Here is a 60,746-nt window from a genome sequence, read left to right on the forward strand (position 1 = left end):
GTAGCAGCATAGCCTTAATGTCATTATTATAGATGACATCCCACACCGTAGCAGCATAGCCTTAATGTCATTATTATAGATGACATCCCACACCGTAGCAGCATAGCCTTTGTGTCATTATTATAGATGACATCCCACACCGTAGCAGCATAGCCTTAATGTCATTATTATAGATGACATGACACACCATAGCAGCAAAGCCTTAATGTCATTATTATAGATGACATCTAACACCGTAGCACGTAGCAGCATAGCCTTAGTGTCATTATTATAGATGACATCACACACCGTAGCAGCATAGCCTGAATGTCATTATTATAGATGACATCCCACACATCCTAAACGACCACGAAAATGCCTCAAAACCTCAATTTTCTGTTTCGAAGTCAGACACCTTATCCACGAGGCAACACCTTCTACCTCATATTCTCCGATATGACATCAAACTGACATTGCTTAGCAACAACAGACATCAAAGTTGTGAACCTGTCGTAATGAGGAAAGCTAGTGATATTTAGTAAGTAAGAAGATACCTTTTCCCTCAATCTTGCGATGCAGAATCAGACACAATAATTCTCAGGACTTTAAGGCAATGCTTGATTATTAAAGATGAACGGAATGTCTTAGCTTTTCAACAGCAGACAAATGCCTTAGTTAGGAAATTGCAAAGATGTTCAATTTAGCTGAGCTAATGAAATTAAACAACCACGAAGGGACCAAACCCTCAATCTTCTGATTTGAAGTCAGACACCTTATCCATTAGGCTGTAAGTCTTCACAAGGTTTTCACTGCAGTGGTGTTTTGGGGCTGACTCAATTCTAAGTGCAGCATATTGGAGGACTCCAAAGTCATTGATCATTCGACTTTAAGTCAATTCCTGTTATCTCTAGAGCATCTCGTATATCTATAGCGCTGCATTTCTTCCCCATCTTACCATGGATAGGGTTTGGTGCATTCCGGAGTTCACTTATGGTCCCACAAAGGTAATCTTAGGAGAAATTCATTTTAGCATACGTAAATGCCTGTGCATAATGTGCATAAAAGCATCATTATTTTCATTATCTTCAAGGATTTCTGTAGAAGCAGCCTTTATTTTCAGACTCTGCAGGCCTGCTGGGAGGAAACATATTACAATAAACAGGTAAGATTCATCCCACAAAAACATAAACAACAGAAAGAGTTGTATTTCAAGACAGTTTAGAGAAGGTGGTCATAAGAGTTCTTAACAATCACTTGCAAATTGTGAGGCATGAGCAGTTGTGAAATGTTGCGAGAGGCCCTTCTGAAAGCACATGATATGGTATTTCGTGGCACGGTCTCACACCTTACCTCATCTTGCAGAAGAAGCTCATGGTCCACTATCTGCTGCTCCAGAGTCAAGGCCAGGTCCCTCCCCATGTCACCACGGAGCACATGAGCAAATGGCTGGTGTCTCAGGGCAAAAAATCTCTTAGGGAGAGGTGAGTACCACGTCAGCACTCACCTTCACTGCCATTCCCTGCAACCAGCAGCACTCCAGGAGGTGTGGGTAAAATAAACAACAGAAAAATCATAAGCCAGGAAAGTTTAATTGCTCTGTGTTTTATTTGAAGGGTGTGGAAGGAAACCCTGGAGGAGGGAAATGACCTCACTCGGCTGGTAAGAGAATGAGAGTTAGAGACAAACTACAAGTTAGTGAGCTCTTTACTAGCCTTTCAACAACGAGTTAGCACAGCAAAATAGATCTGTTGTGAAATTACACCAATGGGACTTCCTGTTTCATACTGCAGGCCTGGGAAGTAAACACTTGCCTAAAAATGATGAACATAGAGCACGAGGTTTTCTGCAAGCTCCGCCGCTCCATGCACCCCACCTCGCCAGCTGACATGTGAGTTCCATGTACTGCCCTGCATATGACTTGATCCATTTATCTACACATCTGGAACTACGCAGAAACAGACTAAGACAGTGTTCTAAGTGAGTACATTGCACATCGTTTACCTTTGTTTTCTCCTTATTGTTGATTTCAGCGATCCGAAGGTCCACAGCATCGTGGAGAAAGCTGTGAGAAGCATTCTGGGCGAGCAGTCCAATGAGCCCCGTAGCAACCTGCTGAATGATGGAAGCATTGAAAACAATCAAAGAGCCCAGTAGCAACCTGCTCAGCCCATCTCAGGTGGTGGTGGAGGTGGTGCCCAGACTCCTCCTGGCCCTGTGGCTTCAACCAGAGGAAGGCCATTCAGAGCACCCAATCCTAATAAGCGGGATGGCCGTGGGCATGGTGGCGGCCGTAGTGGAGAAGCTCTCCTGCATGTTAAAGGACCCTTCCCCTCACATCCCTTTCTCCCGGGCTGCTGCTTTTGACTCTGTGCGGTCGATCCTCGGGAGAATCAGTCAGTCCTTCTCCACAGATGACCTGCAGAGCCCTTTTTATATGAGCTCTGTCTGTGGCTTTGTGGCTGACGAGGTGCAGAGCTGCTTCCAGCCCCCTGCAGCCACCCTACCAGTCCCCCCTGTGCTCACGGTGGCCGTTTCCACCACACTACCAGCTGGCATCCAAGCAGGTGAGTAGAAATGATAGAGAACACTCTGACAGATGCCTGCAATGACATCTGTAGAAATGATAGAGAACACTCACAGATGCCTGTTCTGATGACATCTTGGTGCCTTGTAAATCAAATCAAATCAAATCAAATTTTATTTGTCACATACACATGGTTAGCAGATGTTAATGCGAGTGTAGCGAAATGCTTGTGCTTCTAGTTCCGACAATGCAGTAATAACGAACAAGTAATCTAACTAACAATTCCAAAAACTACTGTCTTATACACAGTGTAAGGGGATAAAGAATATGTACATAAGGATATATGAATGAGTGATGGTACAGAGCAGCATAGGCAAGATACAGTAGATGATATCGAGTACAGTATATACATATGAGATGAGTATGTAAACCAAGTGGCATAGTTAAAGTGGCTAGTGATACCTGTATTACATAAGGATGCAGTCGATGATATAGAGTACAGTACGTATGCATATCTGAATAATGTAGGGTAATCACATAAAGGTAGATGTTTAAATAGTGATAATTAACACATCAGATCCGGCTTCTTCCCACCTGAATGTGGTGGAATCACATAAGGTAGCATTGTTTAAAGGGTGATATAGATTTCCCATCAATTCCCATTATTAAAGTGGCTTATGTCAGTGTCATTGACAGTGTGGCATAGCCACTCAATGTTAGTGGTGGCTGTTTAACAGTCTGATGGCCTTGAGATAGAAGCTGTTTTTCAGTCTCTCGCTTCCCAGCTTTGATGCACCTGTACTGACCTCCTTCTGGATGACAGCGGGGTGAACAGGCAGTGGCAATGTTCGGGTGGTTGATGTCCTTGAGATCTTTATGGCCTTCCTGTGACATCGGGTGGTGTAGGTGTCCTGGAGGGCAGGTAGTTTGCCCCCGGTGATGCGTTGTGCAGACCTCACCCTCTGGAGACAGCGGTTGAAAAAATGCAGTGGCCATACCAGGCTGATACAGTCCGCCAGGATCTTTATGGCCTTCCTGTGACCGGTGTTTGTGGAACATCCTGAAGGGCATTCCGTTTCTTGCCGGAATTAATTGTGATTCATCCCCTAACACAGAGGAGATAGTCTGTGATGTGTGGATTCTTACCAGGAGATGTCCTGATTCAGTCATCTGTAGAACATTTGTGAGTGCTTTTGGTGACAAGCCTGAAGTTCTTCAGCCTCCTGAGGTTGAAGAGGCGCTGCGCCTTCCCCTGAGATGCTGTCTGTGTGAGTGGACCAATTCAGTTTGTCTGTGATGTGTATCCGAGGAACTTAAAACTTGCTACCATCCAGGCTCTCCAACTGTTCCATCGATGTGGATGGGGGTGTTCCCTCTGCTGTTTCCTGAAGTCCACAATCATCTCCTTAGTTTTGTTGACAGTTGAGTGTGAGGAATTTTACCCTGACACCACACTTCGGGGGGCCCCACCTCCTCCCTGTAGGCCCTTTCTCTTCGTCGTTGAAAATTGGTAATCAAGCCTACCACTGTTGTGTCGTCCGCAAACTTGATGATTTGAGTTGCAGGCAGTCCGCAGAGAGTTCGCCACGCAGTTGTGAGGGGTGAACAGGGAGTACAGGAGAGGGCTCAGAACGCACTTCTGTGGGGCCCCAGTGTTGAGGATCAGCAAAGGAGATGTTGTTGCCTACCCTCACCACCTGGGGCGGCCCGTCAGGTCCAGTACCCAGTTGCACTTGAGGGGATGTCGAGACCCAGGGTCTCGAGCTTGATGGACAAATCACCTTGGAGAGGTACTATGGTGTTGAATGCCCAGCTGTAGTCGATGAACAGCATTCTCACGAGGTATTCCTCTGGTCCAGATGGGTTAGGGCAGTGTGCAGTGTGGTTGAGATTGCATCGTCTGTGGACCTATTTGGGCGGTAAGCAAATTGGAGTGGGTCTAGGGTGTCAGGTAGGGTGGAGGTGATCGGGTCCTTGACTAGTCTCTCAAAGCACTTCATGATGACGGATTGTAGTAGAAGAGCTCATCAGGATTGTTGTTTTCACCCACAATACAGACCCGGCTTCTTCCCACCTGGAGGTTGTGGACATCACCACTAACACAGAGACAGATCCGGCTTCTTCCCACCTGGAGGTTGAGGACATCACCCCTAAGACAGAGGCAGATCCGGCTTCTTCCCACCTGGAGGTTGTGGACATCACCACTAACACAGAGACAGATCCGGGTTCTTCCCACCTGGAGGTTGAGGACATCACCCCTAAGACAGAGGCAGATCCGGCTTCTTCCCACCTGGAGGTTGTGGACATCACCACTAACACAGAGACAGATCCGGGTTCTTCCCACCTGGAGGTTCAAGACATCACCACTAACACAGAGGCAGATCCTGCTTCTTCCAACCTGAATGTGGTGGACATCACCCCTAATACAGAGGCAGAGCCCATCTCTTCCCTCTTGGAGGTTGTGGACCTCACACCTGAAGAAAGGACTCTCACGATGGCCGTCTCCGCCACTCTGCCAGCTGACATCCAAGCAGGTGAGTAACACTTAGAGAGCACTCTGACAGGTGCCGTTTGTCATGACATCTTAGTAGAACCTTTCAACTGGCCAGTGTTTAGAAGCTACGGATTGCATTTGTTTTCAATCTGTTCCCCTTTTTTCCCTTTCCAGAGGATGATGCTGTGGTCACCCCACACGTCACCAAGGACATGACACTGGATGTTCCATGCAGAGCTAGGAAAGGGGCAGTCTGGCGATTATTTTGCAGGCTTTGGAGGGCAGTGTGCTGCTGCGCCTGCCACAAGGAAGAGGAGGAACAATATTAATTATTCATCAGACCTTCAGAAATGGGATTGAACTATAGACCATTAAATTATTTGCATTATAATTGGACTCAATTCTGCCTTTCTTCTGTTTACTACTTAAGTTCAGAACATTTCTATAAACTTTCACTTTGCAAGTGTGGAGTAGGTTGTGTAAATAAGTGGGAAACATCCCAATTTTAATGCTTTGAATAATACATTTTAAAAAATCTGTATTATTTCACAACAAAAAAACGGAGGGCGCTCAACCAACGTTCAGTTGAGTTGCAATCCAAAAATTTGAATCATCATAGAAAAGGAAAAAGCGCAACTCTTGCTCACTATAATTTTTTAAAATTGTTTTATTCAGGCAAGGTTAAAAGATCAACGTTTCGGCCTAGTCTATGATGATATGCAAGTTGTGTTTGCCCAGGAAAAGGGTGACCCAGACTCACCCTGGTTCTTGAGGGTTGAAGACAATGAAAAATGATCATTAAGTAAATGGGACTTTTCAATTCTTGAATAAAAATCTTTAATGAACATGAATTTAAATACAATTGACTTGTGGATCATAGCAGGCAGGCTGACTGGCTAGCCCTGAAGGCCCTCTGCCTCTACCTCTGTGTGGTTCATCTCAACCAAGAGGTTGTGTGGGTTGTCTTTCCCTCTGTGGGTGTGAATCCCTATGACCTCTCCCTCTGCCTGCCATTTGGCTGATCAGAAGCCTTCTGCTCTTTCTTGCTCACATGAACAGGAGGAATGGCCTCTGGGGTAACCTCCTCCTCCATCTAACGCCTCTTCCACCTACACTTTCTGGCTGTGTTCGACTGAGGTCACTCGTTCTCTCTCACTGGGTGTTGGATAGTTCCTCCTCCTCTGTGTCTTTGTGAGTTTGGAGGGAGTTATTCTGTTCCGGCTCCCTCTAAGGGTGTGCACCGTAATCTCTTTCGGTGTGTTGAGGGGTTCAGTGGTTTTGGAGGGAGTCTGAAGTTTGATCTCTAGCAATGAGTGTTGAGTCTGTCCGGTGGTGGTGTCCCCCTCCCTCCTAAGGAGGAGCCACTGAGACATGTGATGAGGCCAAGGAAAATTACTCTGCAAGGACGGGATAGGACACATCACAACACTGCTGCTCATTCATATTCAAACACACCTCAGAGTACGGACGCAAACATGGACGCCCCCCCCCACACACACACACACAATAAACTTACCTGTACATATCAGAATCATACATTCGTCAGCCACCTCTTCCCCCACATGTATTGATCCCCCACCTCAAACATGTTGAGTCAATTCCAGATGCTGGAATGGTGCTGGAATGCAGGTGCAGTCGGGCCTAATATGCAATGATGTGATAGCATGTGTACCCCATATCCTGTGTTTGTGTTGATGTTTTTTTATTTATTATTTAACTTTTATTTAAACAGGGAGTCACACTGAGATTAAACATCTATTTTACCTATGGTAGACTTTTATGGTCACACAAGTTGCCACCGGGGGATTCAAAATGAGCAGCCTAAAAATTATTTACATGGCCCCAGGGACATTTGCAACCAAAATAATATTTTATTGTCCATCAGCAATTACTTTGAATAACTACCAGAATTTTTATTTTCCATCTGTTTTGTCTTTTTTCCATACATCAAAATAATACTTTATTGTCAATCAGCAATTACTTACCTAGATAAGGCCTCAACAAGGCCCCAGTTAATGGTTTAAAATAACTTATTTCAGTGCCAATGAGTTACACTGAGTGTATAAAACATTAAGAAAACCTGCTCTTTCCATGACATATGCTGACCAGGTGAATCCAGGTTAACGCTATAATCCCTTATGGATGTCACTAGTTAAATCCACTTAAATCAGTATAGAAAGAGAGAAAGAGGAGGAGACAGGTAAAAAAATATATTGTAAGGCTTGAGACAATTGAGACATGGATTGTGTATGTGTGTCATTCAGATGGTGAATGGGCAAGACAAAATATTTAAGTCCCTTTGAACAGAGTATGGTAGAAGTTTGTGTCAAGAACTGCCATGCTGTTGGGATTTTCACGCTCAACAGTTTTCCCTGAGTATCAACAATGGTCCACCACCAAGGGGGGGAAACTCAATAGGAAGGTGTTCTTAATGTTTAGTTAGTGTAGATCAGTCCCTAGCATATACTTTCATTTGTATGTGTACTGATACTGTGAATACACAAATTATATTAATGTTATCTACAATATATTATAATATCGTAAGCCTCCCTGCTGCAGGGGCATTTCCTCCTATAATTCTGAGCTGATTTTCTTCACTTCAGCAATATTTTGTATCTTTGTTCATTTTCACATTTATTGTGTTTGGAATGGCACTGTTACTACAGGAGATGATGCTATCATAAAGTATTTGATGTAAGTGTGTAGGATAATTACCCATAATGCTCACTGACTGAACATTCAAAATTACCATAGCAATTATTGACGCATTCACATGCCATCGGAAACTTGGAACCTCAGAGTTAAAATGAATGTTCGTTATTAGCGTAGAGCTTCCTACTGGTTGATTCTGATACTTCACAAGTGGGAAACTTAAAATCGTCATTCCATAACGAGTTAGTGAGTCAGAAATGTCAGAATTTCCTAGTTCGACTTGAAGGGCTTTCCATGATGTAGGGCAGGTCAGTAACCAAATTATTTTACTGTGCCAAGTTGCACACATACTTTTATGGTCACAAAAGTTGCCACCGGTGGATTCAAAATGAGTAGCCTAACAATTATTTACATGGCCCCAGGTACATTTGCAACCAAATTATTTGTCTGTGAGAAATCAATAATAGTTGCACACATAGGGTAACAGTCAGCAATTGACAGTGAGCAATGAGCAAGATAAGCATAGACGGGAAGTTGACAATAGCTTATTATTAGTGTAAATAAATTGTATTTCTATGGTTGCAGTCCTCAAAGATTGAATTGCATTGAATTGAATTAATCAGATCCAATGATTTACCGCCCGTAGGGTGGGGTACCGCTAGTCATCATTATTATAATCACCATCTCAATCATTATCATACCATCATAGACTTATTCTTCTGTATCTGAGACGTTTGACCCAAGTTAAACAATTTAAAGGCAATGCTACCAAATACTAATTGAGTGTATGTAAACATCTGACCCACTGGGACCAGCTCTGTGAATGAACTTATTGTGGGATATAAAAGCTGAAATAAATATTTTTATGTAAACATCTTAGGAACGTTGAACGATATAAAAGGCAAGTCAGTTAAGAACAAATTCTTATTTTCAATGACAGCCTAGGAACAGTGGGTTAACTGCCTGTTCAGGGGCAGAACAACAGATTTGTACATTGTCAGCTCAGGGATATGAACTTGCAACCTTTCGGTTACTAGTCCAACGCTCTAAGTGATGATTCTAACTGACCTAAGACACAGATTTTTTACAAGGATTACATGTCAGGATCTGTGGAAAAACTGAGTTTAAATGTATTTGGCTAAGGTGTATGTAAACATCAGACTTCAACTGTACCTAGAAGTGCACACTATTCTTATTTTTTTTAATGTATCTTAAAAGTAATATAGTCAACTATACAACTTCTACTACTACTACACTTTATATCATCCAATAATATATAATGAAAAACACTCAACATGAAGAATTAATGCAATTATGTTAATTTCAAATATTTATTTTGAAATATAGATTAGGTGCTCTTCTTTTTAAAGCAGGAAGTAAAGGGACTGGACAAGGTTTTGCCTATAGCTGAAAACATCCTGGAAATGAGCGAACGCTTCCTTGGTTTCTTCTTGGTGGAGCATACACTCTCTGTTCGGCAGGATTCTTGATCATTGACAATTGCTGGGGGAAAAAATGTAAACATAACATTTTCTTTAACTGACCCTAATTAGTGTGAAGAATTAGTATTGCATTATTATTATTTCAATTGTAATATTCTACATAATTTACAGTCTCAATCTGCCTATTTAACGCAGAAGTGTTACATAGGCCCCCTCAGGGCTTAGACTGTTTAGTGCCAAAAAGAAGTGGATAAAAACATGAAAACAATATATATACATATAAATATATATATATATATTCGTCAACTTTCTTATATCTCTCAGATTTAGGACAGACACTTCAGTTCCATGTAGTGAATCTGGTTTTCAATGCATTTCTATGGGCAAATAGCAGTAATGCCGATACAAACCCCTCGGCCCAGACAGGGCGTAGACTCTTGTGGGTTACAAAGCATGATCATTACAAAGGTGCAACTCGTGCTGGAGACAATAAAAGGCCACGCTAAAATGTGCAGTTTTGTCACACCACACAATGCCACAGATGTCTCAGAGACAGAGACTGAGAAAAATAGGAGCAAGGAAAAACGCTGGTTGACTTGTTTTGAGGGAGCGTGCAATTGGCATGCTGACTGCAGGAATGTCCACCAGAGCTGTGGCCAGAGAATTGAATGTTTATTTCTTTACCATAAGCCGCCTTCAATGTCGTTTTAGAGAATTTGGCAGTATGTCCAACCGGCCTCACAACCACAGACCAAGTATATGGCATCGTGTTGGCTGTAGGGTTATGGTGTGGGCAGGCATAATCTACGGACAACGAACACAATTGCATTTTATCAATGGCAATTTGAATGCACAGAGATACCGTCACGAGATCCTTAGGCCCATTGTCGTGCCATTCATCCGCCGCCATCACCTCATGTTTCAGCATGGTAATGCATGGCCCCATGTCGAAAGGCCTGCAAACTCACCAGACATGTCACCCATTTAGCATGTTTGTGATGCTCTGGATTGACGTGTTCAACAGCGTGTTCCAGTTCCCACCAATATTCAACAACTTCACACAGCTATTGAAGAGGAGTGGGACAACATTCCATAGGCCACAATCAACAGCCTGATCAACTCTATGCGAAGGAGAAGTGTCACGCTGCATGAGGCAAATGGTGGTCACACCAGATACTGACTGGTTTTCTGATCCACGCCCCTACCTTTTTTTAAGGAATCTGTGACGAACAGATGCATATCTGTATTCCCAGTCATGTGAAATCCATAGATAAGGGCCTAATGAATGTATTTCAATTGACTAATTTCCTTATATGAACTGTAACTCAATAAAATCTTTGAAATTGTTGCATGTTGCGTTTATATTTTTGTTCAGTACACATTTGAGTGTATTGACTTACCTGTTTCACTGATGGCAGGGGTCTGGTTCTGGGAAGGTGTTGGAGTGCAGTGGTTCTTCTTGTTGACCTTCTTTGTACACTGGGTAACAAACAGTCATTTGTACAGTAGGAGAAATTGCACACAAAATGTATCAGTGTTTACCATCATACTGTACATAATGAATAAAAATAATCTTTATAATTTGTATTTTGAATCCAATGCAGGAGAAAGTGTATTTGTTGTAAAATAATATTTGATTTATTAGTGTTGCACCATTATTTTTACATGATATAACCATATACAATGTCAGTATCACGTCTTAGCGTGATGGACTGTGCCATCCCTGTGGCCTCGGCAATGGATTAGTCAACTGAGACAGGCGCGAATCAGACAGGTGTCCATGTGCACCATGAAGAAAACAAACTTTTGCGGCTGCTCGACTTAAGAAATCCCAGTCAACCAACAGCCTATCGACCAAACTGTCGACCAAATGGGGTCAGCCCTAGATTTACTATTAGGAGATAAAAGGGTATTGCATGGGCAATTTACCTTCCTCGGAACAACATGCTGTAGGGGCAGGTTATAGATATGAAAGATATCACAAATATCCACATCTCTGCTCAATCTATTCCCTTACCTTGACTTTATTTCTTTTCACGGCATCCTGCTGCATCTGAGGCAGGGGATCCTTCTTCACCTTTTCCTCATCTTCATCATTCTGATTATCAACAAAATCTCTCTCAGCCGCATCACTATCAGTGCTCTGTTCAACTGTGGACCTGTTGGCACTGGTCCTCCTCTTGGTCTAAAAAGACAATACAGTCAATGACATACTGTATGTTGCCGTTGCTATACAGGCCTTTGAGAAGAGCTACAGTAAACAATTGGTGATTGAATATTAAGAGATGGAAGTCTGTTGTAAGGACAATTTACCCTCCAACCTCACAACAACATGTTATATGGCATATTGGACAGGTTTAAAGTGTGGACATGTAAGACCCCAGATTTCCCTTTCTCTCCTCAGTCTATTCTCTCACCTTAACTTTTCTCCTTGTCACAGCCTTCAGCTCGATCTGAGGCAGGGGATCCTTCACTTCACTATCTTCTGGATAGTTTAAACCCAGGATATCATTCTTCATTTTCTGGACTTGACCTTCCAAACTTTGATGATCATGTGGATCATCTTCATTTAAACTCTGATATGGACAATATACCACAGCTAAGAGCTGTTCTTACACGTGACACAACGCACAGTTATTATAAACTGGTTACCAACTTAATTAGAAGAGGACAAATAAATGTTTTACGCTCTGATATACCATAGCTTTCAGCCAATCAGCATTCAGGGCTCAAAACACCCAGTTTATAATGGCCAATATATACAATTTTTTAACAGAACAGGTTTTCGCTATAAATACACATAGATTCTATTGCCTGATTTCAAGATTCGTAATTAATGCGTTCTGGAGTCACCTATTATTATTATAATTTAGGTAGAATTATGATAGCCTACTACTGTTATCTTTGCAAGGATCATATTTGATGTATAACAAGTCCCATAGGTTATTATAATGCATACATTTTTTTACAATATTAAAAATGATAATATTAGCGGCACATTAACGTTAGCCCACACCGCCATCCAGCTGCCACAACTTGCGGCACCCCTACCGTCATGTCCTGTGAACCCTGTGGTTCCTGACGCAGCATAAAAAAAGACTGTGCAGCGGTTCCTGCACCACTGCATGGGGCTTCTCTGTTAGCAATTCATAGGCTTACCTTATTATCCTCCATGGTTAAAGTCTATGGCTGGAGCCTATGTTCCCATCATGTAAAACTTTACCAAGTGATAACCAAAGAGATAAACTATCGCATTTTATACGGTAACTCAGCCAACGTCATAATGTGAATGCACTTTGACGTAATAAAACAACTTCAGGGATGATCTGTCAATCAATGCAATCAGCGACGCAATACTGGATCCCCATACCACTAAAAAGACCACTCGAAACAATAAATACTGGTGTATTAGCTACGTTTCCGTTTTTTTGTACAATAATGTGATGAGACAACAAATAAATAAGTAAACAACAGCCGTCACCAATGATGAGCAATACATAACATTGTAAATAAGAATGTGTTCTTAACTGACTTGCCTCGTTAAATAAGGTTAAATCATTTAAAAAATTAAAAATTTAAAAAATGCAGTAATTTGAGAAGAACGCTTGAGGGCGACTACGAACCAGTTTTGAATAAACGAGGACAGAAACATGCCATGTGTATGTTGGGTCAGAGGCGAAGGGTCATAGTTGAAATGAGAAAAAATGGTGGCGCACGGAGAAATACACGTGGTTCACCCTGGTGGCAACAAAATAAACTTCAGAGAGACAGTTATTACAAATGATTCCAACTACATTGTAGCTGACATCAAACCTGACTGTATGACACAAGTATGTCATGGATGCAAACTGTAGCCCTGGCTAGCTACTGTGGCTAGCACGTTAGCTAACGTGTTACTGTGTAGCTACAACACAAGTATTCTAATCTTGAGAGAAACGTAACGTTGACTATTGTTGTCTGTGGTCCTGCAAGAATTATGGGTTCGATTCCCGGGAGCACCCATACGTAAAATGTATACGTGCATGGCCATTGCTTTGTCCCGCAACGAACTATTGTTGATACAGACGACTCTTTGCAGAAGCTTCCGTACATAGTCTTGTGTCCTTGATCAACCAACTCAAACGAAAATAATGTTTCCACTTTACAGCAGCATATTCAGTATCTCTAGGAACAATACTTTGCGGGACGAAGCAAGCATGATCGTATCTAAGTCGCTTTGGGTAAAAGTTATTGCTAAATGGCTTATACACAGAACCAGTGCAGTGCAGTGGTGGAAAAAGTCATTTTCTATTAAGGTATCTTTACTTTTACTCAAGTTAAAGTCACCCAGTAAAATACCCAGTAAAATACTAGAGTAATAGTCTAAAAGTATTTGGTTTTAAATATACTTAAGTATCAAAAATGTAATTGGATAAAATATACTTATAAACCTATAAATAATTTCAAATTCCTTATATTAATAAGCGAACCAGATGGCACCATATTCTTGTTTTTTTCATTTATGGATAGCTAGGGGCTCCAACACTGACATAATTTACAAATTAAGCAGATATAGATTAGAATGTTAGATTAGAACATTGTGCAAGGTTATTGTCCATTGTGCCAATGAAGCTGTTCTTATGCTACACCCTCGGGAGTGTGGTGTCAGGAAAATAACATCACTCTCAACGTAAACAAAACAAAGGAGATGATCGTGGACTTCAGGAAACAGCAGAGGGAGCAACCCCCCTATCCACATCAATAGGACAGTAGTGGAGAAGTTGAACGTTTTAAGTTCCTCGGCGTACACATCACGGACAAATTGAAATGGTCCACCCACACAGACCGCATGGTGAAGGAGGCACAACAGCGCCTCTTCAACCTCAGGAGGCTGAAGAAATTTGGCTTGTCACCAAAAACGGTCACAAACTTTTACAGATGCACAATCGAGAGCATCCTGTCAGGCTGTATCACCGCCTGGTACAGCAACTGCACAACGCATCACCGGGGTAAAACTACCTTCCATCCAGGACACTTACACCACCCGATGTCACAGGAAGGCAAAAAAGACCATCAAGGACAACAACCACCCGAGCCACTGCCTGTTCACCCTGCTATCATCCAGAAGGCGAGGTCAGTACAGGTGCATCAAAGCTGGGACCGAGAGACTGAAAAACAGCTTCTATATCTCAAGGTCATCAGACTGTTAACCAGCCATCACTAACATTGAGTGGCTGCTGCCAACATACTGACTCAATCTCTAGCCACTTCAATAATTACAAATATGATGTAATAAATGCATCACTAGTCACTTTAAACAATGCCACTTTATATAATGTTTACATACCCTATATTACTCATCTCATATGTATTTATTGACTGTTTTCCCCATAAAACTTGCCACTGCCGTTTGGCCATTCATCCATATATTTATATGTACATATTGGTTTATTCCTTTACAATTGTGTGTATAAGGTAGTTGTTGTGAAATTTTTTGATTACTTGTAAGATATTACTGCACGGTCGGAACTAGAAGCACAAGCATTTCGCTACACTCGCATTATTAACATCTGCTTACCATGTGTATTTGATTGACAATGTTTTCCCCATAAAACCTACCACTGCTTTGATTTCTAATTTGATCAGTATTGGTTTATGCTGTGTTAAAATTTGTGTTTAAGCAATAAACAAATTTTAAAAATCCCTATAGGCTGTCTCATCGTCGTTGGTGATCAGGCCCTACCACAATCGTGTCATTGGCTAACTTAATGATGGTGTTGGAGTCGCAGGTGAACATGGAGTACAGGAAGGGACTAAGCAGGATCCAGATGCAACTGGGTCAAGTGGCCAAGAGGATCAGCTCATGTGATCTCCTACTACCCTCTAACTAGTGGATGAACTGGGAATCAGACAGGGAATATTTATATCAATGGATAGGTAGAGACTTCAGCTTTCTTCTCATGTGTATATCCTGTAGAAAAACGTTGCACAAACCCTGGATCCAGTGCCTGACTGGATCAATGGCAAGATATGATGTTTGCCTGGAAATGTGCACTAGTGGTAATTGTTTACAGGATTTCCAGTCAAGGGGAATAGTTACAAATTGTTGCCTACCCTCACCACCTAGGGGATTCCTCAACAACTGAAATTTGGATCCAGATGCAACTGGTTTCAAGTGGCCAAGAGAACTCATTTTGATCTCCTATGCTAAATAGTGCATGTTTGGGAATAACAGTGTTTAATATTTTTATCAATGCATAGGTCAAACTTCTGACTTTTTCTCAAGGCAGTATATCTCTGTCAAGGGGTTGGGTCAAAAAAGACACATTTTAGTTAAAATGGCATTTCCTATGGAACATGTGCACATGTTTAGGTATTCACCGAGTCCTGTTTACAGCATTTTCTGTCAAACCTAGACTTTCAAACCTCTTATTCCCCTGAGGGCAAATGACAATTTGGATGCAAGGCAGTTTATAATCTCTGATTCAGAGTTTTGGGTCAATGAACAGTTCTTGTTAAGACACATTTTAGTTGAATGCATTCAGTTGCACAACTGACCAGGTTCCACCAGGTATTTCAGCTATGGTAACAGACAATCAGTACTTTAAGAAACTTTAGTGAATGAGCAGCAGTTTCTGTGACCCAGACTAACCCTGTTCTTGAGGGTTGAAGACAGTGAAAAAGATCATTAAGTAAATGGGACTTTTCAGTTCTTGAATAAAAGTTGAACATGACTTTAAATACAATTGACTTGTAAGGTCTTTAAGGAAGAGCATGTTTCTGTGGACCGGTTCATCTCTTTTGAGGGGGAAGACAGTCTTTGATCTTGGGTGTGAAATGGGAAGCTCTCCCTCTGCCTGCCATTTGGCTGATCAGAAGCCTTCTGCTCTTTTGACTCACATGAACAGGAGGAATGGCCTCTGGGGTAACCTGCCTCCTCCTCTATCTAATGCCTCTTCCACCTCCTCTTTCTGACTGTGTTCGACTGAGGTCTCTCTCTCTGGGTGTTGAAGTTCTCCTCCTCTGTGTCATTTTGTGATGGTGGAGGGAGTTATCCTGATTTCCTCCTGTGCTGTAATCTCTTCTGATCTTGGTGCTTTCTGACTTGTGTCTTTGTGAGGTCATGGTTCTCTCTCCCTGGGTGTTGGATAGTTCCTCCTCCTCTGTGTCTTTGTGATGGTGGAGGGAGTTATCCTGTTCCGGCTTCCTCTAAGGGTGTGCACCGTAATCTCTTTCGGTGTGTTGAGGGGTTCAGTGGTTTTGGAGGGAGTCTGAAGTTCGATCTCTAGAGATGAGTGTGGGGTCTGTCAAATCAAATCAAATGTATTTTTATCCGCTGATATCTCAAAGTGCTGTACAGAAACCCAGCCTAAAACCCCAAACAGCAAGCAATGCTAGGAAAAACTCCCTAGAAAGGCCAAAACCTAGGAAGAAACCTAGAGAGGAGCCAGGCTATGAGGGGTGGCCAGTCCTCTTCTGGCTGTGCCGGGTGGAAATTATAACAGAACATGGCCAAGATGTTCAAATGTTCATAAATGACCAGCATGGTCAAATAATAATAGTCACAGTAGTTGTCGGGGGTGCAGCAAGTCAGCACCTCAGGAGTAAATGTCAGTTGGCTTTTCATAGCCGATTATTAAGAGTATCTCTACCATCCTGCTGTCTCTAGAGAGTTGAAAACAGCAGGTCTGGGACAGATATCGTCCGGTGAACTGTCAGGGTTCCCAGCCTAAAACCAGGCAAAACAGCTGAAACTAGAAAATCAGCACCCAGAACTGGGGACAAAAGGAGTCATATGCCAGGTAAATTAGAGAGGGCCAGGTCCTGGGCTCAGGTCCTCTTCTGCTGTGCCAGATATAACAAACTGTCCTAGATGTTCACAGAAATAATAGTCACAGTCTCGGGGTGCAGCAAGTCAGCACCTCAGGAGTAAATGTCAGTTGGCTTTTCATAGCCGATTATTAAGAGTACCTCTACCATCCTGCGGTCTCTAGAGAGTTGAAAACAGGAGGTCTGGGACAGGAGGTAGGACGTCCGGTGAACAGGTCAGGGTTCCATAGCCATAGGCAAAACAGCTGAAACTGGAGAAGCAGCACGGCCAGGTGGACTGGGGACAGCAAGGAGTCATCATGCCAGGTAGTACTGAGGGATGGTCCTAGGGCTCAGGTCCTCCGAGAGAGAGAAAGAAAGAGAGAATTAGAGAGAGCATACTTAAATTCACACAGGACACCGGATAAGACAGACCCAGAAGTACTCCAGATATAACATCTTGACCCTACCAACCCCTGAGACAATAAAGTACTGCCCATAAAAGAGGCTGAGACAGACAACCCTGGCCCCAGACAGGAATACTGAGGATCAGGGAGACAGCCAACCCAGACAGGAAGATCCTCAACCACTGGACACTGTGGCCCCATCTGGCCCAGTGCCCCACTGTAGGGACGGCATGAAAGAGCACCAGTAAGCCAGTGACTCAGCCCCTGCCAAACAGGAAGGATATAACCCCAGTGGAAAGAGGGGAACCCACTTTGCCAAAGCACAGACCCACACCACCAGAGGGATTTCTTCACCTTCCAACACTCCTGAGGCCAGACTACACTTAATCATATGACCCACTGAAGAGATGAGTCTTCAGTAAAGACTAAAAGGTTAAGACCGAGGGGGGCGTCTCAGACAGGAAGATCTCATTCCATAAAAATTGAGCTCTATAGGAGAAAGCCCTGCCTCCAGCTGTTTGCATGAAATTCTAGGGACAATTAGGAGGCCAGTGTCTTGTGACCGTAGCATACGGGTAGGTATCCGGCAGGACCAAATCAGAGAGATAGGTAGGAGCAAGCCCATGTAATGCTTTGTAGGTTAGCAGTAAAACCTTGAAATCAGCCCATAGTGGTGTCCCCATCCCTCCTAAGGAGCAGCCACTGAGACATGTGATGAGGCCAAGGAAGATCACTCTGCAAGGACGGGATAGGACACATCACAACACAACTGCTCATTCATTCAATTCAAACACACCTCAGAGTACGGACACAAACAGCCCCCCACACACACACAATGAACTTACCTGTACATATCAGAATCATACATTCGACAGCCACCTCTTCCCCCACATGTATTGATCCCCCACCTCAAACATGTTGAGTCAATTCCAGATGCTGGAATGGTGCTGGAATGCAGGTGCAGTAGGGCCTAGTATGTAATGATGTGATACCATGTGTAGCCCATATCCTGTGTTTGTGTTGATGTTTTTTTATTTTATTTAAACAGGGAGTCACACTGAAATTAAACATCCATTTTACCACAGTGCCCTGTAAAAGCTGTAAAAGTTCAAGTCATATTGAACAACTACCAGAGAGAACCTTCTCTACATAGGAATTGCATACCATATTTTTTCCATACATCAAAATAATACTTTAGTGTCAATCAGCAATTACTTACTTAGATAAGGCCTCAACAAGGCCCCAGTTAATGGTTGAAAATAACTAATTTCAGTGCCAATGAGTTACACTGAGTGTATAAAACATTAAGAACACCTGCTCTTTCCATGACATATGCTGACCAGGTGAATCCAGGTTAACGCTATAATCCCTTATGGATGTTACTAGTTAAATCCACTTAAATCAGTATAGATAAAGAGGAGGGGAAAGGTTTAAAAAATATATTGTAAAGCTTGAGACAATTGAGACATGGATTGTGTGTGTGCCATTCAGAGGGTGAATGGGCAAGACAAAATATTTACGTGCCTTTCAACGGGGCATGGTAGTCGGTGCCAGGGGTACCAGTTTGTGTCAAGAACTGCAACGCTGCTGTTTTTTTTACGCTCAACAGTTTCCCGTGTGTATCAAGAATGGTCCACCACTCAAAAGACATACAGCCAACTTGACACAACTGTGGGAAGCACTGAAGTCAACATGGGCCAGCATCCCTGTGAATGTTTTGTACACTCAGTACATTAATAGGATTGGTACGTGTTCTTGCCATAACCTGTAAAGCTGGAGCAGCCTGCGAGGCAGGGGGAGGTGTAGGTGATGCCGTTGTCTGAACACTCAGGGTCCCACTCCCCAGCCAAGCAGGAGCAGTCTCTGTTACACTCTGACAACAGGCTGCCATCGTACACCAGGGGACCTGGGGGACAGAGAAAATGGCTGGTAATAATGATGTTTAAATAATTGTTGCTGAACTATCATTGACACAGGCACAGTGACAAAACAGCCAGGAATCCGGGCTCAGTAACAACCATACTGAATATTCCCACAAGAGGGAGCCCCGGCACAAGCCCATGTGTGTTTTGGTCAAGCTCTCCCTCATATTCCACTGATCAAAACTTTTGTTTTTATCAACCCACCAACCAACCAACCAATCAGATGTCATATTTTCCCGTTGTAGGACACGGTCAGACCAGCCACCTGAACGTTGTCACACTTAGTGCCAGACTGCAGAGGGAGGAGGAGGTAGGCCATGAAGGAGGTGACGAAAGACAGCTGGGCTCCAGACACAACGCCAAGCTTATACCTCTTCATCAGTAGACCTCCCAGGAATATCCCCACTGCACCCACAGGCAGGTTCAACTCACCTGGAAAAGTTCTACTCACACGTCTTTAGTGCTACCAGTGTGCTGGAGTTTCATTTCCACTCATGTTCAACAAACCTACAGGGGATGGGAGAGAACAAAAAAAGTGTATTTAATGCCATTCAACATCAGTGCTGACAGGAGGGAACATTTCAGTTGGAGCATGTCCAGGTTTCTATGGCTTCGTTGAGACAGGCAGCCCAATTCAGTCATTGTTTTGAGTAATTGTTGTAACTTTAATGTGTTCATGTTTAAGTTAATTCATTGAGCTGTAATTAAAGATATTTCTTTACAGTTATTTACATATGTAATTGTATTGGTTAGTATTGAATTACGCTTTTGACTGCAAGTTCCAGAATGCCTTGCGACAGGAATGAGAGTGAGAACGCGCCAGTTATGTGCTGGTGCAAAGTGATTAGGCTGACCTTTCCGCTAGCATCTTACCTGCATTGCTCTGTAGAATCTAAAGTTCTTAAATGTAACGTGAACAAGTAATATTACTAAAAGAAGCGTTCATATCCACCCCGACGTCCCGAGTCATTACTTTGAAGACAGTTATTCTAAAAGTAATTCACACACATACTATTGACTAGGAGCATTAAGATCCTTCCATTGACCGATTGTTTGTTATGTCATTGCACTGGTCACTGATTTTGAATGCTTGTTTTGTTGTCGTAGGGCTGGGAGGAGGACCTGCTGCCTGAGGAGAGGGAGGTTCCTCTGCTAAAGTGAGTTCCTCTAAATGTCTGTGTAGTCTGAGCTTGTCAAATGCTGAAGGATTGTGGTCATAATGCTGTTATCCCCCATTGACTCTAATGGTTGACATGCTCCATTCCCTCCCTTTCACAGCCTCTACCTTACCACCAAGAGAGTGGAGGACATCGCCCTGAGGCTCGTCTCCTTGCGCCAGGCCTTCACTGTGAGTGGACCCACTGTTCTTTTTGTCTCTGTGACTTCTTGTTCTGTCTCCAAGAGGAAGATGTCTCACCCTAACTCTTCCCTCTTCCCTAGACCCTGCTTGGTTCCACCCTGAGCAGGAACCATCTGTTTGTGGCGGGAAAGGTCCTCCTGGGCGGCCTTGTTCAGGCCAACCACATGGTAACTCACTAACTCATTCTCTTTCAAGGGAAAGAGAGCATCCCTGAGGGGAAATGTGTTCTGTTCACTAAGATGCTCTTTTCTTTGTCATAGGACGAGGCCAAATTCATCCGTACCTATAATGACTTTGTGGACTACCTGAGTGACCCCTCCAAGCGGAATGACATTGAGAGGGAGCTGGCTGAGGCAAAGGTGAGTTCATTAACTCTTTCAAGTCTCACTGAGTTCTTCCACATGCATGTCTTTTATACATCACAGTAGCTGATCTATATGAAATCATTCCTATTTTCTCCAAACGTGTTTTCTTGTCCTAGATCCATCATGTGAACATGATAGATGTCCTCTTTGAGCTGGTGCTGTTTGGGATGATGACAGCTCAGAAGTCCCTGATGGTGGTAAGTAGCATCTCACTGGAACATGTTTTGATATCGCTCTATTAGCAGTTTCACTTAAATTCCTCATCTCTTCTATTCTCTTTTCTCCTCCTTTGTTTCCTTTAGCACCCTGGTGGGTTCGTGGAGCGTCTGTACGCTCTCCTGTACTCCTTCCTGCCCACTGCTGCCAACATGGAGTCAGAGGCTGATAGATACCTACTGCTGCTCAATGTAAGAGTCAAGAGGTTACTTCCTGTTTACTTCCATATTCTTAGTGTACTTCCTTTTGACTTCCTTATTCATGGTTAACCAGGTTTCAATGCCATTTTAGGGGGAGTATTTCTAATTGTCTCTCTCCTCTTGATAAGCTAGTAACTCAGAGCCATTTTCTATGTGTTGTGTGGTGTTCTCTTCAGGGCGGGCTGATGGCTCTGCTAGATGACATGTTTGGCCAGCAGCTGGCCTGGTATTTTAACTCCGAGTCTCTGGTCTCTGAGCTCTCCAGCCTCCTGGAGTACCACTTGGAGAACCTCATGGCCAGCATGTAGTCCTACTGCAGGGACCATACTCCTTTCTCCTTCTCTCTCTCTTTTGAAGGAATTGAGGACTTGAAGTGCTTTGTTGAACCCTGATTAGTTAACACCCATTAATTTAATGTATTCTCTTGTTTTCTCTCCCCACAGGATTCTTGTGACACTTTGCCACCCAACAGGGATCTAGACACCAATGCCCTACATTACTTTGCACTGTATTTGACATTTGTAAAATAAAATAAGTTGTAGTTCAAAAACATTTTTGTTTCTGTCTTTTCATCTATTTGATTTATGACCATTTCCTCTTCCTGGAGGTATAATGCATATTTTAGAATATTACATGAACAATGATGCTTTATTATCTGCATATGGAAATAAAAAACAACGTTTAGTTGATTTACAGATACTACAGGCCCACACTTTATATGGTTTTTGTACTGTGGTTTGTGATACTGTACTATTTAAAAACATGTAGGACGACATACACTGAGTGCACAAAACATTAGGAACGTCTTCCTAATATTGAGTTGCACACCCTTTTCCCCTCAGAACAGCCTCAATTCATCTGGGCATGGACTCTATAAGCTGCCCTAAGCGTTCCACAAGGATGCTGGCCCATGTTGTGTCAAGTTGGCTGGACGTCCTTTGGGTGGTGGACCATTCTTGATTCACATGGGGAAACTGTTGAGCATGAAAAAAACAGCAGTGTTGCAGTTCTTGACACACTTACCCCGGTGCACCTGGCACCTACTACCATACCCCGTTCAAAGACAGTTAAATCTTTTCTCTTGCTGAATCACCCTCTGAATGACACACAATCCATGTCTCAATTCTCTCAAGGTTTTAAAATATTTCTTTCTCCCCTTCATCTACTCTGACTGAAGTGGATTCAACAAGTGACATCAATAAGGGGTCATAGCTTTCACTTGGTCAGTCTATGTCATGGAAAGAGCAGGTGTCCTCAATGTTTTGTATAATCAGTGTGTGTAGTAACCTGGTACAGTATAAAGTATACCACTAGAGGGGATAATTGCTTCAGTCTTGAATGTTACTTCTCAATATCCCTACTCTACATTAACAGTCTGCCATTGTAGACTCCGGTAACTTCGGTATCTTAGTTTTTTATATTTGCCATTAATGTCTGAACCATTTCCCGTCTTTCCCACTGAAACCAGTAATGTGAGCGTTCATGTGAGAGAGGGTGTAGTAGTGCATACTGACCACTAGTTGGATCATAGTGTGGGTGGTGGAGTTTATGCAGGAACACAGAGGGTAGAGGCATTCTCCATCACAGTAGAAGGCAGAGTAACCCGTAGGAGCCAATACCCAGTCCTAATGGAGAGAAATACCATAGAAATCAAATGACAAGATTAGATGAATGACTAGAAATCAAATCAAATTTTATTTGTCACAAACACATGTTTAGCAGATGTTAGTGCAAGTGTAGCGAAATGCTTGTGCTTCTAGTTCTGACAATGCAGTAATAACCAACAAGTAATCTAGCTAACAATTCCAAAACTACTACCTTATAGACACAAGTGTAAGGGGATAAAGAATATGTACATAAGATATATGAATGAGTGATGGTACAGAGCGGCATAGGCAAGATACAGTAGATGGTATTGAGTGCAGTATATACATATGAGATGAGTATGTAAACAAAGTGGCATAGTTAAAGTGGCTAGTGATACATGTATTACATAAGGATGCAGTAGATGATATAGAGTACAGTATATACGTATACATATGAGATGAATAATGTAGGGTATGTAAACATATTAGGTAGCATTGTTTAAAGTGGCTAGTGATATATTTTACATCATTTCCCATCAATTTCCATTATTAAAGTGGCTGGAGTTGAGTCAGTGTGTTGGCAGCAGCCACTCAATGTTAGTGGTGGCTGTTTAACAGTCTGATGGCCTTGAGATAGAAGCTGTTTTTCAGTCTCTCGGTCCCAGTTTTGATGCACCTGTACTGACCTCGCCTTCTGGATGATAGCGGGGTGAACAGGCAGTGGCTCGGTGGTTGTTGTCCTTGATGATCTTTATGGCCTTCCTGTGACATCGGGTGGTGTAGGTGTCCTGGAGGGCAGGTAGTTTGCCCCCGGTGATGCGTTGTGCAGACCTCACTACACTCTGGAGAGCCTTACGGTTGTGGGCGGAGCAGTTGCCGTACCAGGCGGTGATACAGCCCGACAGGATGCTCTCGATTGTGCATCTGTAGAAGTTTGTGAGTGCTTTTGGTGACAAGCCGAATTTCTTCAGCCTCCTGAGGTTGAAGAGGTGCTGCTGCGCCTTCTTCACGATGCTGTCTGTGTGGGTGGACCAATTCAGTTTGTCTGTGATGTGTACGCCGAGGAACTTAAAACTTACTACCCTCTCCACTACTGTTCCATCGATGTGGATAGGGGGGTGTTCCCTCTGCTGTTTCCTGAAGTCCACAATCGTCTCCTTAGTTTTGTTGACGTTGAGTGTGAGGTTATTTTCCTGACACCACACTCCGAGGGCCCTCACCTCCTCCCTGTAGAATAGAATAGACTCTTTCTATGAGAAATACATGATAAAGAATGCAAAGAACGTACTCTACAATGCACATCCTACACAAATGCCTTGCTTCCCTAAAAATACTAACTGTGTGTTACAGCAAATAAGGTGGTACAATGTTAGCTCATGATTATCTATTCAGTACAATGAGTAGTTAAGAGAAATAGAATCTCACCTTCCAGCCTCGTTCACTGAATCTCACAGATAATTCATGTCTCTTACAAGCCTGACACCCACTGTTGACATGGCTGTGATCTGAAAGGGACCAAAAAATATGTTATGAACCAGGAAAGACTATTGTACACTTTGGATGCATTGGATTTCAAATGAAATGTAAATGCAACTTAAGTAATTTTGTAATTGGGATGATCTATCCCTTTAAACTGTGTATAAAACAAGTTTAACTTCAAGACAAAAACCAGTGTTGTCCCCTGACCTTGTATGTATACTGGGGAAGGGCAGATCGTATTTGGGCTTCTTCTTATGGGGTTTGGGTTTCAGGGCACGTGGGGGGCGACATGGGGCCTGGCTGGCCCTGAAAAAGTTGGTTAGATGAGTACTTGAAGGTTATATCTATATTTTGGAATGTTGGATGTTGATTTCGGGAGGCTTCCATCATGGAAAAGGGACCAGACCACTTTTTTTGTTAGTTTTAACCTAAATGAATCACCACCCTCTATAGAATAACAACAGTGACAACAGTTGACTGCTATTTAAGTAATAATTTGACTGTCAAATCCATGTATTGGTGTGTGGCCATTGACTTTTATGGAGAGACCGCCCCAAATTTACTGTGCCATTTCATTAACTCCGTGTTCTAAGTTCTGCGCATCCCAGCGCTTGGAAAAATCAAATGGTACAAACCCTAAGATATTGATCTTGAAAGAGTTGCGAAACAAGCTGCAGTGAAGTCAGGCGCAGGAGAGCAGAACTGGGTAATAACCGGAGCAGTTTAATGAGGAGAAAACCAACAGCACCCAGAACAACAAAATGTGGGTTGAAATAACCCATCGCAAACCAGTCTGAAGTGCACATATACTTTACAACAAACAATTCCACACACAGACATGGGGGGAACAGAGGGTTATATACACGTCAAGTAATGAGGGAATGTAAACCAGGTGTGTGGGAAAACAAGACAAAACAAATGGAAAAATGAAAGATGGATCTGCAATGGCTGGAAGACCGGTGACGTCGACCGCCGAACGCAGCCCGAACAAGGAGAGGAACTGACTTCAGTGGAAGTCGTGACAGATCTGTTTAAAACAATCAATCTTGTCATCGTGATCTGAGGTTAACATTTTGTGTAATTCAAAGTTTTATAGGGTGAAAATGCAAGCTTGTGTAAGGTAGTAACACAAACTGTCTGCATTAGGGAAATTTGCGCAATATACAATTTACAATGGCAAAAAAATTCAACATGTCAATTTAAGAAGATTGTATTTGTTGCCTACTCACAAAGTATTACCAAAAGTACATATATTTCAAGGGACATAACACTGAGACCCCTGGACATGGGTGGGGGAATATTTGTGTGATGACCTAAAATAGGGGCAGAAGCTCACCAGCACCAGCAGTCTCTCCAACCACCCCTGAACATCAGAGTCATTTAACCATTTAGAGAGTTGAACAAATGCCTGGCACTCTAGACTTGAGCCTCCATAGTCTATGCAGCATCCTGAACGTTTCACGTGCCTACCTTTAGGTTTCTTTCAGTACAGTCAATTGTACTGGCCTGTGTGATGTGTAGTAGTTTGATGCATCTTATTACTTTGTTTGTTTGTCACCCGAAAATTCAGTCTCAGCCAATGATTGTTAATATCCTCAATTCCTTACCTGACCCTTACAGACGCAGATGCCTGACCTGAAGACATTCAAACAGCACTTTGAGAGCAAGCATCCCAAGTCCCCAATGCCACCAGAGCTGGTTGATGTTGAGACTTTAAACGATTACACACACAATGGACCTTCAGCTGGGGTAAGATGCAGTATACAGTGGGGAAAAAAGGAAGTGAACCCTTTGGAAATACCTGGATTTCTTTTTTTTAATTCTTTTTTTTTATACTTATTTTTTATTGTAGGAACACAAAGAAAGTACAAATAAAGCCAAATAAATGAACAACAAAAAAGATCTGGCAGTTACAGTGCACTTCAAACCTTCATCATCATACCATCATATTAGTTATACTGACATCTTTGAATTAGACCTTTTCCAAGTACGAAACCCATTTTTCCCAGTATTCTTGACCTCTCTCCTGTTGAGTTCTTAAAGCAAAGGTCATACGCTCCATGTGGTGTATTTCTTCTACAATGTCTATCCATTGTGTCACTGTGGGAGGGTCTTTTTGTAGCCATTTCCTAGTGATAGCCTTTTTACTGGCTGCCAGTAGGACCTTCAAGAGGTACTTTTCTCTGTTGTGTAAGTCATTAGGTATTTCACCCATATACAAAGAAATCAATGTTTGTTCTATGTCAAATCCCATTATTTTTCCAAAGTTAGATCTTATTTCTCCCCAGTAAGTTTCGATTGCGGGGCAAGTCCAAAAGATATGAGAGTGGTCCGCCCTCAATAGACCGCATTCTCTCCAACAAGGGTGTTGTGAGCCAGTCTGTTTGATTTCAGTTTAGGTGTTATGAAGAAACGTATAACATTCTTCCAACAGAATTCTCTCCATGACCTTGAGTTGGTGGAGCTTTGTTGAGTCTCTAATATATTCAACCATGTTTCATCAGTTATTTCAATGTTAAGTTCCTCCTCCCATTTCCTCCCATTAAAATAGTTTGTAGAATGTTTCTTTGAGGCTTGAATACCCAAGTAGAGATTTTAAATAGTTTTTTCGTTACTCCCCAAGTTGTATGCGTTAGTGAATACTTGGATTAATTTTGGAGGTGCTCGAGGGTCAGTCACTTATCTCCCTTAAGAAATAGTGTCGTACTTGTAGGTATCTGTAAAAATCTTGTTTATCCAAGCCATGTTTTTTACTTAGGTCCTGGAAGTTATCTAGGTTCCCATTCCTTATAATTGTACTGAATGACATGATGCCTTTCTGCGTCCATTGTTTAAACCTGCTGTCCTGAGTTGCAGGGATGAAGCTGGGGTCGTATGCGGGCCAACTCAGCAGTTTGATCTCTCTGTCTAAATTATTTAGCTTAACTACCCTAAACCATGTCTTCAGAGAGAAATTAATCCACTGATTTTGTCTATTGTATATTTCTTTCAAAATATCCTTATTTCCCAAAACTGACTGTATGGGTATCCCTGTCAGAGTAGTCTCGATGTCTTTCCATTTGGATTTGTATTCTGAATTGCACCAACACACCAGGGGTCTCAATTGGGCTGACACATAAATCTTTTAGGTTTGTGTTAAGGGAATTTTTTTTATCTATAATGACTAATTATGTATACATTTCAATCAGGATGAATTAAAGGGCTATTATGTTACTGTACATGTATGAATTTTCTCTCTTGCTCCCATTTTTGAATATAATGTAGTGAATGTAGTCGGGAGTTTAGTACAATGAAGGTCTGTTCCTTTGTACAAATGAATGAACTATCTCAAGACTGTCTAGAATGCTTATCTACACTGACTGACCTTGGCTTTAGGCGAGGAGGGAAGGCTTGAGAACTATAGGGCCTTTCTACCAGTGTCAAGAAGAGACGGAACATTTAGAAAATGCTGACGTCATTTTCAGTTTATAACCTGTGGTAAAATGTGTATGAACTCAGTACTCTCTTGAATTAAAGGCTGTTACCTGACTTTTAAGACCGGGGCTCTGTCCATTCTTATAAAATAAGGGTCTTACAAACCCTTAATGCATTGACAGAGTGTTTAATTTTGATTGGGAATTAAAACAGAGGAATTTAGAATTCCTTCAACAATTGGTCCTTCGAAGCCGGGATCTAAAAATCCGTCCCTGCCATCTGGAGGTCGTACGCCGGGAAAAAAAAATGTGCACGTTAATAAAAACTAAAAAAAGACCTGGCTTCTGAATTGAGGTTAAAAAACAGGCCCGGTGTGCTAACCCAGATGACAAGGAGGTGACAGATCCAAACGAACAGTGCTTTTCCCAGTCGGCAGCAGGTCAGTAGCCTTTATTCTCGAATTTGGGAGGGATAATTTAGGATATTTATTGATTAAAATGTTTAAAGGAGTTGGATTTGATCAATAATAGGTGCTTGAATATTCTGAACAAATAAAATGGGTTTCTACCTTGGGTTTTAACCAAAATCGATAGGAAGGAAACAGGTCTGAAGTTGACCTGTGGTAAGGTGCACTACCATAAATAAACTAGAGCTTAATATATCCTGGTTTTGCAAGCCAGAAGGTTATTAAGGATAGATATAGTACGCATTGGAGAATTAGGACGCTTGTTCCGTACAAATAGGATAGCCATTAATTAAAAAAACATACCTAAATAAAGTTTGAACCTGAGTAGTCTATCTGTATATGGGAAGTAGCCTGACTATCAAGAAGTAGCAGATAAGATATATATATAACAGGTGAGGATAAATTAGGCTTGGTGAGAAGGCAGGGTAATTCTAGGCGAACAGAATAATTGAACCTGTACAATGCTGAAAGAAATTAATATCAAAGGATGAGGTTAACTTAGTCTAGAGTAGTGGGATATGAGACATTAACGTTGAAAGTCCCAAAAAGAATATCCTATGGGTGAAATGTGATGTCCGATCAAACGTCTTCTATGGACGCGGTTCACAGGAAGGAAAATACATACTGATTATTTTTAAAGAGACACACACATAGTCCGACAGAAAAGGACTAGTAACTAAAGTAACTAAGTAACGGTAAATTGCAAATTCGTAGAAAGACACGCACATAGAATTTAAAATTAAATATAGTAAGACATAGATAAGTGATTAAATACCATAGCTACTAGTAACGGTAAGGATTTAGAATGGGTGGAAATGCCTCAAAAGAAGCGCCGGAACTAACGGGAGACGAGCGTTATATGGCACAGAGAGACAAGAGAAACATTGATTTCGTTCTAAGATGGAGAAAGAAATACGATTTTGATGGCCGTCTAAATGTAGAAAAGCTGGAATCACTTATAAAACAGATACATAAGGAATGTGGAAATAATGTGAAAAAGCAGAGTAAACAGGGTTTATACACAGCCAGAGTTTGGCTTTTGGAAGCAAAAAAGAGAATTGGACGCGCAGGAAAAAAGGTTAAATCTGACAAGACTCAAGAGGCGCTGCCCTCCGCTCCCGCAGATGAAAAAGTTAACCAATTGGGTGGAGGTGAGGGTAACAAACTATATCTTCCTCGATTATACCAACAATACAGAGATAATCCAGTCGACTAAATAGTGGTTGTAAGAATAGGGCTGCGGGAGCTACCTGTGAAATTACCACCCATGTATGTGGATCCCGCTGAAGCCGAGGGAGGTATAATGGAGTTAGAGAAGGGAATAAAGTCGAGAAAAGTGGATAAGGTGAGTCAAAAGAAAAAGAGAAAATGTTTTAATTGTAATGAAATTGGACATTTTGCCCGGGAGTGTAACACTCCCTGTAAACGTCACCACCAATATTGTAATTTAACTGACGGGTCAGAGGCGACAATCGGGTGAAAAAGAAAAAGAAGGGTCAGATACAAAGGGAGCGAGATTAATGAGAATTCTAACCGAGGGAAAACTATGGGCGTTTAAAAAATGTTTTTTTTTCTGCATTTCAATGTTGCAACTTGCTGAAAACTGTCCACAATGTTAATTTCATCTCAAATAGATAGCAGACCAAAAATTGGACACATCAGAGTGCATCAAACATGATTTAGAGCTTGTTTAGGAAAAACTCCCTAGAAAGGCCGAAACCTAGGAAGAAACCTAGAGAGGAACCAGGCTCTGAGGGGTGGCCAGTCCTCTTCTGGCTGTGCCGGGTGGAGATTGTAAGAGTACACGGCCATTTAAAGCCCGATTGTTCTTCAAGGTGTTCAAACGTTCATAGATGACCAGCAGGGTCAAATAATAATCCGTGATTGTAGAGGGTGCAACAGGTCAGTACCTCAAAAGTAATTGTCAGTTGGCTTTTCATAGCCGAGCATTCAGACATTGAGACAGCAGGTGCGGTAGAGAGAAAGAGAGAGAGTCGAAAACAGCAGGTCCTGGACAAGGTAGCATGTCCGGTGAACAGGTCAGGGTTCCCTAGCCGCAGGCAGAACAGTTGAAACTGGAACAGCAGCCCGACCAGTTGGACTGGGGACAGCCAGGAGTCATCAGGCCAGGTGGTCCTGAGGCATGATCCTAGGGCTCAGGTCCTGCAGGAGGGTTGGAAGAGAGGGAGAGAGAGAGAATTAGAGGGAGCATACTTAAATTCACACAGGACACCAGATAAGAAGGAGAATTACACCAGATATAACAGACTGACCCTAGCCCCCCCGGCACATAGACTATTGCAGCATATATACTGGAGACTGAGACAGGGGTGGGTCGGGGGACCTTGTGACCAACCAGGCAGGATACAACCCACCCACTTTGCCAAAGCACAGCCCCCACTGTTGATATCCCACTATAGGGATATAAACAGACCACCAACTTACTATCCTGAGACAAGTGCTGACTATAGCCCATGAAGATATCCTCCACCGCACGAGCCCGAGGGGGCGCAAAACCAGACAGGAAGATCACATCCATGACTCAACCCACTCAAGTCACGCACCCCTCCTAGGGACGGCATGGAAGAGCACCAGTAAGTCAGTGATTCAGCACCCGTAATAGGGTCAGAGGCAGAGAATCCCAGTGGAGAGAGGGGAGCCGGCCAGGCAGAGACAGCAAGGTGGGTTTGTCGCTCCAGTGCCTTTCTGTTCACCGTCATACCCCTGGGCCAGACTACACTTAATCACAGGACCCACCGAATAAATGGGTCTTCAGTAAAGACTTAAAGGGCGAGGCCGAGTCTGTGTCTCTCACCTGAATAACCAGACCATTCCATAAAAATGAAGCTCAATAGGAGTAACCCTGCCTCCAGCTGTTTGCTTAGAAATTCAAGGCATAATTTCTGTAGCGGTCCTGCTGTTCCTTGACTCTGTGGATCAGAACCGGATCCATGTCCAATGGTCACTCCCTGCACATCCTCTTTGGCACCAGTAGAGAGCCCAGAGCATCCAGCCCATCTGTCAGGAACAGTGGATTTAAACCATAGCAATTAGAGAATCACCCCTATTGCTGTCCCCTCTAAAGCTGTCCTCTGTATGATATGCACATGCAAATAGCACTTCATTTCTAGTAACGTCATTTCAAGAAAAAAAATAGCATACTAGTATTGCCCTGGGGGGACAAATGTGAAATGTGTTTACAGAAATGATAAAGGAATTTATATGTATAAAGTAATGACTAAAGAATTCCACCCTGAAACATATGTAACGGTGTGAAATGTATTAGAATAATAAGACTATAATCCAATAATGTGTGTGTGGGACAAGTTACAGTTTTTTCCAACTGCTTACACACATTTTTCAAAACTGTCTCCTTTTTTCAGAACTCTACACACAATTCCAAAACTGCACACACAAAATGCCAAATGCCTCACATTTTCTTCAAAATGTAACACTGCATTCAAAATGCCATAAACACATGTCAGAATGAAGCATTTGCATCAAATGGCAAACACTGCTTTCATAATAGTACATTTTTGGATATATTATGTAAACACTGTTGTTCTAAATCTGAAGCTCAATGGTCTTTCATAGGCTTATATCTACATTTCAATACAATGTTCTACAGTGAAAGTAATCTGCTGAGAGGGGTAAACAAGTACACTGTAAACACCAATGCAATGTAGAAACAGAAAATATTTATTAGGCCAAACATTACTGTTGTATACAGTAGCATACAACAAAACCACAAACAGATGTAAACCAAAAATGTATTCTTTAGAATACAGTAAAGAACACAATTGTGTGTGTGGGGTCCCGGGGGCAGTCCAGGAATTGGTAGGGGGGTTGGAAGTCACCAGTGCTAAGCTACGCTTCACCTCTTCTCTGGCCTGGGTCTGGCCACAATACTTCATCCACATCACAAGATACGTTTTCTCTTGCCAAACATCGAAGGAAGTATCTCCTAGCATGGCATATCCAACCTTGGTCAGAGGCAACCTCTATGTCCCCACATGCGTCCTCCATTGCCTGGAGAAGCGGCATGCGGGCATAGGGTTGGCGATCATACACTTTCCAGCGCCAGGCTGAAAAGTATTCCTCTATGGGCTTTAGAAAAGGTGAATATGGGGGTAGGTACAAAACTACAAATTGTGGATGGGTGGCAAACCAGTTTTGGACCAGAACAGCCCGGTGAAAACTAACATTGTCCCATAAAACCACAAACCTAGCAGGCTCCTGATCTGGATCAGGGACAAGCATTGTGTAAATTGCATCAAAAAAAGTGAGCATATTGTACGGACCCAGTGTGGCATTGTGATGGAGGACCCCGTTTTGAGTGATGGCAGCACATAGTTATATTACCCCCACGCTGTCCAGGGACATTGGTAATTGTCCTCTGTCCTATTACATTTATTCCGCGGCGCCTGGTTTTGGTGAGGTTGAAGCCAATCTCATCCACATAAATAAATTCATGGTGAATTACATGGGCATCCAGGTCCAATACTCTCTGTAAAAGACAAAAGGATATACAGATGAGGAAATATGGTATGTCTGAAGTACTGGAAGTAGTGTTGCATACATACCTCTACAAAGTCATGTCGCATATTCTTGACTCTGTCAGAGTTTCTCTCAAATGGCACCTTGTAAAGTTGTTTCATTGTCACTCGGTGCCGTTGGAGGAAGCGTTGTATGGTCGACAGGCTTACAGCATTGATGTTGTTAAATATGGTGTCATTATTCAAGATATGCTCTCTTATCTCATGAATCCCAATTACATTGTTGGCCAAAACCATATTTATAATTGCAGTCTCTTGTACATCTGTAAACAAGCGTCCTCGTCCTCCATGATGTCTTTGCATTTCCTCTCTGTACAGAATTCAAACACAGTATGTGTTCAGCATAGGAACTGTAAACAATGTACAACAAAATGTAGTACAGCATGATAACCAACCTCATTCATTCAATGCAGTGCAGTAAATGCATGGCTTAGAGATACAAATGTTTATGCAATAATTTGCAGTCATACGTATTTTACAGTACATTACTGTAATGCTAAAATAGTCATTAGATAGTTGCACACCTGTTCTCATTTCTGAAGGTTTGAATTATGGATGCCACTGTAAATCGACTCAAGTTGGGCTGGACTCTCAGTCCAGCCTCTCTCATGGTCAAACCGTGGTTGTTCACATGATCAACAATCTCATCAGAGATGGCTCTCCTTCCTTCTCTTCTTTGCCCTCGTCCTCGTCCTCTTCTTCCTCTTCCTGTCCCTCCTACTCCTCTTGCTCTCTGTCCATTGTTGGCATCCATTGTTCAAAACAGGTAATCTGACCTTTGACCTATTTATAGGCCTATACTACAGTAAAGTAGTGATTGGTTAGTGATCAGTTAAGCTATTAGTGTTTGCACATGTGAGGAGTGTGTGTGTGACCTGGTGAATAAGTGTAGCATTTTGGTTGGTTGTGTTTGGAAACAGCAGTCACTTCCTGTTAGATTTTTGTCTTTTAGGTAGAGAATTGTGTGTAGTGTTTTGAAAAAAGTGTTTTATGCAATTGACAACTGAGTCAAACGCTGAGAAATAGCTTATGGTTTTGGATATTTGGTGTGTAGTTTTGCACTTTGAGTGAGAGGTTTCAAAAATCATGTGACATGAAAAGATTTTGTGTGTAAGCAGTTGGAAAAAACTGTAAGAGGGAGAAATGTATGGTTGAGAAGACAGAGGCTGTTAGACTACACATGACCTTGTTATAACTCTGAAAAAGCTGACAATGGGAAAGAGGGCCCTTCCAAGGCCTCTCTAATCTAGGGAGGAGAGGAATGGCGAGAAACTGGCTGGTAGAAAAGTGATAAAACTGTGTGTGTGTGTAGAAGTTATAAAATGACTGTGTTTGCATTTTTGACTTCAGAACGTTCTCTGAATAAAGAACTAACCTATTGCAGACTGGGGGCTTTGTCTAATTCTTCATTAACCAGGGTCTTACAAACTTCTGGGAATTGGTCCAAGCTATAGTGATAGTTGAGTTCCACCATTGGGATAAAAATTCTCGTGACAAGAAATGGGACTAACTCAGAAATGTTTCGGTTTCTTTTGCAGATTTGGTATAAAATAATCATAATAAACAACCGGAACATCCAAGGACACAAAGAACTTAACCTCCAGTCTGCCATTGACATCGCATAAATGTTTGTTGGGCTCCCTAGTGTTGCCTTGGAACACAGGTGATGGCTGAGCACAGCAGCAACCCTGCTTGGAGGGTCCAGGCTGGCTCCACCCTAGCCTGGCTCAGTGACAGGATGACTCTGCCAGAGAGCACTACCGTTCTCTTTAATCTGAGTTTCCCCATGGAATGGAATCAGTCTGACTCCAGACCAAAGACACCTGACAAGGAGAAGAACTGGCCTGCTCTGCTCATTTTGCTGGTCATCTTCTTCACTGTGGCGGGCAACATCCTGCTCATCCTGGCTGTGTCTCTGGAGAGGAAGCTGCAGAATGCCACCAGCTTCATCCTGCGCTCCCTGGCTGTGGCAGACATGCTCGTGGGCTTTCTCGTCATGCCGGTCTCACTGATTAACATTCTCTATGGTAGGTGGTAGGTTGAACTCTTTTAGAATTGCAAAGCAGTGTTTGTTTGCCCTCTGGATAATGATCTCTTGAAAGCAGCAAGGGATAAAAGGCTTTACTGTGAGGCAAGGGCGTAAATTGGGTATGGCAGGGTATGGCCCTAGCTCAACACCTTCAATTTAGAAATAGGCTACTAAAATGATTCCAATCCCGTTTCAATGGCAAATGCAGTTTAGCGGTACTCAGGCCGACCATGCGGATGCCTGGGAGCGGGATGGAACGCTGTGTGTATGCCTGGCTGGTTTTATGGAGAGCACATCAACGCAGCTGCTGGGAACAGCGCAACTTTTTCTCAAAACAGTGCAGAGGTAAAGATGGCTGTAGTAGATAGCTTTGGCTAGTTAGCTGCTGTTTGATTTGATATGAAACTAAACTAAAGTTTTAATCCCGGTGCTGAGCTAGTGCGTAGAAGCTAATTCTTGTATGATGAGCTTGACGAATGTTAAGTGTCCTATTGACTGACCTGAATGAACCTACGGCAACAAGGTGATAATGGCTAGAGTCAATTTGGCTTGTTTTTGCTGTTCTTCAAATTGCATTTAAAAAAAAGAAATTTGCATAGAAATGCAGTAAATGAGCTTCAATTTGATAAAAATTCCCATCCAGGGACCGACTTTGCTTAACTTCAGAGACAAACCCGCAGTGGGATGCAGGGTGCAACTAGAAAAAAGGCAGTGAAATTGAAGGCCAGTGTAACATAAACAAATATAGGGAAAAATACAGGAAATATAGAGGCGGTTTATTTAATTGTGTTATCGTAAAAAATGTTTTGCTGAAAACTATTTTTTTGCATCCATTTACAATTTATTTGCTCTTGCATTTATCAATTATTTATTTGCAATATTTTGTTTTGCTAATACTTTTGGGTTTATGTTTTTTTCTTTCAATATCATTATTTTTGTTTGCAATACTAAGAATTGTATTCTCGACTTAAGAAATTTTGCTTGATATTAATGTCACAAAGGTAATTCACACACTAGAGGATTGCATCATATAATAACATCATTACTCTGTTAAATGTGTTCTAAGCACGAATCCATAATTGAAACATTTACAATTAAGAACCAAAATAGTACTCCCCTCCACAGTTTCTGTAAAAAGCTGAGGGATGAGGCTGGAGAAAAGCAACCACTTTCAAATCCACAGACTACGCTATGGATACAAGGACTGACCATCTATGTTATCCCAATTATAGCATTAACCATGGTTTTAGGCTATACTGTGTTTGTTTAAATTGAGTCTGTTTACAAATATTGGAGTAAATGTGGAGTTTTCTGACATGTGAAAGTACAAATTAGATTTTCACTTTCACATGTGGCATTGCAAATTCACGCATGACAAACAAAATGCAGTTCTATATGTGAAAAACTTTCACATGTGGCATTGCAAATTAGATGTTTTTCACATTTAAAAATGCAATTCAGCATGTGAAAGTTGTTAACGTAGTAACCGCACGCAGCCACATTGTACGCAAAATAGTACGCAGCATCATTGTACGCAGCATCATCTGGATATGTACGCAACAAAAGTTCAACATTCATCGTCTGCTACAGTTTCTGTCAAGACGTCTACGCGTACAGTTTGATGAATACGTTCGGTAAATCCAACGTATGCACCACCCCGAATGCACTGCAACTGCAACTGCCTCTGCAAGGCAACGCTGCAAGGCAAACGCAGCGTTTCGTTGGAAATGAGTGTAATTCTGGTGTACCAAAATGCTGTCTATTTGATGATATACTGAATGAGACTGAAAAATGACTTTGGATTTGTTTGCATGGTCACAAAGCAGGTATTCCTATTTGATAATGAAATGTCAGTAATTCTTGGTGAACTGTGCCTGTCCATTCTTCAGACTACCTGGGGCCCTTCCCCAGACCCCTTTGTCCCATCTAGATCTACCTAGACGTGCTGTTCTCCACAGCATCCATCATGCACCTGTGTACCATTTCACTGGACCGCTATGTGGGCATCTGTAACCCCATCAAACACAGCCGCTCCAACTCCCTCTCCAAGGCCAAGGCTAAGATTGCCCTCGTCTGGAGGATCTCCATAGGTGAGTTCCTGGTGACATAGCTACTGGAACTAGAACAACAAAAAGATCAGATCTAAATCATTTGCTCCCACGGTGTTGTCTGCGTGCAAGAGATAGTGAGTTACTTTGAAACCTTCTTTTTCTTTCTCTACTGTCTGTCAAGAAGGAATGCTTTTCTCTCACCTCTCCTGGGGCTCTCAAGGGGAGCGTCATGGCATCTTCACCCCGAGTGATGCTCTAAATGGTTGCCGACAGGACAGGCTATCATGGTCTCGACGGCTCAAGGCTTTTTGGTTTTGCGGAAATCGGATAGCCAGGCAACCTGTGAGCCTGTCGACTTTTTTTCTATTTTCTCCGCCCTCGTGTCCTTTTTTGAAAGCCTCTGGTGGTCAATATGAATCACTATGATACCCCCCTTTAATTTAATAACATGACGTTTTGAGATAGATGTAGCTGTGTTTGTGCGTTGGTTTAAATGTGATATTCATTGTCCTTTCCTGCCCATCTCTCTCTTTCTGACAGTGATCTCCATGCCCATCCCTGTGATTGGCCTGTATGATGAGGGGAAGGTGTTTGTCAATGGGATCTGTGTACTGAACGAGCACAGCTTCGTCCTGATTGGCTCCTTCGTAGCCTTCTTCGTCCCTCTGGTCGTCATGGTGGTCAGCTACTGTTTGACCGTGCGCGTGCTACAGTGCCAAGCCTCTGATTACCTGCACGGAGGCATGGCTTCGATCGACCGGCCTACCTTACTCGGGATCACCCCAAGGCTCCCCGCAGGGGACAGTCTTAGCCTCCTCAAACAGGACCCTAGTCCCGAGACCTTGCCAGCTGTTGCAGCCTCCAATATTTCCGTCTCTCAAGCCTCCTCGCAACCCGTCTCTCCAGCAGGGAGGCAGGAGCCAGGGGGACCTGGTGGGAAACCTGGCGTGGCTCAATCAATCAAAAATGAGAGTAGAGCCTCCAAGGTCCTGGGTGTGGTGTTTTTCCTCTTCCTGATGATGTGGTGTCCGTTCTTCATCACCAATGTGCTGAGCGTGTTGTGTGAGGACTCGATAATAAGCCTGTGCAATAAGCCTGTGTTGGCAGTGCTCCTAAATGTCTTTGTTTGGGTGGGATATGCCTCTACTGGTGTCAACCCACTGGTCTACACTCTATTCAACAGGACCTACAGACAGGCCTTCCACCGCTACCTACGGTGTATCTACCACAGCCCGCCAGCCAAGAGCACTCCAGCCTACCCTGTCTTTCCAGTTTACACCGTCACCCATATTCTCTGCGGGAAAGATGTAACTGTAGCAGACACAAAGGGAAAAATGGGGTGCGTTAATGGCAGAATGAGGTTGGAGAGTGTAAAAAAAAAGTTCTGGGATGTTAGAGAAGTTGGTCAGCATCTGTCCCACCCCCCACTGAGCATGTCAGCTGTGTCTGAATTAGCTAGCTGGCCTCCAGGCTCTCTCTCTCTCTCTCTCTCTCTCTCTCTCTACATCCAAAACAGTGTGGTGACAAAGCCGTTGCTTCATGTCAGTGCTTGGATTGACCCCCTCCACTCCCTGTTCGAACACAGGAGATATACTCAATGTCTCCCTGCCCAAACACGTAAATATGAGATATGTATTAGTCTACAAGGCTGCACAATGTGACTGAAGACATTTGATACTGTGTGTCAAACTTTAATATTTGCATTACATTTAGTGAGTAATAAGCGCATACTCAGTGTGGTAATTGTGGTGAAATGTCTGTTAACTGCGCTGCTGTTGCTGTTTGCATCTCTCATTGACAGGGCTGTGAGAGGTCACGGATGGCATGACAGGGGAAACCACCTGATGTATCTCTCCAATCATAGAGCCACAGTGCCACCATGTGGGAACATAGAATGCAGCACACAAGCGTTTCACTTCGGTCTCTTCTATTTCTGCCTGTCTGATAGCTTCAAGTGGCCGTTGAAGGGGAAGCGTATGTCCCATTGGACACAGATATGTTTCCCTCCTCATTCCCAGAGGACTGTTGCTATTTTGGTACATTCTTCCTGACAGATTAATATGATATGATCTGTGTCGTCTTCTTCCGCAGTTCTAACATGCAATATACATAATGGAGCTACTGCTGCAGGATTCTCGAAGATCACCAATCCCCAATCTCTCCGAGGGTCGGGATGGGCCCGTGTTCTTTTCTTATTTTGTAATCATGTTCTGATCAGACGATTGTCCGCCACTGACTCAATGATCATGCGCATGCTATTGTTGTGGAGGATTTCAGATGTACAATATTTGAATCGGTATTGTCTTCCAACTTCCATCATTAGGTCTTGGGTATATGGTTGGTTTGCCCTTTACTAGAAACCATGTTATGCGTGCAGCAACAAGGACGTAAAACATTTCAAAGGTCACCTCATTAGCATTAGATATGAAGAATAAACCATGTTGAAATGCCCCTATCCTTTCAACAGAATACTTTTGCTTAAAGATTTAATGGTACACATTTGCTTTCAGCCTCTTAGATACGGTGTATTGCAATACCAAGTATCACCCTATTGCCAATATAAAGAACTGTATAGGTACAACTACAAGAGGCATTGTTGATCTACATACATATTTATGACTTTGGACTCTTTTGCATTGTCATTAGTGGGTGAGATGTAGAGTGAATGCAAGAGAAAGAATGAATGTTCATCCAAGCTTCCGGTTAATTCCGCACTGAGCTATGAATGAATGAATTCTTTCCACTTTAATAGGCTGTACTACACAAACAAACACAAAGACACTCAACACAGGCACTTCTCACCCTCGACAATAAGAGTCCCATGTATTCCCCTTTTCCACAGATTCAACAGCATAGCACACTAGTACTGCCCCCCACCCTGATGCATGGAACATGCGATTATCACATAACCTGGCCTGCATATTGGATGAAGCCATTTTGTCACAGCTACAGTATGCCATTATATTATGCGTCTGCTCTTTGTTGTTTGACAGATAAAGCATGTATGTCATTTTGCCTATTAAATTGTTTTGTTTTTTCTCGGTTCTGTGGGGTCTGGGCATCTTTGAAACACAAGGTGGTGGTCCGTATGAGCCCATGTACGCATGCGTCGTGGTTTCGCTGCTGCAGAGCGTTCGCGTTCCACGGTCGCGGAGGAAAGCCGACGCTGCCAAGGAAACACACATGCAGACATAAGGGAATCCAGATTTCAGCATCGTCGTCCATTCCCTTGACTTCGATAATTCACCGGTAGTGATGGTAGCGCGCAGTAACGCATTTGACCTATAGATCTATTCCACGCGCGATGTCTAAATAGCTGCCAAATAATACAGGCAACGAGAGGAGGTAAAATAAATAAAATAAAAAGTAAAGGGAAAGACAAACCAGCGGTAAGTAGATTTAGGTACCATTTCACCCTTCTTAGATCGCTAGGATAGACATCATTATTATACATTGCACAATAAGTATTTCCAATTATATAATGTGTTTGTGTTTGGGGGTGGAGGGGGGCTAAACAAGAAGAGAGGGGATGCGGGTGACACCGGTTCTATTTATTATAATCTTACAATATAAGAAACGCTTGCATGAGAAAGGAAAGTATATATTTGTGTGACAGATATTGTGCCTTGGAATTAGGGACATAGATTGACGCTCTCACCACTCGAGACACCCGTCTCCTGGCCAATTCTAATCAATATATTGGTTTTCCTCTTCACATTCACGAATATACCTTTTTCAGCTGTACTTGAACAATGGTTAACTGCTGTAGCCCTATGGTCGTAACGAGCACCTGTTCTGTTCCCTTTGCGTTACAAATCACATGCTTGTGCATTAGCAGCAATGGTTGGATGTATGACGTGATCATCAGTCCAACTGCAGGAACTCACTGATGTCATTCTTTTTAGTCAGTCAGATGTCTAATGAAGGATGACTACTAATTAAGTCAAATGGATATTTTTTTTGGGGGGGAAAGAAATCTGTACCTGCCAGAGGCTGCAGGTGCAGTCACATATCTGCTCATCTATTACTATGAAGTTACAAAGAAATTAGGCTTACTGAACTAGGTTACTGTGAAACAACGTGAATACTACAGTAACGAATTGCTACAGAACATGATTAAGCCCCCCAAAAAATGTCAACCTGCTAATTACACAGGTGCAACTGATGCACAAGTGTTACCCAAATGCACTATTTAAATAAAGCATACTGTATATCCTATGAGATGAGAAGTCCAGGGTTTCTGAGATTATTGGTCTCCTTTGTAGCTCAGTTGTTCAAATCCTGGGACCACCCATTTGTAAAATGTATGTGTGCATGACTGTATGTTGCGTTGGATAAAAGTGTCTGCTACATGGCATATGTTATTGAGAACAGACAACAGCAGTATCACTAGTCTGAAATATCACCTGCATATTTCTTATTAAAAGAGGCACATTTCTGCAACCAAGACCTCAAACAGTTTGTAGGAAAGAAATAGGAGGGGGGCTTCAGAGCTTATATGGAACACATTTTGGTTGGCCTTGATAGTCTATGACCTTGTATGATTGACAGACAATTCTTGGTTGTCTTGTTTTATTTGTCAACTCAAATAGTAGTTTGGCAATGTTGATTGATTTGGGATTACAAAGGGTAGACCATAAAATGTGGTCTTAATCGGTGACAGTTTGCGGTGACAGTTTGCATCCTGTATTTTTTTTAAGCAATGGAGGAAGCTTATGGTGTCATGACTTTGGCAGTTTTCGGGCAGGTGTCATGACTTCGATGGACTCCATACAGTTCTTTGAGGATTCACTTAATTTCAGCAACAAGAGAAACCTGTCAAGTTGGGTGTTGTGCTTGTATATTTGACTCAAATGCTTGTATATTTGTGCTGATCTTAACATATTCTAACTGCTCTTAACTAGTTTGAATAGATTCACCCACTGACTATGGTTGAACTGCTAGGTCTACGATGGGAGGAATGCAGTAGATCATTGAGTTTCTACTATCTTGTTCTGAACATAGATTATGTAAAAGGGAGCCTGGAGCCAGTGTCATGCTAGCAGCACTGTGGACGTGTTGCTATGGTTTCCACTCATGAATCAGTTTTCTTCCCATGACTGTTGAGGCTGTGGCGGCATGCTATACTGGCTCCAGTAGAGGAGACAAGAATGAGAGATGAGAGAAAAGACACACAACTTGACGTTTCGGGAATCAATGGTAGCATTTAGCCAGATTCTGAGAGCCACTCTTAGTTTGAATAGTGAGAAACTCCAACAAGAAAGGGGCATTGTGAGCGATGGAAAGGATGGCAAAAAATGCGGAAGAGGGTAATGGTTAGCAGATGCCAGCAACAGACTGGAGGCCAATAGATTTTTGAGGGGACAGCAGTGCTTGGGTGTGAAAGTAATCATTCATGAAGAATTAACACACAAAGGAGAACAGAAAGTTCACTCATTCATATTTGAACAATAAGCTATGTCAGTAAATAAATAAGCATTTGGAAGGTGGGGTCTCAGCGGTCTCAGCAATGGGAGTGATTCATGTATAAATGATCCAAGGGATAGTTCACCCAGATAGTAAACGTACAGTTGAAGTCGGAAGTTTACTTTCACTTAAGTTGGTGTCATTAAAACTCGTTTTTCAACCACTCCACAAATTTGTTGTTAACACACTATAGTTCTGTCAAGTCGGTTAGGACATCTACTTTGTGCATGACACAAGTAATTTTTCCAACAATAGTTTAAAGACAGATTATTTCACTTATAATTCACTGTATCACAATTCCAGTGGGTCAGAAGTTTACATACACTAAATTGACTGCCGTTAAACAGCTTGGAAAATTCCAGAAAATGATGTCATGGCTTTAGAAGCTTCTGATAGGCTAGTTGACATCATTTGAGTCAATTGGAGGTGTACCTGTGGATGTATTTCAAGGCCTACCTTCAAACTCAGTGCCTCTTTGCTTGACATCATGGGAAAATCAAAAGAAATCAGCCAAGACCTCAGAATTGATTTTTTTTACCTCCACAAGTCTGGTTCATCCTTGGGAGCGATTTCCAAACGCCTGAAGGTACCACATTAATCCGTACAAACAATAGTATGCAAGTATAAACACCATGGGACCATGCAGCCGTCATACCGCTCAGGAAGGAGACGCGTTCTGTCTCCTAGAGATGAACGTACTTTGGTGTGAAAAGTGCAAATCAATCCCAGAACAACAGCAAAGGACCATGTGAAGATCCTGGAGGAAACCTGTACAAAAGTATCTATATCCACAGTAAAACGAGTTCTATATCGACATAACCTGAAAGGCCGCTCAGCAAGGAAGCCATTGCTCCAAAACCGCCATAAAAAAGCCAGACTACGGTTTCCAACTGCACATGGGGACAAAGATTGTACTTTTTGGAGTACTGTCCTCTGGTCTGATGAAACAAAAATGGAACTGTTTGGCCATAATAACCAGCATTATGTTTGGAGGAAAAAGGGGTAGGCTTGAAAACTGAAGAACACCATCCCAACCATGAAGCATGGGGGTGGCTGCATTATGTTGTGGGGGTGCTTTGCTGCAGGAGGGACTGGTGCACTTCACAAAATAGATGGCATCATGAGAAACAAAATTATGTGGATATATTGAAGCAAAATCTCAAGACATCAGTCAGGAAGTTAAAGCTTGGTCACAAATGAGTCTTCCAAATGGACATTGACCCCAAGCATACTTTCAAAGTTGTAGAAAAATGGCTTAAAGACAATAAAGTGAATGTATTGGAGTGGACATCACAAAGCCCTGAACTCAATCCTATAGAAAATGTGTGGGCAGAGCTGAAAAAGCGTGTGCGAGCAAGGAAGCCTACAAACAGTTACACCAGCTCTGTCAGGAGGAATGGGCTGAAATTCACCCAAGTTATTGTGGGAAACTTGTGGAAGGCTACCCGAAATGTTTGACCCAAGTTAAACATTTTAAAGGCAATACTACCAAATACTAATTGAGTGTATGTAAACGTCTGACCCACTGGGAATGTGATGAAAGATATAAAACCTGAAATAAATAATTCTCTCTACTATTATTCTGACATTTCACACTCTTAAAATAAAGTGGTGATCCTAACTGACCTAAAACAGCGAATTTTTACCCGGATTAAATGTCAGGAATTGTGAAAAACAGAGTTTAAGTGTATTTGGCTAAGGTGTATGTAAACTTCCGACTTCAACTGTACATATACACATAACCAAGGAGCTGCAGAGCAGACATGCTAAAAGGCCATACTCCCATCCTCCAGAGAGTATCATGAACCCGTCTCTCTCTCTGTGATAGTCTCCGTGCATGAGGTTGCATTTCCCTGCTAGAGGTTCCCCTTGAGGTTGTTTACGCATGTTTAGCTATTTTACCGTGCCAATGTATTGCAATTTTTGACAGCTGCAAAAAGGACTGTAGCCTTGGGGAACATCTCGGCCTATTTATTTGAAATAGGAGACATATAATTAAAGCCTGACATTCCAAGATGATATGCTAATGTAGGAAAACTAATGTTCTTTGTCTTTCTGGTCCTATGTTTATATGTTTTGTGTATTCTGTCCTTTTTCATTTTGTCTGGTCCAATGCTTCTATTTGCAGTGTACTACAGTATGTGTATGATTGCTTTGTTCTATTTCTCTCAAATGTACTTCTTCTCATCACATTGCAATGGGCAACAGAGCATAAGGGAAGGTCCTTGGAGGTTGCCATGGTGATGGCCCCAGACTGTAGCTCTGATATAGTAGAGCCCCTTGCTGTTTGCATGCACACTACTCACAACCTCCCCACACATCCCCAATGCAATACACTTTGTTGTATACGATCACATAATAGACAAGATTTTGAAGCCCATAATTAGTCATCCATTGACATGAACAGAATAGCCTTCATTCGATAAGGTACATTAGTACTATCTCACAAGCAAAATTTGTAAGCTTACTGTAGGTAAGTCTGTTTTTAGACTTGATATGCCCAAATGCCAAATGAAGATGAAAGCCCATTCTCATTGGATCCAAGCTCTTTGTCATTGGATATGCTTATTGGGTTATTTTTGTTCTGCTATTTTTTTATATTTTTAGACCAGTGCTTGAAAGAGACACGACATGTAAAGGCCTATAAATACAGTGATTGAACTGAGAGAGATAGGAGGTAGAACACTTGTGAAAGAGACACGACATGTAAAGGCCTATAAATACAGTGATTGAACTGAGAGAGATAGGAGGTAGAACACTTGTGAAAGAGACACGACATGTAAAGGCCTATAAATACAGTGATTGAACTGAGAGAGATAGGAGGTAGAACACTTGTGAAAGAGACACGACATGTAAAGGCCTATAAATACAGTGATTGAACTGAGAGAGATAGGAGGTAGAACACTTGTGAAAGAGACACGACATGTAAAGGCCTATAAATACAGTGATTGAACTGAGAGAGATAGGAGGTAGAACACTTGTGAAAGAGGACATGTAAAGGCCTATAAATACAGTGATTGAACTGAGAGAGATAGGAGGTAGAACACTTGTGAAAGAGACACGACATGTAAAGGCCTATAAATACAGTGATTGAACTGAGAGAGATAGGAGGTAGAACATGAAAGAGACACGACATGTAAAGGCCTATAAATACAGTGATTGAACTGAGAGAGATAGGAGGTAGAACACTTGTGAAAGAGACACGACATGTAAAGGCCTATAAATACAGTGATTGAACTGAGAGAGATAGGAGGTAGAACACTTGTGAAAGAGACACGACATGTAAAGGCCTATAAATACAGTGATTGAACTGAGAGAGATAGGAGGTAGAACACTTGTGAAAGAGACACGACATGTAAAGGCCTATAAATACAGTGATTGAACTGAGAGAGATAGGAGGTAGAACACTTGTGAAAGAGGACATGTAAAGGCCTATAAATACAGTGATTGAACTGAGAGAGATAGGAGGTAGAACACTTGTGAAAGAGACACGACATGTAAAGGCCTATAAATACAGTGATTGAACTGAGAGAGATAGGAGGTAGAACACTTGTGAAAGAGACACGACATGTAAAGGCCTATAAATACAGTGATTGAACTGAGAGAGATAGGAGGTAGAACACTTGTGAAAGAGACACGACATGTAAAGGCCTATAAATACAGTGATTGAACTGAGAGAGATAGGAGGTAGAACACTTGTGAAAGAGACACGACATGTAAAGGCCTATAAATACAGTGATTGAACTGAGAGAGATAGGAGGTAGAACACTTGTGAAAGAGGGACGTAAGCCAAAGGAAGAGAGGTCTCTTCCATTGTCTCCACTATAGGGACATGCTGAGCAGTAGGCAGTGGGTTGTGTAAAGGCATGCCAGGCGGTTGTGTAAAGGCATGCCAGGCGGTTGTGTAAAGGCATGCCAGGCGGTTGTGTAAAGGCATGCCAGGCGGTTGTGTAAAGGCATGCCAGGCGGTTGTGTAAAGGCATGCCAGGCGGTTGTGTAAAGGCATGCCAGGCGGTTGTGTAAAGGCATGCCAGGCGGTTGTGTAAAGGCATGCCAGGCGGTTGTGTAAAGGCATGCCAGGCAGTTGTGTAAAGGCATGCCAGGCGGTTGTGTAAAGGCATGCCAGGCGGTTGTGTAAATGAATGCCAGGCGGTTGTGTAAATGAATGCCAGGCGGTTGTGTAAAGGCATGCCAGCCTGCATTAGGGCTGTGTGGGGAGAGATTCAGGCTAGATGGCCACTACCCATTAGCCTGATGGGCTGAGCACAGAGTTCGTACCCACACACACACACACACACACACACACACACACACACACACTCACTGTCAATCACACACTATCCATGATGCAATAGGCCATGATACTGTCCTAATATTTCATTGGTTCTTTAGTCTGTGTCCCCCGACCTTTGAATCCTAATTTCCAGGCTTCCTTTGATTGCCCTTGCCTTCCTTTCAAACATAGTAAGTACTACTGCAATCACAGTGTCATACTAATGAAGTTATGACCTTTCATAAATGTTTACTCTCAACCTCTTTTCTTTGACAATACTAGGTCTTTGTCCAGCACACCTTTCATTATTAGTCCATATGATTTCACCATTGCTGTAGATGTTGTGATTTCCCTCTGTCGGTTAATTCCATGGTTTCTATCGGGTTCTCTCCGTTCTCTCTCCCCCGCCTATTGACTCTTTCTTTATTCAGTGCCTCTGATTGAGGTGTCACACAACATGGCGTTCAATATAGACCGCTCCACTGAAGACTGAGTTCTATTGTTCTATAGCTGCAATGAATATGTTAATTGGAGTGTTTTTTTGTGTGTTTTTTTTTAACCCTTTCCTCCCTGGCTCTCTGTAGGTGAGTGTGTGTAGGGCGCAGCCGCCATGCCGCTGGTGAAGAGATGCATCGAGCCCAGGCACCTGTGCCGTGGAGCCGTGCCAGATGGGGTCACCAGCGAGCTGGAGTGTGTCACTAACAGCACCCTGGCAGCCATCATCAAACAGTTGGGGGGCCTGAGTAAGTCTACACACCTGACTGACTGTCTGTCTGCTGACTGACTGACTGTTTGTCTGCTGACTGACTGACACCGACTGACTGAATGCTGAATGGAAATGAAATCTTAACCAAACAATTTCAGGCAGTATTTTTTCTTTTCTTCAAACATGTAATGTATGGGTTATTTTAAAGGTACATTCTCATAGCCCTACTCTGACCCTGACCTCTGTTAATGCATGTTGTGTGTGTTTTTGTGAACGCAGGTCGACATGCAGAGGACATCTTCGGGGAGCTGTTCAACGAGGCCAACAGCTTCTACATGAGAATGAACAGCCTCCAGGAGAGAGTGGACCTGCTGGCTGTCAAAGTCACCCAGCTGGACTCCACTGTGGAGGAGGGTAGGTGGAGGCGGCGGGTGACAGGGGTTATGAGGGGCTATAGCATGATGATACTCAGTCAAAGTTGCAGCCCAGCATATGGTATGAGAGCGTGAATAAGCATCGAATTAAGCGCACCGTGCTAATTAGCGAAGTAAAACATACCGTTGCATAATGCAAGGGCTTCACCAGGGCTTCGTGCCCCACAGCTGAGCCACAGACTCACTGCTGCTGCAATCACCAATACATTGATTTCCATTATACAGCCTGGGATACGCTGAATACTGTATACAGTGCAGTCGGAAAGTATTCAGACCCCTTGACTTTTTCCACATTCTGTTATGTTACAGCCTTATTCTAAAATTGAATAAATTGTATTTTTTTCATACACACACCATCCCATAATGAAAAAACAAAAGCTGTTTTTTTAGAATTTTTGCACTGAAATATCACGTTTACATAAGTACTTCAGTACTTACTGAGTAAAGACTCAGTACTTTGTTGAAGCACCTTTGGTAGTGATTACAGAATCGAGTCTTGAGTATGACGCTACAAGCTTGGCACACCTGTATTTGGGGAGTTTCTCACGTTCAACTCTGCAGATCCTCTCAAGCTTTGTCAGGTTGAATGGGGAGCGTCGCTGCACAGTTATTTTCAGGTCTCTCCAGAGATGTTCGATCGGATTCAAGTCCGGGCTCCGGCTGGGCCACTCAAGGACATTCTTGTGTTGTCTTGGCTGTGTGCTGAGGGTCGTTGTCCTGTTGGAAGGACAACCTGAGTGCTCCAGGTTTTCTCTGTTCATCTTTCCCTTGATCCTGACAAGTCTTCCAGTCACTGTTGCTGAAAAACATCCTCACAGCATGATGCTGCCACCACCATGCTTCACCGAATGGATGGTGCCAGGTTTCCTCCAGACATGACGCTTGGCATTCAGGCCAAAGAGTTCAATCTTGGTTTTATCAGACCAGAGAATTTTGTTTCTCATTGTCTGAGAGTACTTTAGGTGCCTTTTGGCAAACTCCAAGCAGGTTGTCATGTGCCTTTTACTGAGGAGTGGCTTCCGTCTGGCCACTCTACCATAAAGGCCTGATTGGTGGAGTGCTGCAGAGACGGTTGTTCTTCTGGAAGGTTCTCCCATCTCCACAGGGGAACTCTGTCAGAGTGACCATAGGGTTCTTGGTCCCCTTCCTAACCAAGGCCCTTCTCCCCCGATTGCTCAGTTTGGCCAGACAGCCAGTTATAGGAAAAGTCTTGGTGGTTCCAAACTTCTTCCATTTAAGCATGATGGAGGCCACTGTGTTCTTGAGGACTTCAATGTTGCAGAAATGTTTTGGTACCCTTCCCCAGATCTCTGCCTCGACACAATTCTGTCTCAGAGCTCTATGGACAATTCCTTCAACCTCATGGCTTGGTTTTTGCTCTGACATGCACTGTCAATTGTGGGACCTTATATAGACAGGTGTGTGCCTTTCCAAATCATGTCCAATCAATTGAATTTATCACAGGTGGACTCCAATGAATTTGTAGAAACATCTCAAGGATGATCAATTGAAACAGGATGCACCAGAGCTCAATTTCGAGTGTCATAGCAAAGTGTCTGAATACTTATGTAAATCAGGTATTTCTAAAAACCTGGTTTCACTTTGTCATTATGGGGTATTGTGTGTAGATTGATGAGGGCCTTTTTTTATTCATCCATTTCAGAATAAGCCTCTAACGTAACAAAATGTGGAAAAAGTCAAGGGGTCTGATTACTTTCCGAATGCACTGTATGTATCCCATTTAGCATCTCTGCTTACCTTAATCATGATTCATGAGCCTCTGTTTGCAGTCCTATTAAACTGTGTTGAAGCATTGATCCATCACTAATGAATGTGGTTGGTTTTCATGTTATTGAACTTCTAAACGTCCTCATGCAAACTGGGTTCCCGTGGCCATTCATAGCTGATAATGAGTCAGTGTTTGAGGGTTCATTCATTGTGTTCGTTCTTGGCATTCTGGTCCCAGTTTCGCTGCAGGACATCAACATGAGGAAGGCTTTCAAGAGCTCCACCATCCAGGACCAACAGGTGGTGTCCAGGAACTCCATCCTCAACCCTGTCATGGAGATGTACCATCGCTGTGACAAACCTCCACCCCTCAACATCCTCAGCCCCTACAGGTCAACCCTCATCCAAACACATAACAACTTACTGAACCCCACTTTAGTCTTTGCATTTTTCCTTAGGTACAGGATACAGAATTAAGCATTGGGGATGTGCAAATGATGTGGATTATAACATAGTTATATAATGTATCATATATAAAGTGTAGGTGTCAATTGCATTGCCGAAGCACAGTCTCAGGTCAGGATGTGTTGTCATACAGGGATGACAAAAAGGATGGCCTGAAGTTCTACACAGACCCATCCTACTTCTTTAACCTGTGGAAGGAGAAGATGATCCAAGCAACAGAAAACAAGCGGAAGGAGAAGAGGAAGCAGAAGGCGGGTGACAAGGTGTGTGAGTTTGTTTGTGTGTCTTATGTGCGTCGATGATGAATCACTACTCTCACACATGTCGCTACATTCCGCTGCAAGCTCTTTGCTGGCTCTTGGTATTTTTGGGGGGTATTTTATTAGGACACTCTTCCTGGGGGTCCGCACCGAACATGAAATATGAGATAATACATAACATTAATAGACGAGAACAGCTCTCTCTTATCCTCTATACTCTCATGACTGTTAGCTGTTCTTTCCCCTCTCAGACCCGCTCTCCTTCCCTGCGCCATTGAACATCAGGCCCGTCAGGATCAGCTCCTTTTAGACTGTCTGCGCACAAGCGTCCTAAGCCTGGGGATGTGGACGTGTGTTTAGACCGAGATAGAGGAATAGCCTTGTCATATGTGTTTAGCAAGATGAGACACCTCTTACAAACACTACTAAGCTGTATAACTAAAATGGACTTAATTAGAGGAGGCGTGCTCATTTATTTACTAAGAACTAAGACTAAGAAGGTCCACCACTAGTCTAAGGAACCGTAGCGGAATTGAAATGCATTTTATACATAATAAATGAGCACTTACATGTCCTGTTTATGGTTTATGTTTGTCCCATAATGATGATAGTCGATGATAGTTTTTTCCCCATATGTAGGGTTTATACCGCATAAGGGAATCCTCTGGCGCAGTCCATATCCCTGTATTTCGGCTGTAGTCACCGTCCTTGTCATTTTCAGGAGCAGAAACAGGTGGAGGACCCCAGCCGGGAGGTGAAGAAGGTGAGGAAGGCCCGGAACCGCCGTCAGGAGTGGAACATGATGGCCTACGACAAGGAGTTCCGTCCAGACACCCGCCTCACACCTTCACCCTACCATGGCATGTCATCTGAGGGATCCCTCTCTCCAGACAGGTCAGTAGGGATGCACTGAATCAATCAATCAAGGAACAATTACTATATATTACTGTATATATTATTATAGATATTATGTGAAATATGGGGAAATGCTCATCACAAAATGTAAATGTACAAAATCTGCTTTCTGCTGCCATCTACCTAAATGTTTGAACGCCTCCATGTTCCTTAGAGGGATACTGCGAGATTTAGAGATTTAGGTATAGAGATGTATAGAGAGCTCAACGTTGTATGTTTCTCAATGGCGCTGCCTGTCTGCTCCCATAATGGAACAGAGACAACGTTGTGACCTCTATACATCTCTATGCGACAGCTGGTCAGAGTGAGGATGTGAATAGAATCTTGTTTCTTATGATTATCAGTCAAATAAGCACATTTAGAAAATATCGATTACTATGTATAGCTTTGTAAGACTTTAAATGACCAACCACCAAGCTTTGGAGTATTTAGAAGGTCTGTTTCCTTGCTTTTGAGAGGAGCTGGCTACTGTACCAGCAGACTTTCAGCAATTGCGCTAAGCTAACTTTAATAAAACTGCACGCAGAGACATAAAAATGGTATCATGAGTCATTCTGACTCCGGGTAAGTAGAAAAATCACCCTAATCTCAAAATATCCCTTTAACATGTAGTATTCTACATTGTACTCACAGTATAATGTTTGACTACCAAGTTATAGGGTTTTCTTAGATGGCAAATAAAGAAACGTGGATGTCCATTGACATGAGACTAGGTGTATACTGAACGTCTTGGAAGATATCCCTTTCGCTCCTCGTCAACCTCTGTCTGTGGATGAAATGTTTCAGGTCTGGTATGTCTGATGAACAGTCCTACCCTGCCAGCCCTAACCACCCACCCCAGGAGGGAGTTGTGCTGGGTCCTGATGGGAAGGAGCACCTAACAGGCCCCAACCAGACCCAGTCCCTGGACCGGGCCTACCGCCCCCCTGCTGCTGCTACCACTGCAGCTCAAGGCCGCCAGCATTCCCTGGGCCGCATGCAGCCCCACCACGGACCCACACCTGCAGACCCATCCCTGAACGGACCCCGGCCCGCAGCTTCCAAAGAGGCCAGGTGTGTTAGCCAGCTACCCCTCTTGTCCCGCCTTCTGTGCCCATTTTTGCTATTTTATCTAAGCTGAATTCAAGTCTGAAAGCCTTTTCTATCTACAGTAAATGTCACAGGTATTTATCTCATCCAACATGAATGATGTACTGCTGGAATGGTGAGAAAGACTATGTCTGACTTGGTTGGTTTCCTGTCATTGGTCCACAGCGGTCACCAGATGCCAGAGCACTTTATCCCTCCGGCCCCGCCCCCACCTCCTCCCCTCATCCCCTCAGCCCAGACGGCCTTTGACAGCAAAACAGGGCCTCCCACCCTGGCCCCTGGCACAGTGGCCACCCTGTCCCGCCCCTACAGCCCCTCACCCTCCGCCCCCACCCGCTGGCTATGTCCCCTCTCCATCTCACCCTGTCACTGGAGGACCTCCTGTTGCCCCTCCTCCACCCCCACCTGGTGGCCCCCCAACATTCGCTCCCTCACCAGCCCATGCCATACACCCCTCTGGGGGAACACTGCCAAGGAAGGGCAAGGTGCTAGGCATCCCGATAAGTGACGCACGCAGCGACCTGCTGTCAGCCATCCGCAGAGGTGAGACCCTCTGGTTCTAGGTGGAACGGCCAGGATTACACTACATGATCTGTCTGCATTACTGTACATGGAAAGCTACTATTCTAGTAACATATTTACTGTATGGAAAATGTATTTTGACAATTTGTAGTACGTATCATCTGTACAGTAGATGACCGTTGTGTTGTGTTCCTTAGGCATCCAGCTGAGGAAGGTGCAGGAGCAGCGTGAGCAGGAAGCCAAGAAGGAGCCAGTGGGGAACGACGTGGCCACCATCCTGTCCCGACGCATCGCAGTGGAGTACAGCGAATCAGATGAGGACTCGGAGCCTGAGGAGAACGAGTGGTCAGACTGAGACGGAGCAGAGGGCTTAGGCTTACTTTACTTACCGACAGAGTGCTGCTATTCCAATAACAGGAAACACACACACACACCACACACACACACACACACACACACACAGTCATCGCACACTACGTCTTGATAGACCTCTTGTTAGAGGAAGTAGATGAGAAAGTAGATGAGGAGACGCTTACACAGTATGACAGTATCCATTATCTAGTCAGATATGGGCTGGGAGGAAACCACAGTGGATCTGGAGCTGGGGCGGGGGGTCTGTTGAAAGCAGGCACAGCAAGCTTATACTTATATATATAATATGATACAGTATAATATATTACTTATGGTCCAGTATAAAAGTGTTTCTTTCATGAGTCCTGATATTGTAGTTTGAATATTATTTGTGGTTTCAGTTGCATTTAGATTTTCAATGCATCTCCTCCACCTGTAAATGAGCCACACCAACACCACAGATGTTGTTTTCTAGGTGAAGATGCTATGGCATTCTTTCAACTCATCTAACTTGATGCACTTAAATATTTGTTCATTGAAAAGTATTATTTAGAGTCATCTTCTATTCTGGCTGTGCTGTTTGTGATAACTGTGCATATGAAGATGATGTCACATCAAGTGTTAAATCAGGTGGGTGGATACTTTTGGACATATGATGCTGTAGCCGTAACCGTATTGTCAACACAGCTTTTTGTTATCTGAGGGATGTTCCTTTAATTTTGTCACTTTGTTCAATTGTTTACAGTGTTGTGGTTGAGTATTGATACCCTAACTGGCAGTGTTTAACATCAGTTGTTTACAGTGCTGTGGTTGAGTATTGATACCCTAACTGGCAGTGTTTAACATCAGTTGTTTACAGTGTTGTGGTTGAGTATTGATACCCTAACTGGCAGTGTTTAACATCAGTTGTTTACAGTGTTGTGGTTGAGTATTGATACCCTAACTGGCAGTGTTTAACATCAACTGGCAGTGTTTAACATCAGTTGTTTACAGTGTTGTGGTTGAGTATTGATACCCTAACTAGCAGTGTTTAACATCAGTTGTTTACAGTGTTGTGGTTGAGTATTGATACCCTAACTGGCAGTGTTTAACATCAGTTGTTTACAGTGCTGTGGTTGAGTATTGATACCCTAACTGGCAGTGTTTAACATCAGTTGTTTACAGTGTTGTGGTTGAGTATTGATACCCTAACTGGCAGTGTTTAACATCAGTTGTTTACAGTGTTGTGGTTGAGTATTGATACCCTAACTGGCAGTGTTTAACATCAGTTGTTTACAGTGTTGTGGTTGAGTATTGATACCCTAACTGGCAGTGTTTAACATCAGTTGTTTACAGTGTTGTGGTTGAGTATTGATACCCTAACTGGCAGTGTTTAACATCAGTTGTTTACAGTGTTGTGGTTGAGTATTGATACCCTAACTGGCAGTGTTTAACATCAGTTGTCGTTTTTGGTTTACAGAATTTGCTAAAGATTTGCTGGTTGACTAATGACCACTGTGTAAGACAGACCCTAACATGGAAATTATTTTGGGGTTTATTTTCTCTATTGTACTTTGTGTGTGTGTGTGTGTGTGCGTGCGTGCGTGCGTGGTGTGCGTGTCAGCGAAAGGGAATATCTCAATGCCTTGCTGTTTCCTTCTTTTCTGACTCACTTCTTTTATGTTGAAGGCCTGGAGAGATAGTATCTGATTGCTGGTGGGCTTGTCGTCCATTTTGACTAACGTTCTACTGGAAGAGATGAGAGAGAGTTCATAGCAGTGTTTCGAACATACTGACCCTGTGTTCTATTAAGTCATGTGTTTGTACAACTACTGTGTTTTACAATTCATTGTTGTATAGATTTTTTTTGTAACACTGCTTGTAAAATGAATTTGGGTATCTAGATATGAAATGACTATCACACTGATCGAACCTGGAAATAATAAGGGCATGTGTGAGGGGGTAATAAAATGAAATAAGTGTTACGAGGCCTTACTTTTGTATTGGATCCTCTTGTGGCTGTTTTTTTGCAAATCGTTGGTCTATTCCATTGACATAACTTCCCTATTGTACCGTATCACTCGAATGTGAACAACCAATTTATGCACTAGTTCTGAGAGACATTTGTATGTCGTTATTTTTTGCATGTACAGTGTGACCACCACCCACCACGTCAGGCCATCTGGCCATCTGCAACGGCAGGAAGGGCATAGGGACAAATGAACTCATAAGATCCACAACATGGGAGGGGACAGCTCATTCGGAGCCCAGGGAGAACACAGTATTTCTTGCCCAGCTGTATAGCCACACCCTAACGATGGTATTTTAAGTACAGGTAAATCCCCACTAGATGTGGCAGTGTACAAATACAATTATAAGGACCTTGAGAGTAGGAATATCTCATGTTTCGCACAATTACACGAATCCATAGAGAGCTCTGTTTTGTATGTTTTGGGGGTGTAGTTCTTTCCAAAATTCCAGAACCTTCCAGTGGTACAGTGTTTTGGAATGAACTCTCTGTGTCTCTTTCTGAGTTCAGTGGAGTTTTTCCACACCAGACAGATACGGATAGCTGTTGTTGGATCCTGTTTGTCTTCAAAGGCAGTGGCATCACACACGACAGCGGTCACTGTGCCTCCATCTGTCCCAGAGTGCATCAAGCCAGGACCCAACTGAGTGACCCAAAACAGACGAGCGGTTAACAAACATTTATTGACCTTTCCCAAAGACACCTAGTTGGATATCTCGGGGTTACAGATTTGGTTGATTGCCTTTGTTACGAAAACCTCAACTAAAACCCTGTCTTGGTGACAATATGGTGAAGTGTTTTGAACAGAAGTCACCAATGCAACACAACGAGTAGTCCAGGATCTTGAGGAAGCAAACAAATTTGACAGTAGTGTTGCAATCGTTTGGCGTCATTTATGACAACAATCATTCCTTGAATACATTGAACGGGACACATTGAAGTTGTTTCCTAAAGACAAAATGAATAATTTATGATTTAAAAAACAACAACTAGATAAACAAACTACATACATTTTTTTGAATAAATATATAAAAATATAGCTTTATACCAATACAATAAGACCTTATGGGTTTCTAAACCCTGTGAGAATACTAAATAGCTGAATCAATCATGCTGACTGTGGTGGATGAGCGACAGTGAATCATCTGAATCGGACACAAGCATTCCATACAGTACTTACACAAGCAAAGCTTGGCGGCACACACAAGATCGTCTTCAATTCAATAGTGATGCCACTGGTTGCAGAGTTCCCACCAATGTTGACTGGAATCATAGGGGGTTCCAATGATTGTGGATTGCTTATAGCAGCTCTTTGGCTGCACAACTAGAGAATAGGCAGTAGATAAGCCTACATACTGTAAGGGGTCTCCACACACATCTCAAACAACAGACGTTGCATTATCATTCAAGCGCTGTACACCACACATTATTGACGTCATAGAGCTGCTCATACTGTACCATACAGTCATAAACTGGCAAATGGCTATTTGTTAAGTATATTGGTCCCTTTCTATTGAGAACCAACATATACATGTCATTCAGTTTATCACTTTACACAAGTTATACATTATTGCCAGTGAGACATAGTAAGGCAAAACAATTAAGACATTCTGTAGAAAATAGGTTTTTACCGACTATTGGAACGAGTGCCATAACAGAGAACAAAACTGTACCATTTGCATAATTTAGATGCACTGCACCTATTATGTACAACTACCCTACAGACAAATCTAGGTGTGACAAATATTGATTCGCTGTGAAAACATGAGCAATGTTATAACCAATAAAACAATATATTATGACTTCTGTCCGCAATCAGATGTCGATGTGTTAGGTCTACCGGGGATGTGTAGGCTATGGGCGTACAGATATTGCACGTGGACAATTGTAATTAGAAGCAAGTAGTGTTGTGCGCGTGGCGAATGTAAGGAGTTTACCACTTTAAACATTTAGAGTGCCCTGTCATACTGGGAATATATGATACGGTCTGGGCGCGTTCATTTGGAAAACTTTGGCTGACACTATGTTGATGTTTTTGTCTTGAATTCAATATGCACACAAGTGAGGCTTATTCTCTGCTGCTGTATTATTTATGGCAGATGACGCCACCGAGCTCGCATAACCAGGCATAGCGTGCGTTATTGAGTGGGTGACAGCTCACGTTTCACTGTCCATGGTGCTGAAAAGGCCGGCGCTGAATTGAGCTGTCTACTCATTCCAGCCTTTCTCCCTCGCAATACAACGTTAATCACAAAATCAGCTCACTTTGACTTGCCCCAACATTTAACAGACCGAGGAGACAGTTTCGGCATAGTTTTGAGGGTGCAGAGACGCAGCAAGTCAGTAGCCTACCACGTTTCAGCTTCATTCGGAATAACATTCAACAACCTTTGATTAAAAAAAACATTATTCCCAATTAATTGAATCAGTACGGGAACATTATAAGTAGTTTGTTTCCTTCCCCCTGTTGTACTGACACAGAACAGGTATTTGCCTATTGAGTCAGGGCGCTAGGCTACTCTGAATGCTTTATGAGCAACTTCGAGCCACTGCACATCACACGTCCCAATGGGCGCACAATAGTTGAATCAACGTTGAACCAACGTGGAATAAAATTGACTTGAGTTGAATTGACGTCTGTGCCCAGTGGAGTACACTTATAAACGCATCTATTATATATGATAAAAACGGGGTGTAACATGAGGCCTTTACTATACAGTGAAGGCTACTACCTCCACATTAAAGGTGCAAGTAGCTCTGGCACAATACACTTTTAGAGAGATTGAACGACTTTGTTTCGAGAAGCGCCTATCCCAATGCCATCACCAGTAAAAGATGCAACAAGAGGACAGTTATTCAACACAAATAAAATGCACACAACAACAACAACAAAAAACACTTACAAAGCTTTTCGGCAGTAAGTCAGTAAGATTGTGATGTGCTTGTAACTACTTGATAGGCTATGACGTTAAACGTTTGCCTAGACATCACTTGGTGTCCTTGGTCGCAGAGGGAAGTTGGAAGATACACATCCACAACAAAAAGCGATTCTCATAGATTTCTGTAGGTCAGGATTTCTGAAAGCATAAATGATGGGGTTTATCATAGAGTGACAAATGGCCGGCAGAGCGGTGACGTAGGTATAGACAGGTGGATATCCGATGTCAGCCACCAGAGAGTACATGGCGAAAGGGATCCAGCACAATGCAAAGGTGCCAAGGATAATGGAGAGGGTGGATACCCCTTTAGTGGTGGGGGAGGAGGAGTGGGAGGTAGTCATGAACTTCTGCTGCACGGCGATTTGCTGCGCATGCCGAAAAGCAATCTTGCAAATCTGGAGGTATAGTTGCAAAATAAGTGCAAACACAAAAAGAAAAGTCACCGCCAGTGCAGCGGCGTGATTTTTATCAATGGGGGCGCAAATGCTGCAAGTCGTCTCATCCTCAAGGCAGTTCCATCCCATGATCGGTAGCGCACCAAGAGTGATGCTAGTCACCCAAATGAGCACCAGTGTGACGATGGTAAAAATCACCGTTCGTTCCGTGTGGTAAGTCAGTGCGTTGTAAAGGGAGAGGTATCTATCCACCGTGATTGCCAGGATATTGAGAACGGAGGCCGAAAAAGCAGTGATGAGCAGTCCAGCTGATAGCAGCGTCACGAATCCCGTATCAAAAATGTAGGTGATGGTGAAATTCACTATCAAACCAAGCCCGGCCAATAGGTCCGCAAAAGCCAAGCTCCCTATCAACACAAACATGGGCGCTTTCAGGGTGGGCGTGTAAATAATTAAGGCAAGGACAATTGCATTTTCGCAGGACATTAGGGTTCCCGTGACACACAGGACTATATCCCAGGGGTTGACGCTTATGACCACCGGTTCCATTACGAACTGGAATGATGGAGGTGGCGTGGAATTCCCTCCTTCTTGAACATCCCAGGTTGAGGAAGAGGTGTTTTTGAATTGGTTACTCATTGCTGCGGCAGAGAGTGAATCATCACTGAGAAAGACAGAGAAGGGGAGGGGGCGCGAGATAGAGACAATTTCAGAGTGATCACCGGAGGAAATGTACAGTGTAAAGACATTTGCGTTCAAGAGTGTATCTTACATATTTCCAAATAAAACATGTGACTCATTAGACTGCCGCACGCAAAATTGCGAAGTGGCTAAAACGCCACATTTGACTATTTATGATTCCCTCCGTTGACTCAACATTTAGAGCAAAGAGTTCAATTGAAATGAGAGCCCCTCTGTAGGGAGTATTCACATCACACATTGACTGTTTAAGCAGGACTTGAATGAAAGGATAAACATGGAAATTAATGGGTTGTCTTTGATCTAATTTGAGATCTATGTCATTTCGATTAGTAATAGGATGCCCAAAAAATAGATATGGGTTGTTTCACTTTGGGCTTGTCGTCAATATTATTAATCCACACAAGTAGGCTATTGTGCCCTCACGCCTGATTATAAAGGCCTTCTAAGGTAAAAAAAAAAAAAAAAAAAAACACATGATGACATTTCTGTGAGAAAAGTGGTTTTCTAGTCTATAATTTCTATGTAGTCTAAACCTGAACATCACATAATATGTAGATATATAACCTGATCACCAACCAGAGCATCCATGCGTGTCACTATCAGTCAGTCAAGTGATGTTGCGATGGATTGTTGAGGTCTTCCCGGGCGCATTCCTTAACAGGGAAGATGGAGACGTGGAGCGCCCAGGTGGAGACTATCACCAGTAACCGCTGGCGCCGTTTCACCCCTCTATTTTCTTTTTCCGTTATTGTAACAAATCTTTTGTAAATCGATTTCTCACAGGAGGACGTTAAGACTTGGGTGACACACTGCTAGTGATGTTGGCAATTCGCTGGCATTGACTCTTGCTTGTTTCAATCCTATTGGTCCTTTGGATTATTCTCCAAATGACGTCAAGTGCTCCCTCTCCATTCTTTACCGATGTGTTATTCAGAGCATCCCCCTTGCTCTCACATTAGCATACCAGTATAAATAGACAACTGTTTGTAAACCTGGAACCTGTAGGTGGCAGCATATTACTTTAAAGGCTCTGCTTGCCAAAGAAAAATCCAGATTTCGCTATGTCTATAATTTAGTTAGCTGACAAAATTCAACTCCATCAGAAACTTCCTTCACCATGGAGCTGTCCATTTGGCAAATCTGACCATAACTCTATCCTCCTGATTCCTGCTTACACGCAAAAATTAAAGCAGGAAGCACCAGTGACTCGGTCTATAAAAAAGTGGTCAGATGATGCAGATGCTAAGCTACAGGACTGTTTTGCTGTCACAGATTGGAATATGTTCCGGGATTCTTCCGATGGCATTGAGGAGTACACCACATCAGTCACTGGCTTTATCAATAAGTGCATCGAGGATGTTGTCCCCACAGTGACTGTACGTACATACCCCAACCAGAAGCCATGGATTACAGGCAACCTTCGCACTGAGCTAAAGGGTAGAGCTGCCGCTTTCAAGGAGTGGGACTCTAACCCAGAAGCTTATAAGAAATCCCGCTATGCCCTGCGACGAACCATCAAACAAGCAAAGCGTCAATACAGAACTAAGATTGAATCGCACTACA

At 42.8% G+C, this 60,746-nt stretch overlaps 3 protein-coding genes, 1 long non-coding RNA gene and 1 pseudogene across 4 annotated transcripts; 3 read left to right on the top strand and 2 right to left on the bottom strand.

The window, feature by feature from the left end:
- The first annotated feature begins 2,098 nt into the window (after positions 1 to 2,098).
- Positions 2,099 to 5,406, top strand: LOC121841420. Its single transcript, XM_042309697.1, has 3 exons — positions 2,099 to 2,543; positions 4,561 to 5,037; positions 5,172 to 5,406. The coding sequence occupies exons 1-3, from the start codon at positions 2,099 to 2,101 to the stop codon at positions 5,324 to 5,326; spliced, it is 1,077 nt and encodes a 358-aa protein (XP_042165631.1). The 3' UTR covers positions 5,327 to 5,406.
- A 12,919-nt stretch (positions 5,407 to 18,325) lies between these two features.
- Positions 18,326 to 23,014, bottom strand: LOC121841421. Its single transcript, XR_006080448.1, has 2 exons — positions 22,864 to 23,014; positions 18,326 to 19,715 (listed from the first exon to the last, which is right to left on the bottom strand). It is a non-coding gene; the product is annotated as an uncharacterized LOC121841421 (long non-coding RNA).
- Positions 23,015 to 34,288: 11,274 nt separating this feature from the next.
- LOC112228196 lies at positions 34,289 to 39,973 on the top strand (annotated as a pseudogene).
- Positions 39,974 to 40,047: 74 nt separating this feature from the next.
- On the top strand, positions 40,048 to 54,095 carry LOC112229061 (wiskott-Aldrich syndrome protein family member 3). The gene is given in 10 exon segments (XM_024394961.2): positions 40,048 to 40,319; positions 47,254 to 47,412; positions 47,655 to 47,789; positions 49,776 to 49,929; positions 50,136 to 50,265; positions 50,984 to 51,156; positions 51,964 to 52,230; positions 52,432 to 52,596; positions 52,598 to 52,809; positions 52,986 to 54,095. Coding segments are annotated over 9 exon segments (1,527 nt in total). The 5' UTR covers positions 40,048 to 40,319; positions 47,254 to 47,279; the 3' UTR covers positions 53,144 to 54,095.
- A 1,746-nt stretch (positions 54,096 to 55,841) lies between these two features.
- Positions 55,842 to 60,003, bottom strand: LOC112228161 (G-protein coupled receptor 12-like). Its single transcript, XM_024393286.1, has 2 exons — positions 59,760 to 60,003; positions 55,842 to 59,145 (listed from the first exon to the last, which is right to left on the bottom strand). Exons 1-2 carry the CDS (start codon positions 59,765 to 59,767, stop codon positions 58,128 to 58,130), a joined length of 1,026 nt encoding a protein of 341 aa, XP_024249054.1. The 5' UTR covers positions 59,768 to 60,003; the 3' UTR covers positions 55,842 to 58,127.
- Between the last annotated feature and the right edge of the window lie 743 nt (positions 60,004 to 60,746).

Source organism: Oncorhynchus tshawytscha, linkage group LG30 (assembly GCF_018296145.1).
Source record: "Oncorhynchus tshawytscha isolate Ot180627B linkage group LG30, Otsh_v2.0, whole genome shotgun sequence".
Lineage (NCBI taxonomy): Eukaryota > Metazoa > Chordata > Actinopteri > Salmoniformes > Salmonidae > Oncorhynchus > Oncorhynchus tshawytscha.

Excerpts from the sequence above, each read along its gene's own strand:
- LOC121841420 (XM_042309697.1), top strand. The coding sequence starts at position 2,099 with ATGGAAGCATTGAAAACAATCAAAGAGCCCAGTAGCAACCTGCTCAGC. Across the intron at positions 2,544-4,560 it reads ACCAGCTGGCATCCAAGCAG|ACCCGGCTTCTTCCCACCTG; the intron begins GTGAGTAGAAAT and ends CCCACAATACAG. Across the intron at positions 5,038-5,171 it reads GCCAGCTGACATCCAAGCAG|AGGATGATGCTGTGGTCACC; the intron begins GTGAGTAACACT and ends TTCCCTTTCCAG.